The 60948-nt window shown below is 43.8% G+C and overlaps 2 protein-coding genes across 9 annotated transcripts; one reads left to right on the plus strand and one right to left on the minus strand.

The window, feature by feature from the left end:
* Positions 1-33295: 33295 nt before the first annotated feature.
* On the minus strand, positions 33296-44158 carry LOC107128701 (uncharacterized). 3 transcript variants are annotated; one of them, XM_074016800.1, is made up of 3 exons: positions 43840-44158; positions 42215-42351; positions 33296-40912 (listed from the first exon to the last, which is right to left on the minus strand). In XM_074016800.1, exon 3 carries the CDS (start codon positions 39699-39701, stop codon positions 38730-38732), a length of 972 nt encoding a protein of 323 aa, XP_073872901.1. In that variant the 5' UTR covers positions 39702-40912; positions 42215-42351; positions 43840-44158; the 3' UTR covers positions 33296-38729. The 3 variants fall into 3 exon arrangements, with proteins under 3 accessions (XP_073872901.1, XP_065386267.1, XP_065386268.1); XM_065530195.1 differs by having other exon boundaries at positions 42215-42310; positions 42345-44158; XM_065530196.1 differs by lacking the exon at positions 42215-42351 and having other exon boundaries at positions 43842-44158.
* Positions 44159-44235: 77 nt separating this feature from the next.
* Positions 44236-59371, plus strand: SLC46A2 (solute carrier family 46 member 2). Of its 6 annotated transcripts, XR_010581468.2 has the most exons (5): positions 44236-45569; positions 47692-47775; positions 48479-48635; positions 53312-53482; positions 57237-59371. XR_010581468.2 is itself a non-coding variant. In XM_045373647.3 (4 exons), exons 1-4 carry the CDS (start codon positions 44441-44443, stop codon positions 57292-57294), a joined length of 1428 nt encoding a protein of 475 aa, XP_045229582.1. In that variant the 5' UTR covers positions 44236-44440; the 3' UTR covers positions 57295-59371. The 6 variants fall into 6 exon arrangements, 4 of the variants coding, with proteins under 4 accessions (XP_045229582.1, XP_045229583.1, XP_073872900.1 ...); XR_012424463.1 differs by lacking the exon at positions 53312-53482 and having other exon boundaries at positions 44236-45397; XM_045373647.3 differs by lacking the exon at positions 53312-53482.
* Positions 59372-60948: the final 1577 nt, after the last annotated feature.

The following is a 60948-nucleotide window of genomic DNA, read 5'->3' on the forward strand; positions in this document are numbered from 1 at the left end:
TATTCAGGAAGACAACCTAGTTTTCAATGACTTAATCTAATTCTGGTAAGAAGAGTTGTCCCTGCAGTTAAGGGACACTGCCCTCCTATTCCTCGTGCTCCACCTCCCAAATCTTGCTGTGTTCTTGGACACAGACCCTCAGGTTGGGTGGCTAAAATCCAGAACTCGACTTGACCACCAGCATCTGTCATGTGGTTCCGACAGGACTGCCTTCCTGCATAGGTAATTATTTTCTGATGGCTTAACTCTGCCTTACTCAATGCTGGGAGTGGGACCAAGTTTATACAACAAATGGGGAAAAGAATTATCTGTTCTACTATCCTAGGAGGTTTTCCCCTTCTCCAGCCTCCAATGGCAAGAACCTGGGAACCTACCTTGTTCTGACAGGACTGTTCTTTTCCCATCCCTTTGCCATGAAGATTTTGCCTCAGTCTTCAAAGTCCTGGTCCTCACAGGTATTAACTTCCTCAAAAACAGTTTTGAGGCCTTTGAAGACTGGGGTATGTCAGGAAAATCTGGTTTGATGTGAGAAAAAAACAGAGCACCATAGGCCTAGGATCTGGGCTGGCAAAAGTGGATTTGGTGGTTTAGTTATATTTAAAAAAAAATGATCTGACATTTTAATCGGGGTTTAGGCTCAAGCTGGTGTTTCATCCATTTTTCTTGAAAAGCTCTCAAAAGATCAAAGTTGTGGTAGAGTTTGAAGACAATTAGGATTCGGAAGAAACATAGGCTTTTGTCACCACTACAAACTCCACCGTAACAGTTTAAATTCCAGGTATGGTTGTCACTCCAGGATGGTTTTTCCTGAAAACAAAAACCTATACATGTTGAATGACTGTAAGGTTCAATCACATTCACGAGAGAACAGACCCACCCAGTATGAAGTATCTTTAAGTCTCCTACTAAAGACTAACCTCACTCTCAAGGGATGTAAACCCCATATACCAAGATAGGTGAAGCTTATCAAGTGCCTGTTTAACAGTACGCAGTCATACTTCATCTTATTACACTAACTCTTTAGAGATGTCCTTAGTCTTTTTGTCTTTTACAGCTGCTGGTCATCTGAACTTGCTGGTTCCCTCCAGCCATTCTCCTCTGCATTTGGTGGGCAAACCTGGGTTCTGCCCAGCCAAGGCTCCAGCTTCCCTGGAATCCTCTGAAAAGAAAGGGAATGGGAAGCAGCTGGAGTTGCTAGCTATGCCTGGGAGGTTACCTCCACGTGTTTTAATTTATGCCCCAGGACCCTACACGCAGGAGAGGAGATAGCCTTAGCACAAAGACTCTTAACTGGGGTGGGGAGGTAGGTCTTGTACTGCAAGGGGACATTTGGCAATGTGTGAAGACATTTTTGGTTGTCCCAACTAGGAGGTGGGGGCTACGAGTATCTGGCAGGTGAAAGCAAGGGATGCTGCTGAACATCCTACACAGGACAGCCCCACCCCCGAACAGAATCATCCAGCTCATAAGGTCAAGAAACCTTGCAAGGAGATAGTGTAAGTCTATCCTCAGATGAGCTTGATGGGCGTTTTAAGGTATAGCATTGCCGTGAAACAAGTACTTCATGAGATCTCAATACAGGTGCACTGAGTTTAAGTGATATCACATTAGATTTGAAAGAGCATTACTGGCCGGGCGTGGTGGCTCACGCCTGTAATCCCAACACTTTGGGAGGCCGAGGCAGGTGGATCACTTGGTCAGGGGATCGAGACCATCCCGCCTAACACGGTGAAACCCCATCTCTACTAAAATTACAAAAAGAATCAGCCAGGTGTGGTGGCACTGGCCTGTAGTCCCAGCTACTCGGGAGGCTGAGACAGGAGAATCACTTGAAACCAGAAGGCAGAAGTTGCAGTGAGCCGAGATCGCACCACTGCACTCCAGACTGGGCAACAGAGCGAGACTCCATCTCAAACAAAAAAAAAAAAAAAGAGAGAGAGAAAAAAAAGCATTACTACCTTTCTGCTCTTATCTCTAAAACTCCAGTTTTTGCCTTCAGAAAGTCTAATTCAAGTCAAGTCTTGTCACTTCCTGCCTGGTACTGTTTCTCTTTGTCTCTAAGTAGCTTCAGGATTTTTTACTTCTTCCCTTTTCCCTGCTCTTCTTTACCGCCTGAGAATGATTTAAGCTCCCAGTGGGGCTTAGGTATTCTGGTTTGGGAGAAGCAGCACCTGGGCCACTATCATCACCCACTCAGGCTGACTTTGGAGGTGTGCAGCCCTGCTGGTGTTTGTTAGTCTGCACCCACTCCCATCACTGCTGAAGCATTCACAGCCTATCTCCTGGCTCTGGCTCTAAGTCTGTATTCATCTTCCAACAGTGGGCCATTCCCGCCTGCTAATTCTCTGTTTGGGAAGAGTCGCCATTCCAAAGCAATGACAAGTTTTCTCATGTTCTCCTGGGACACTCTGGAGCCCTGGGATATAGCAGCGGATGGGGAACCAACTATGTCAAGGCTTCTCTTGGCCTTCATGAGCCCTGCTACCATTTCCACTCTGCCACCATCGCACTAAGTGCGTGAGGCTCCTTCCTAGTCTAGCATCATAGCTATATGCAAGTCACCTTTGTTCTCTGCTCCCTATGAATATGAACCTGGGGTTGCTAATATAACCCTACACCTCAGCGAGGGGGTGTAGGGTTATGTACAGGGAGGAAGTAGCTCAGGGTCCCCTAGGAACACGCACCAGCACATAACTCTTACAATCCCTTCAATCCATTGCCAACTCAGGTCTTTCTTTTGTGGTCGAAGACATCCCTCTTCCACATCCTTTGTTAGTAAAGCAATGCATCCCAGACAGAGGCACTTGTGAACATAGAGTCCAAAACAAGTGGGCACACTTTGGCCTCAACTTAGGACAGCTGTAACTGAAAACCTTAAGGAGAAAAGAGTCTTCAGTTAGACGCATGCTTAGTTGTGTTTTTACGTTGAGAAGTAGATAGAGGGAAGAAAAGATAGAACACAGGAGGAAAGCCACCTTCCTTGCTACAGCTCTATCAGGGGAAACCAGCTACTGCCGCATCCTGTCACCAGCCACTGGGAAGTGTTGGGGATGGACACTGCCAGCTTCACACTTTCTCCAAAAGCAGCCAGGAACCTACAGAAGTACATAGACTGTCTTGATTTTACGTGATACTGAGCTAATGTGAACTAAACAAGACTGGTTTCTGGGCCTCATTTGTCCTGGGTGCCATAGGTTGGTGTCAATATGCCCCTCAGTTCAGCACCATGACCGACAGTTAGTAGATACAGAGAGAGAGAGCAGGGCTGTTCATCCAGGCCTGAGGACAGAGGCTACCCACCTGGAAGTCTCTTTTGAAGCCAGAAATCCGACTGCCAGCAGCCCAGAGTCCACTCTCTCAGTTCCTTAAAGTGCTAAGGCCAAGTGTTTTGAAGTCCCTGGAGGGTAGGGCTCACGTACTTAAATACTTTTCTCCTTCAGCCAGCTCTCAGCTGGAGCCAAGGCTGTTTCAGGCTAAAACTGGGTCCAGTGACTTCAGCTGTGTGGAAGGGGAAGCAGCAGCCTCTGATCTGTGGGTTTAGAGGGATAATTCGTTTCAGGAGCCTTTTAGGAGCCAATGTACAATGGAAAATGGTTCTGTTTCTCTGTGTAAGATACTGATGTACCTAAGGTTAAATCGTAATCACCTTAAACTTGAAAATCAGTTTTCTATTTCCCTTTTCCTTGTCTAATGAATATGTTAAGACTTCTGCTACACATACATGACTCCTTGAAAAACACATAGCATGTTTTGCATGAATTAATACTTTATGTCAATGGTGTCATTCTGCTTTTCCTTTTGTGACAGGTTTTCCTCACTCAAATCATTTGAATCATTCATTTTTGTCGATACATGAAATCTAATTTTTTGTTTTTTACCACCCTAGAACACAGGTCAGCAAATTGGAGCAGCACCAAATCCCACCCACTGCTTGTTTTTGTAAAGAGTTTTATTGGGATACAGTCAAAGCCATGTGTTTACACACTATGTTCGGCTGCTTTGGGGCTACAGTGGCAGTGTTGATTTGCTGTGACAAAGTCTAAAATATTTACTATCGAGCCCTTACAGAAAAACTCTATCAGTCTCTGCCCTGTAATATTCCATTGAATTAGTTTTCCACTTTTTAACTTATCAGTACTCTGGGATTGATTGATATATATATTCTTTTCAGTCTTTTAATATTAAATAATGCTCAATAAACAATCCTATATACATATATGGCATGTGGACATGCTGACAAGTGAGACTCTAGGATGTTCATACAAATCTCAAACATCTTTCATTAGATTTATTATAATTTATCTTTTTCCTCCATTTTGATTATACATAGTATCTTTTTAAAAACTAATACACTTTACAGCCAGTGAATAAGGACAGAAATAATTGTTCACATTGATTTTGTATTCATTAACCTTATTGAATTAGTAAGAATTAGGCTTGACCATGTGTAATCAAAACCTGATGAAAATAAGCTGTCCAACTATAACTTTGTCTTTTCCATACCAAGGGCCCTCAGAGATGGTACAACTGTTCAGTTTTTTGTTTTTGGTGTTGTTGGTGGACAATTAAAAAATTATGTGTTGGCCGGGCGCGGTGGCTCAAGCCTGTAATCCCAGCACTTTGGGAGGCCAAGACGGGCAGATCACGGCGTCAGGAGATCGAGACCATCCTGGCTAACACGGTAAAACCCCGTCTCTACTAAAAAAATACAAAAAACTAGCCGGGCGAGGTGGCGGGCGCCTGTAGTGCCAGCTACTCGGGAGGCTGAGGCAGGAGAATGGCGTAAACCCGGGAGGCGGAGCTTGCAGTGAGCTGAGATCTGGCCACTGCACTCCAGCCTAGGCAACAGAGCCAGACTCTGTCTCAAAAAAAAAAAAAAAAATTATGTGCAACATAATCACGATTTTCAGTTAAGAAAATGATTGCAAAGTTCACACAATTTTGGAGGTGGAAAAGTATGGTTTAAATGGGGACTGAAACACAGGTAATACATAAAATCATATTAGTACTAAATTGACAACATCAATATAAAACCATTTTAAAAACTATGTTTCTGGGTTTTATTGGGATGCCTTAGCATAAGTGCTCCTGTAGAACAATCTGAAGTCATGAGGTACATCCCCATGACCCTGATGTTGGTCTCTAACACAGCCTGCACTAGAAGGAAGCACAGATCCTTGAAAAGTAGCTGTGTCTTTGACTTGGAACAGGTGAAATTTGTGAGCCTGGAACATCTAATTATCAGAAAGTGAAGATACTTTCTTAGGTTCTAAAGTATAGTCTAAAAGAATAAAGAACCCGGCTGGGCACGGTGGCTCATGCCTGTAATCCCAGCACCTTGGGAGGCTGAGGCTGGTAGATCACCTGAGTCAGGAGTGAAACGCCCTCTCTCCTAAAAAATACAAAAATTAGCCGGGCGTGGTGGCAGGCACCTGTAATCCCAACTACTGGGGAGGCTGAGGCAGGAGAATCACTTGAACCCAGGAGGTGGAGGTTGCAGTGAGCCAAGATCACACCATTGCACTCCAGCCCGGGCAATAAGAGCGAAGCTCCATCTCAAAAAAAAAAAAAAAAGAAAGAAAGAGAGAGAGAGGACAGATAGAAGGGGCTCACATTCCAAGATGGGACAATTTGGATGTCAAAAGAAATTTTAAAACATAATTAAGTAAAATAGTCTTCACCATTTATGCAGCCAACAGACACATGAAAAAAATGCTCATCATCACTGGCCATCAGAGAAATGCAAATCAAAACCACAATGAGATACCATCTCATGCCAGTTAGAATGGTGATCATTAAAAAGTCAGGAAACAACAGGCACTGGAGAGGATGTGGGGAAATAGGAACACTTTTACACTGTTGGTGGGACTGTAAACTAGTTCAACCATTGTGGAAGACAAAGTGGCGATTCCTCAAGGATCTAGAACTAGAAATACCATTTGATCCAGCGATCCCATTACTGGCTATATACCCAAAGAGTTATAAATCATGCTGCTATAAAGACACATGCACATGTATGTTTATTGTGGCACTATTCACAATAGCAAAGACTTGGAACCAACCCAAATGTCCATCAATGATAGACTGGATTAAGAAAACGTGGCACATATACACCATGGAATACTATGCAGCCATAAGAAAGGATGAGTTCATGTCTTTTGCAGGGACATGGATGAAGCTGAAAACCATCATTCTGAGCAAACTATCACAAGGACAGAAAACCAAACACCGCATGTTCTCACTCAGGTGGGAATTGAACAACGAGAACACTTGGACCCAGGGTGGGGAACATCACACACCGGGGCCTGTCATGCGGGGGGAGGGGAGAGGAATAGCATTAGGAGAAATACCTAATGTAAATGACAAGTTAATGGGTACTGCACACCAACATGGCACATGTATACATATGTAACAAACCTGCACATTGTGCACATGTACCCTAGAACTTAAAGTATAATAAAAAAAATAGTCTTCAGAAAATGAGTCCATGATGATACTCAGAAGAAGAAAACTTAAAACTAGTAGTATATTTTAGGAAATGTATTCAGAAACACGTATATAAAAATGTTTGATTGTATATATATTTTCAAATAGGAGCCTATCATTTGCAAAGGCTAACAGACTCAATGTCGTTTTTAAAAGAATTTTAAAACTTAAATCCCATCCATCACTAGGGATCAAGATACTCACTTAGGTGCCCAATTTAAAAGAGTCCATTTGAGGCTGTTTGTCTCAGAGAAGTATTTGTGCTTGTGAATACTAGTTTTCACCAACATCCAAATATTAACATTGGAAATCATAAACATCTAGTTTTTTCTTAATCATTTAAACTCCAACTACGACTCTTATTTTCTTCCCAAATCTGATGATTTGTGTAGAATGAGAACACTCTCCCTAGTTCTTCATTTAACAGATTAAATCCCTCAAATAATTAGCTCTATTTAGAAACTTAATTAACTAATTTCCATTACAAATTTAAACCACATTAAAAATTTAACTTTTCTAATGCCACATGGGGTTGACTTACAGACTGTCTTTGGTTCCTTGGGGAAACTGACCCAAGAGAGAAATGATGCAACTTGAATTGAAGTGATCATATACTCCCTGATCAGAATCTCTCTGCCTAGTCAGTTTAATTTTATCTTACAGATCACCATTCCAGAGTCATTTATTGAACGGATTCCCTTTTTAAAAATATGATAGCCACACTTGTGTGGTGGCCCCCTCTAACGCTCACCTACCCTTGTGTATTCCCCTCTCTTGAACAACTTGCTGTGGGGGAAGCCACCTGCAATGTCAGCACACTCAAAGCAGCGGTTCCCTATGCAAGGAACTAACATTTCCTGCCAACAGCTAGCACCAACTTGCTGGTCATATGAGTGAGCCACCTTGGAAATAAGACCATCCAGCCCCATTCAAGCCCCTCAGTGACTGCAGCAGCCTTGAATGCCAGCTCATGAAAGATCTCAAACCAGAACCACCAGCTAAGCTGATCCCAAATTTCTGACCTACAGAAGCTGAGATTATGAATGTTTATTGTTTTGAGCCACTAGGTCTTAAGGTTATTTGTCTAAGTCAATAGATAACAAATCAAGAAATAACATGGGTTGGAGTTTTTCAGATTAGAAAAGGAATGTATGTTCATTATAAAGAACAAAGGAAAAAACTAAAAGCACCCAAAATCTCTCATTCCTGCCCTGAATATATCTTGTATCCACTGGGCAACTATCCTGCCAGTCTTTGTTCCAAGCATGTGTTTCACAGACATGTATTTAAAAGTTGGGGACCAGGTACAGTGGCTCATGCCTGTAATCCTAGCACTTTGGGAGGCCAAGGTGGGCAGATCACTTGAGGTCAGGAATTCGAGACCAGCCTGGCCAACATGGTGAAATGCTGTCTCTACTAAAAATAAAATAAAATAAATTAGCCAGGTGTGGCTGGGCGCGGTGGCTCATGCCTGTAATCCCAACACTTTGAGAGGCTGAGGTGGGCGGATCACAAGGTCAGGAGATCGAGACCAACCTAGCTAACAAGGTGAAACCCCGCCTCTACTAAAAATGCAAAAATTAGCCAGGCATGGCGGCGTGCGCCTGTAGTCCCAGATGCTGGGGAGACTGAGGCAGGAGAATGGTGTGAACCCAGGAGGCGGAGCTTGCAGTGAGCTGAGATCATGCCACTGCACTCCAGCCTGGGCGACAGAGTGAGACTCTGTCTCAAAGAAAAAAAAAAAAAAAAAAAAAATTAGCCAGGTGTAGTGATGCATGCCTGTAATCCCAGCTATGTGGGAGGCTGAGGCGAGAGAATCACTTGAACCCAGGAGGCAGAGGTTGCAGCGAGCTGAGATTGCACCACTGCACTCCAGCCTGGGCAATGGAGCGAGACTCCATCTCAAAAAATAAATAAATAAATAAAGCTGGGACCATTCTATACTATCTATGCATGTAAATGTAAAATACAAAATAATTGTTTTTAATTTGGATATGGAAATTTCTTTGGTGAATTGTCAGTTTATATCTATTTTTCATTTACATTGGGAACCTGGTCGTGTTAAATGGAAACACTTTTCTCTTCAATCACATACTGTTCATTTTTTCCCAATGTTTTGCATCTGAGTGTCACTTTTACTGTGGTGATCAGTGTCTTCGTGGTCCATGACGGGAAAGTCCAGCTTTGACCTGGCCCTACTAAAGTGAGGCATACCTGGAGTCTGCTGTTTGTGAGTGCATCTGGAAATCCTCAGAAAGGATATCAACAGGAATAGTGGCCGACCGTGGGGGCCAGAGGTCTTGGAGGCTGGTGGCAGGAACGTCTCAATCTTCCAAAGCAAGCAGAGTGTCTGCTATGTGGGCGGCGCATTGCAGTCCTGTGCTGGGTGGGGAGCAGCTGAGCCAGGTACACTGCTGAGCCAGGGGCTATAGTTTAGGAGCAGACACCTATAGAAAAGAGCCTGGAGACTGCAGCTCTTCCAAGGCCTCCAACACTGCCCCCATCTGAATGAGGAGCAAGGATACCAGGCTAACGCTGGCACCAGAGAAGAATTCTCCAGTTGGCGGTGGATGTCCAGGCTATTCAACCCTTTGGATGCTCCTACTAATTATTGCCAACACCACCAGGCTGGTCTCAAGATTGTTCCTCTCTATCCCAGCCCAAGACTCTTATGGTCAAATATATTCTTCCACGTCTAGAACACCCAACCAGAGAGCTCATGTGAAATCAAAGCCCACAGGCATATGAGCCCCCTCTGGACTTCCCCACCCACCCACCCTTGCCAGACAGGAGGTCTCCTGGATCTTGTGGGCCTCCTGGACCTCCCCAGCCCTAACAAGTCCATCAGCATCCACCTGGAACACTGGAGATCTGCCCCATTCTCACAGGACTGCTCTTCTTTATCCTGCTCTACAGCTGGTTTGCTGTCTACTTCTTTCTTCTGAGTCCCAGACTGCATCTAAATTATAGTTTCAGATTCTAAATGGGGTGGGCCAATGGCAACAGGGGAGTCAGATAAAGGGATGCTGGTTTTTGTTGCCTCTTTTCCACTCATATATCCAAACTTGGATGTTTGTCCAGGTCTCTGCAGGCAGAAATATGTTTGCCCAGTGTTTGCAGAGAAAGGCTTTATATAACTCTCAGAAGCTGGCACTCTTTGATGCCTAGGGCAAGATCCTGCTGGGATCTGGGTGTAATCAAATAAAATTTCCTCTGGGGAGTCAAGATCCTGAAAGAGGTTATTTGTGTGGCAGATGGGGCATTGGAAGAGAGCTGCACAGGACCTATGTAGAAGATTGAAAGCGGCTAGTAGGAAAACACCTCACCAATTCTTTGACCTAGTGCAACCCCTCAAGCAAGTCTCACTACCTGGTTTCATTCACCTCTCAAAATACATTCCCTCAACAGTATTCAATAGAAAATCCTGTTGACAATTTTTCAGTGACTTCAAATTTTAATTGAATTTGAAAATTTAATTGAATTTGCAAGATGAATGGTCCCCACAATCAAGCATCACCGTCCTCAAGTCTTCTACCCACTCCCATCCTCTCCAAACAACAGCTTTTCCCTGAAAAATCAGCCATTTAACCCATATTTTCCTGAACATTTCTTGTATATGCTCTTTTCACTTCCAAAATTATTTTCGTCTTAGTAAAATCTCTTAGAACAATAAATGAAAATGGATAAGATCATAAGCATAATGGAATTTTTAACCCAGCAAATGACATATCGGATAAACAAATAATGAGAATATAGGAAATTTAAATAGCCATTTTTAATCATCCAAATACAATAGAGAGGGGGAACTGTAAAAAGAACATAAATTCATTATAAGAAACTGGGGTTCTTTGACGAAATGACTGATCTTGGGGCAGGATATATCCAAGGTAATCCCGGGACATCTTGTTGTGCTAAAAAGCGAAAGACAAACCATAAAGACCACTAAGGCCTTGTCAATAAGCACCCAGAAAGCAACTTGAGGGGGTTCCCTCTGTCTTAAAATGGGACAATTCAAGCACCAGCGTCTTTATGGTCCGTGACAGAAAAGTCATGGACTACAGTGGATTTAAGCAACAAACATGAGCTTATAATGATAGTTAAAAGAAATTTTTAAACCCCATTGATCATCCCGGGAGGGTGCTAGGACAACTCAATACTATGAAAAACAAAAAATAAAGGGGAAAAAATCAAATACGGATCTGCCTTTCCATACAATCTGTATTTCAGAGCTGATGAGGTTAATTTCTATTTACAGAAACATTCCAGCAAATAAATGAAGAAGAAATAATAGGATTTAAAAATTGACATGTGTAATTCCTGTATCTAGGCAACAACCATCGAGGGATGCTAAAACCATTAGCAGAAAAGTGGATTGCGATTTTATAGTGGGTGGAACAGACAGTCACCTGTAAACCTCCTAATTAGCTTGACGTCACTCAAGGTGGGACCAACAGACACTACCTCCTAATGTGAGGCAGCCGAAACCACTCAGCACCAGCTATGAGGGCTTCACACCTAAAAAAGAATTGAGCCTGAATCTCATCAAACCTCTTGATGTAACTAACCATTTCAGGAAATGTGGGAGCCAGAGGAAGCACCCAGCAAATCTGGAATGTCATGTTGAACAGTCTACAGTGCAAATACCCCAGTTCTCCATGAAAGAAATGGGATAGAATGGTGGGAACTTTTTTTTAGAACTCAAAGAGACTTAAGAAACAATGAAATGCCCTGGATGGAGTTTGGATTCAGATAATTCAACTAACATCCTTCTTTTGAAACAACAGAGAAATTTGAATATTACCTAATTAAGGGAATTATGTTGACTTTTGTCAGGTGTACTAATGGTGAAGTGTTTTTACATACTGAAGTTTTTCTGAATAAAACAACATGGTGTCTGGTTCTGCTTCTACTACTCTGGTCAATATTTTTAAACATGGGGCAAGAATAGATATATTAAGATTGTCTTGGTCAGGCACAGTGGCTCACGCCTGTAATCCCAGCACTTTAGGAGGCCGAGGCGGACGGATCACTTGAGGTCAGTCTGGCCAACATGGTGAAACCCTGTCTCTACTAAAAACATTACAAAATTAGCCAGGCATGGTGGCATGTGCCTGTAATCCCCACTACTCAGGAAGCTGAGGGAGGAGAATTGCTTGAACTGGGAGGGAGAGGTTGCAGTGAGCTGAGATCAGGCCACTGCACTCTAGCCTGAGCCACAGAGCAAGACTCCATCTCAAAAAAAAAAAAAAAAGATTGTCAAATGTTAATTACTGAAGCTGGATGATGTGCCCAGAGAGGGTTGGTGAACTGGGGCGGAGGGTAGGGGCGTGGGGGACAAATCCATCTTCAAATGTAGGCTAGCCATTTGCAGCTGAAGTCCTTTTAGTGTTGCCTGGGCAACTCCAGACGACTCTTCCAACCATGTGTGGATGATCTGCTAATAAGAACTTCATTATTGCTTTGAAATACTGAATATAAAGAAGTTCCATTGGATTTAAAATGAATTTACCATAAAATTTCAACATTACATTGTCAATGAAAGAAAATAAGCAATGTTAACTATGATTTTAACTTTTAGAAAATTTCAAATGGTTGTAAAGAAAAATGGTTAAACACTTTGTCACCTACTGATGCAGAGTTTCATTGATGAGAGCTATCAAGAATTTGAAGAGGTTTTTACTTAAAACTCTTAATCATAAATTTCACGGGGTATTTCCTGCATAAAAACTGATAGAAAGCTGAAGTTTTTCATTTGAAAAAAAAAACTTAATCTTGTCTTTGGAAATTTTCTGTAAATTGAATTTTTAATATATTTTCTAATATGTGCATTTGATATTTATCATAATTATATAATGAAAAATAAGTCCCATATGATGCCCCTAAATCTCCTCTAGCACACCACAGTGCATCATGTCAATATTATCACTTTCTATGAATGCCAATAGTCCGAAAAATACTGGGAAGCTGGGAAGCACTGCTATAAATTCATTAAACAAATAATACAAAGCTTTACATTCTTTAAAATTGAAAGTTATGTTCCAGGAAGATTAAACAGCAACTTTATAGTGAATAGTCCAAGGAGAAATTTAGAAAGTGCTTTACCTCCAAGAAGTAAAACCCGCTGACATGTAAATATCTTTAAAAAGAAGAAGAAAACAGCGTTCCGCCTCAAAGCTGATCTTATTTCTATGCTCCTCAGTTTACAATGGCAGCCATTTTCCTTCCCTTTCTGGGGAGAATAACGGCCAGCCCATTATGGTGAATTCTCACAGTAACTAAGGTTATCCTTCCCCGTGGTGTGAGCACTGTGAAGTTATGTGTCTAGCATAATCCTGTGTCTTTTTATTTTGATATGTTTGAGGCACTTAAAGATAAATTATAGAGCACTGTGTATCAAGATGACAAAGAGTCTCAAAGTCATTGAAGTATTGCAGAGGGCAGCGGGTGCTTTAAAATTCTAAACAAGATTTGTCAACAAGAGTGTTTTTCAAGAGATTACACAGGTCACTCGATACGGCAGAAGGGAAAACATGCTTTACAATGGTGACATCTGATGGTCACCATCTAAATCAAATGATTAAGCATCATCAACAGTGGGGCAATCTGACATTGTGTCTCCTTATGTGATACAAAATGACTCCCACCGCATCGCCTATGACACATTCTTGCTGAAAATGTTAAACTTGAACTTAAGCCTTTAGCCCTAGTCTCCAGTTTACAGGAAATTCAACGGATACAGAAACAGGTTAAAAAGCACTATGAGAAAATGATTAAGCAAATCCAGAAGGTGGGGGGTTTTAAAAAAAATAATTTTCTCTTTAAAAAGTCAGTATCATAAAAGCAAAAGTCAGGGGTGTAGAAAAACATGGGAGCACTGTTCCCGGGGCACTGTTGATCACTGATCTATTACCTGAAGTTTCTATAAACGCCAATAGAACTGCATATTTTGGTAGATGAAGTGAAGAACTGTAAGGTGTCTTTTCTTTCATTGCTTCTCCCAGTAACTTCAGCCAGAAAGCAGCCTCTGCAAGGTTTAAAAATAGTCAACTTCTCTTTGATTTAATATCTTCATCTGTAAGATAACTACATTTGTCCCATAATTTGGAAAAGATTGAGAAGAGCTGATTGCAACAGTAACACAGTGCTCCTAAGGGTATAGTTCTCCCTTCCTTTCTTTCCCTGATCTCAGGCAATCTCCAGGTTTCCATGGGCCCAAGAAGAGGAGGGAATCAGATCTGGTTCCAGTGGCCATCATCTCACAAACAAAACAATTGTCTCCATTCCTCTCCTGAAACCTACTCCACTTTTTCCTTTAAGCCCTCAAAACAGAGCCAGACCATTTTCCCGTTCCCCAGACAATGGAGCTACTCACCCGTCCCCCTCCCCAAAAGGAGGCTACACTCAGGGACTCCAGGGGAACCCCTATCTTACCTTCTAAGGAAGGATACCCCAAGTAATTCTTCTAAGGGACCTACTCTTTCTTAGGGAGCTTCTTCAGAAGCTACCTCTAATAAATACAAGGAGTGGAAGTATTGGTTCATTGCAATGGAAGATTGGTGGGGGAAGAGGTCCTACAAATTTAATCTCTAGTAATACATCATCTCTGGTAGGATACACCACTATATCTTATTCTGAAACATGATTTTTATTTAACCTAAAAAATAATATGACTTCACACCTTCTAAGTTAGCAATCCTCAGAAGAGAAAAAATAGAAAATAACAAGTGTTGGTGAGGATGTGGAGAAATTGAAATTCTTGCACGTTGCTACTGTGAGTGTAAAATGGTGAAGTCAAGGTGAAAAACAATTTGGCTATTCCCCAAAAGGCTCAACATAGAATTTCTATATGACCGCACAATTCTACTCCAGGGTATATACCCCAAAGAGTTAAAACAGGAATTCATACAAATATTTGTCCACTCATGTTCATTACAGCATTGTTCACAGCAGCCGAAATGTGGAAACAACCAAAGTGTCCACGAACAGATGACTGGATAAACAAAATGAGGTACAAGCACACGATGAAATGGATTCAGCCCTAAAAAGGAGGAAAGTTCCCACACATACTCAACATGGACGAACCTTGAAAACATTATGTTAAATGAAATAAGTTAGATACAACAAGATAACTTAATTTTTTTGAACCCATACATATTTATTGATCATCTATCTTAACCATGACCCAAGCTAATGGACAATACAAGAGGTTTGCATGTAATCCAGAAGTTTGCAAGTTAAAAACTATAGAACAATCATTTGACATAAGACTCAAAGTCTGTCCTTCAGGTCCAGACCCCTAAACCTCATCCCAGCCCTTCTCTCCAAGACAGGGTGGTCAACTACTTGCAAGGCCTCTAGTGGTTATTTGCTTCCTATGTATGTGTTTTCTCCTGATTAAAACAGAACAATTAAATCATTATTCTTGTGATTCATGTCCACATTTCCAGAGCAGCTGATGCTGGTGCACCAACAGCTCAACCTTCACCCAGACCTCAACTCGACTCGGCCAGATTTCAATGAGGAGCTTGACTTGCCTCATTTTTTGGTGACAAAAAAATGTGAAATAGTCTACAGTTTTTTAGTCTCTTCCCTGTTTTTTCTAAAGGGGATCTTACCAAAATTCATTTTCCTAGTTTTTAAGCTTATTTTCTTCTATAACTAAGCTTTCTTCTTTCAAAACAGTATATTTCCATTTGATCAAAACTGGCAATAGGACAGCTTATATAAAATATCTAGAATAGGCAAATTCAGAGAGATGGAAAGTAGATTAAAGCTTACCAGAGACTGGGGATAGAGGGAGGAAATGGGAAGTTATTGCCTCGTGGTCACAGAGTTTCTATTACAGGTGATGAAAAAGAGTTTTGGGAACAGACATAATGGTTGCACAATATTGTAAATGTAATTAATGCCAATGAATTGTACACTTAAAATGGTTAAAATGGCAAATTTTATGTTAAATATGCTTTTACCACAATAAAAATTTTCAAAAAAAAATGTGGAAAGATAGCCAGCATATATTAGCAGTTTTATAGTATTCCATTGTAGAGCAGTACCATCATCAGTCAGCTGTTAGAAGTTTGCAATATTTGCTCTTTTATAAAAAATGAACACCCTTGTACATATACCATATATATCGCTTTATATACTTGAATGAATGGTTCTGTAGAATGTATTACTAGGAGTAGAAGTAGGTGTTAAAGAGCATGGACTTCACAAAAAAAACTTACATGTGTGTACACATACACACACATAAATGCAAAGTTTGGACCTCCAAAGGGGCCATCAGCTTAAACTCCTGCTGCTGCTGTATGAGTGATCAAGGCTTCATTGTAGCCAGTGGGTTATTGGCCATCTTTTTATTCTTTGCCAGTCTGATTTTCTCCCACCTTATGATAATTGTAACTTTTATGTCTTTAATTATTAGGGAAATTGAACATCAACATTGGCCTAGGCCAATTGGTCTTGAATGGATGTTGAGTAATAAGTACAAAATTCCTGAAGAGTCAAATTCCTGTCAAAGGAAATAGTCAGACATGGAAAGTGGCCACAAGCTCTATGGACATCAGCAGAGGAGACTCCAGATCCAGGGTTAGGAGCGGTCAACAGAGAAACTTGTGTGAAGGCCTTCATCTCACCACATCCAAGGTTGACACTGGTGGGAGGGAGGTGGAGATGGTATAGAAGTTTCCTACCTCAGAGATCCCATCCTGGAAACTCAAAGATCACTGGTGGCAGGACCCTTGGAAGTCTCTAGGGTAACACTGTAGACAAGGCAAGCTTAGGGGAGAATGGGATCACGATTGCCTCTTATATGAACAGTCAATAAAGGAAAGCACATTCTCCACTGGTTGTTGGCATTCAAAACATAAAGAAACCTATTCTTAATGCTTTCCCAACCTACACTAAGTGAAGCCATGGGACAAGATTCTCTGTATAAGACTCCCACAATGATCACATTATCTGGCCAAACTGTGGTCATTTCCCTTTGAGCTCTAGCACCTTGAGATAACATGCTGTGGCTTTAGATATCAAGGGCTGAGTGATCTAAACCCTCAGGCTGACCTGTAGGACAAGAGAAACCTAGCATTCCGAAAGCGTATGCTGGTGACTCTGAGGCTCTTACTGACATCTGCTGGCTGGGTAGCAGATCTGCAGGCTGTGACTCCCTGGAAAGTCCTTCCTCTATGTAATGAACAAGGACTTCCTTTCAATCCCTGAGCCAGTTATCAATCTCATCATGACACAGGATGAAATAAATTTGGATCATCTTGGAGATGAGTCTTAACCCCCTGTAAATGAGAACCTCCCTTGGCTTCCATAAGTATTAGATTTCCATCCTCCATTTATGCTTTGAACCTTAAGCAGAGTATGCAATCCATCTAATAGCATCTGAGGCTTTGATGTGTGTTTGGGGGAGGGGAAGAGAGATAAGGACAGATAGCTATCGTTGCAGGATGCTTTCTGTTTTGATCAGTCTTCTACCATCATTATCAACATTTTCTGGGAAAGAAGAAAGGACTGATCATTGAGTCAAGACATTTAGATGGTCCAGGTTGATTCATGGCCATTGAGTTTAATAAAGGCCCTTCTTTGCTATAGTAGGAGGTTTTTAATCTAGGTGTTTAAGGTGGAAGTCTTGGCATAGCAGCAGGCAAAAGAACAGACTCTTTCTGAACTTTGTGAAAGTTATGGTCTTCTCTTCCAGAAGACATACAATTCCAATTGTTGTTTGCTACATAATCCTAAGGCTCAATAATGCTCCTGAGCTACAGTCTCTAATACAGTCTCTAACTTTACAATCTCGTTAGACATCCTTCCTCAATGATGCATGTATAGTTAGGGACAAGTCAGCAACAAGCAAAAATTTCTTGAATGAAATCTTGGAAGGCTGACTCTTGGGGCTAGAAGCCAAGTATTTCAACTTAAGTGAGTGTAGCTTTTCCTCAATGGACTAACTCCTCATTTTATTATGGGAAAAATGGCACAGTCTCTCAGGTCTCATAGCTCAGATATTCCAAACATTCAATTGTCCTAAATCCAATGTGATTGGTTTTCTGCTTATATATCTAGTTGTGTTTCAATAGTTCCTTTGAGTTTTCCGAGGTTAGATTCCAGTTCCTCTTTATATGCTAAACAGTAAGTCAACAATTAAGGGGGTAGACACTTCCAATTGTATCTGAGTTACTGGAAGAAGGAAGAAAGATCCAGGCCTTTGTCTCTGGAAATTTCTGAACCCATGCCAGACCTTTACAATCCAGAAAGAAGTACACACACGCGCGCGCATGCATGCACGCACACACACACCCCCCAAAATAACAATAAACCCTTGGTTCAATGCAATCTTCCTTTGAAAATGACACCATAGATATATGTGAAAAGTCCCCTTATTTCAGGTTGGGGTATAAGAAATGACTTCCCACAGCGGTGACCCAGAGTCCAACATTCAAACCTTCCATCTGCAGATTATCAAGGATTATGGTCTTTCCTCCCCTGGGTGCCTCTTCTATGCAATATTTAAGAACCCTAAGGTAGCTACTTAGTCATAGATTCAGTCCAAATTAATTTTGCCTTTCAATAAAAGCTAGAATACCTGCTTTTTGAGAAGGATTGAATCATTCTCAAGGCCCTGCTTTTCTCAATTTCTTGCTGTTACCAGTAAAACATGCAGTGGCCAAGGCACAATGAAGCTATCTGAATAGAGTTTCCAGGTCTCTTCTGCCCAAGGAATTGCTGTGGAAGCAGGGGTTGGGGGGGATTTAGATTTCAGACACAAGGCATATGTATAGGCCATCCCAACCTTAGGTGAGGTTTTCAAACTGAACAAAGCATAAGAATTAAGGATCCCAGGGGAAGATGAGCTCGGGACTAAGCGAGCTCACAGCATGTTCAGGTTGGTCACGTTCTTCTGGGACCAATATTCTACCTCTTACTACCTTTGATCGACCCTGTTACTTTCCCTGAGTTTGCCCAGCAGAAGTTTGCCCAAAAGAAGTCTTTTGACTTCCTGAGAAAAGCTCTGTAAGTACAATAGAAATTTCTTAGATGAAAGGCCAGATAAAGGCATAATTAAGGAAACCAAGAATATGAAAGGCAGGAGGAGGAACAGAGAGATTTTAAATGAAACAGGTTATAGGAAATAGACATTTTCCCTAAAACAAGCCCAAGACGTTAAAGAACAGGCACCAAAGAGAGAATATTTCAATTTGTCAACATCCCACATATTAGCCTAAAGCTGATGTTTTTAGCAACACTACAGAGTAAAAATCAATGAAATATGTTGATGACCTGTGGCCGGGCCCAATAAGCATCAAGGTTGGCACAGGAGACTGACTCTTCAAACCCAGGATTCTCAGATCTGCCAACATGTTCCTGAAAAAGATGACCCTGAAGCTGTGGGTTTCCATCAGTGGAGCTGGTGAGGCTACAAAATGTTTCCCCAGCCCAGAAGTTTCCATGGCCCCACTGAGAGAAGCACAGTGGTGGTTCCAAGGATTTAGGAGAAAAGCCACCATCCCTTTGGGAAGAAATCGTTCTTTTTTGTGAAACTCTTTCTGACTTGCTCCTGGGCTCTAACAGAGACTGTCTTATCAGATAACCCCATGATCCAAACTGTCCATCACAAGCTGGCTGCCGCCCTATCCGCCCAGGCGAGACAAGTGTGCCCAGAAATACATCCTCAAATGGGACAGGGCCTGAACAGTCCCTAAAGGCATAAGATGCATGAGCAGATAGTTTATACTCCCTATCTCAACCCATACCTGCAGCCTCACAAGGAGCTTCCTATGATTAGTAACTATAGATCAGTAACTAAAATTCCTAAACATGGCTTATTGATGGCTTTGAATGAAGTGCTGGTAACACTCATAGTCTGCAGTGGTATCATAACTCACTCAGTAGCATCCATGAAAGACAATGAAGGAAGACAATCCACCTTGAGGCAGGCCTATTTTTTGTTTGTTCATTTGTTTGTTTTCAGTTAAATTTTTTCATTCAAAACCAATTGTGGATTCATATGCATTTATAAGAAATAGTGCAGAGAGATCACGTGTACCCTTTACCCAGTTTTCCCCAGTGGTAACATCTTGCCAAACTACAGGACAATATCACAGCCAGGTATTGGACATAGGGTAGGACATTGGATATAGGACGATATCACAACCAAGTATTGACACTGATGCTGTCAAAATACAGAACAGTTCCATCACCTTGGCAGCCCCACTTCACTCTTATATAGAAGCAGGGCTTCCCTCCCCCTGCCTCATCCCTGGGGCAGGATTTTTAACACATCTTATTGTCTTATCTTGCCTTCAGAGAGAGGGAAACTAAGGTCAAGATCTAACCCATCCCTGATTAGTGTCTAATCAGATCCAATGATCAAGAATTTAAAAGGCATTACACAGGATGATGGATAAAAAAGGAAGACTGAGGAAGAGCTATGCAGATGGATGTGTCCGATGGTCTTAGACTATGAGAATCTAGGTGTGCCCTCTGAGTGTTCTGCAGAAGTCTCCCAGTGCTGGAGGGGCTCCGTTGGGCAAATAGAATAATCTAGTTTGTAGATGTTAGTTGGCCTCTGTTCCAGTGAGCATAGTGCTTGCTCCAAATATCCATGATGACAGTGAGGAAGGTTACGTCTGGGTTAAACATCACATATATCACTTGTTAAGGGTGGCATGGCTGCCACCTCCAGCATATCATATCTGAAAAGGGCTAGTCATATGTTCCTGGGGAATTAAATATCTATTTGCTTCCTTTCCTGTCATACCTCTGCCATATCAACATCCACGGCTTAACTAATGTCTTCTGTGCTCTCAGGATATATTTTATATTACCATTATGTCGCTTTTAACCAAGAAATATGTGTCAAAGTAAAAGTAGTGAAGAAATTAGCTGATATTCAATAAATCAACTGGTTTTACAAGCCTTCTTATTCAGAATCAGCTGGTCTTATCTAAAGGTAGAATGACTCATTGCGGACTCACCTATGACTCCTCCTTGGACATAAACCCCTGCAAGGATAAGGTTTTCCAAAATACAGTATAAGTAGTTTCTCCCACATGCAGGATTTATAAGTCTAGAACTCAAGGGGTAGAGGTAGGAGTAACATATCTTGTGATCATATCTAAATAACTCACTCATAAATTGCTTACCTCATATATCCGGATTTTGGGATCTGGTTGCTTAATGGTGTTAGTGTTCAAGGTTAGAATGCTTCTATCAATTCTGCTGAAGTGGAGATTGTCATCTGGCCATTTGAGAGATCTCATACCATTAGGTGGACAGGCAATTTAAGGGGGTCACGTTGTTAGCTGGGTGACTTATCCTTATTATCATGCATGAAAAGAGTTTCTGCCACACGATAGGGGCCAGAAGGCCTATGTATAGAGTTCAGGAGACTCCCAGTGGTAAAGTTAATGGAAGAGAGTGCAATCTTCTACAAACAAGACCAGCAAGGGGTCAAAGTCCTCAGAAATAAGTGTTCAATCACTCCTATGATAAACTAAATCATTGGTCTCAATTCTTCACTCTCCTGAAGCAGAATTTTCTATATCTACTCATGTTGTGTGAAGGATACTTTTCAGTCTCTTGACTTTGGACTTGACCACATGACTTCCTAATGGATGTTATCGAATATGATGTGAACAAAAGTTTGAAATACACTTGTGTAGTTGAATTTGTCCTCTTGTATCCCTGCATTTTGAATTAATAAGAATATGCCTTGGGTAGTCACTTGTTGAAAGAGGATGAGATATATGGCAAATGGATTTTGATCTAACCCACAGTTTAAGGCCAGGTCCAGCTAAATAAACCCAGGGTAGATCAGATAAGACACAGCCAACCCACAGACCTGTGAGTGAGAAATAAATACTTGTTACTGTAAGTTACCTAAATCTTGAAATTGTTTTATATACAGTATTACTCTGGCAACAGCTGACTGATACAAAATCTAGCAAAGAATCCTGACTAGCTGAAATGTTAGCCAAAGGCAAGAGGAATATAAAATTCATGGCAAAGAAACCCCTCAAATATCAGTAGTACCTCAGGATCTAATACTTAAGTGAGGATTACAGCTGCTACCTTTCTTATTATGTATCACATACTTAATTTCTCTTCTTTTTTCTTCCTTTCTTAACCATTGAATGCAAGGTAATATTGATCAGGTTTATCAATCAGCCATGGATTTTTTTAAATAATAGAGGATCATCTCTAGAATTAGAAAGAAACAGGTATTAGATAGAGAGCCTAAGCAAGAATGTGGATACAATGAATTAATATGGTTTCATATTTTCCCTCTCTTGGAAAGAGAATGAGTATATTTTCACTTTTGTACTGGTTATATTGTCAGGCAGGGATATTTTAAAAATTATATGGAAAGAAGTGAATGTGGATATAGTAGACAGCCAAGAGGTAGAATGTAGCAAGTGCAGACATCACTGTCCTCTACATCTGCCCACTAATCCCCAAAACAACACTAGAAGGTCATCGGGTTCTTTTAGAAAGTTTAAGGTAGTGAATACCCCAGCAAGGAACCAGAGCTACTTATGCATGACTGATTCCAAGAAGCTGTTAAAGTCACAGAATTAGAACTTATATAATGCCAAGGATTTTAAGACAAAGCTAGACGGGTTTTTTGCCATCTGGCTTGGGGGAAACTAGTTAGATGCATTATATTTGGGATTAGTGGGAAATTTTAATGTGGAGGACCTATTGCAACCTGACGCAAGAGTCCAGAGAGAATGGATGAGGGCAGATCTCTATAGCTTATCGGTCCTCTGCCCTATATACAGTCATCGCAGCTGTAGTCAATAATAAGGTATTATGCTTTTAAAATTTTAAGAGGGTAGATCCCTTACTAAGTCTTCTTACCACAATGAAATGAAATTCAAGAAAGAAAAAAGAAAGGATGAGAACAGAATTTCTACGGCTGAAGACCCCAGCCATGAATTTACTCAAACTTCAGGCAAGATTGTGGGCAGAAGGGTTGCTGAAAACCCAGTAATCAGAATATTCCCCTTTAACATTTCTGTTTGGGCATATGTTTAGCTTTTCTTTCCCCTTTAAGCATGTCTGTAGAAACAATTTATTGTATGCATCCTACAATTTCATCAGATTATAGGTGTTTCTACATTGGAGTATACTTCATTTCACTTACAAGCAACATCATAAGGTACCATAACTCAAGCATTATACCACCAATTGCCATAAATTATCATAAAACTCACAGGATAGCTTGCAAGTCAAGTTAGATCAACAAACACTGTGTAATGTTTTATGCAATGAACCAGTGTTGCTCCTCCCTCAGTCAACCTGGGTGAACTTCCTACTTACAGAACAAAACATTATCTAGCATCGTTGATTTGGAAGGCCTGCCTGTTCTGAGATTTCCCCAAATTGCCACTATTTGTGAGAAAAAGATGAATCATTTAGTGATTGTATCAAAGGGGAACAGATAACTTCAATAGCCATCTTTTCCCACTGTATATCAAATGACTCGAAGTGGCAGAAACAGTCCAGGGTAGTGCCGGGTATATAGCAGTTGCTCTAAGAAGATGCTTTATTATATCATAGTGTTATGCATTAATTCGATTCAACAACTGGCCTTTACTTAACAAATGCCAGAGATCCTTAAAGGTTTCGATTAGGCGTGAGCAAATGAGAAAGGTAAGGAACTCTTGCATAGAAATACTGAACTTGAGCAACGATTCTGTTGATTCTCAGATCATTAGTTTTTAATCTAAAAGACTTTTATACTAATTAGCCTGTTTAAGTGTGAATTGAGAAATGATTTCCAAATATTTCATTGGGAAATGAAGCCTTATATTTAACAGAATTCATGATGTATAATAATAGATTGTGAAAAGCTAAATTATATACCATTTTAACTATGTAGACAACATCTAGACCAGTCAAAACACTGAGAGATTTTTATATGGCCTTGAATGAGGACAGTGCAAATGTTAATAAACACATACTTTCCACTTTAAGTACATACTCTGCCAAAATAAAGTGGATTCTTGCGGGACATTATCCAAGCTGGAAATAGACAATGCCTGTGGGTTGCTCCTGGCTGGTCATGCTGAGCCTGCTGGTCCAAGTGACAGAGCTGGCTTCAGGCCAAGGCAGATAAGATCAAAACATTAGGTGAGGAGGAAGAGAAGGAAAAATGAGTCTCTCCCCCTCTTTTTTGTCTGTACATAGAGTCCACATCAATAGTGGGTTATTTAATAAAGCACACATTTATATGCCAGGGGTTACTTTAAGTCACATAGTCTTGATTCTGAAATGATGCTGTCCACTATGATATATTTAATCAACATTTGGATGTTTATTGTAAAGATAAGTCTTCTCCTTTCTTCTTCTTCTTCTTCTTCTTCTTCTTCTTCTTCTTCTTCTTCTTCTTCTTCTTCTTCTTCTTCTTCTTCTTTTTTTCCGGAGTCTTACTCTGTCACCCAGGCTGGAGTGCAGTGGCACAATCTCGGTTCACTGCTGCAACCTCCGCCTCCCGGGTTCAAGCAATTTTCTTGCCTCAGCCTCCTGAGTAGCTGGAACTACAGGCGCAGGCCACCATGCCTGGCTAATTTTTATATATTTTTAGTAGAGACGGGGTTTCACTATGTTGGCCAGGCTGGTCTCGAACTCCTGACCTCGTGATCCGCCCACCTCAGCCTCCCAAAGTGCTGGGATTACAGGTATGAGCCACCGTGCCCAGCCCTTTCTTCTTAGGTGAAGCCACTGCAGGCAAACTGCAGGCTCCTGGGAAGTGTCTTTTTCTCTTTTTCCCATTGCTCCTCTCTCAGATGCCTAACAGCAGCTGTGGCCTCCCTGGGATTGGAGTCCAAGGAGGGAGAAGGAAAAGGGAGGAGGAAAAATTTCACTCTTGCCTGATGCTATGGTAAAATCGTTTTGTGCTCTTGGACTTGGCAGGTATTTAACACTGACCCTTTCTCATGTGGATTCCCCTGAAAGGTTCCTCTGATGACCACTCCCATGCTGTAGGCAGAGCCCCTCGATTGCCTTCTTTCTAGCCATAGCCTTCACCCCACCCAGCATCTTCCTGTAGGACATCCCATAATCTCCCCTGGCGGGCCATCCTCCTGGGCAGGATTCTTGTTAATCCAGACCAACATTCCCGCTATCATTTCTGAGAATTCATGGACTTTGCTCTGCCTTTGTCGGGGAGTGCACTTATTTTCCAATTGCTGGCTTTCTCAGCTACAAATCAGATGTCAGTTCCCTCGGTCCCCAACAACCGAGAACATATGTTCAGATCTGCCAGGTTGACTGGAGCCCTGAGGAATGTGTAATGACAGAGTCTAAACTGGAATGATAGAGCAACCACAGATAAAGAAGACTGCCAGTCCAGGCCAGGTAGAAGCACACAGCCTAGAGTATGCAATGAGCAGTCATTCCAAGCACAGGGTATGATGGCCAGGGTTTGACCGCTATGAAAGTGCAAAAGAAGGAATTCCGTTTCTAGGGGCCCAACAGCTCAGCTGCAGGAACCCAATCTGAAGGATCCATTTAAAAGAAAAATATCTCTCTTCTATTGTTTTATCCCAGGATCCAAGAGAATAAGTGATCCCAACATGAGTGTCACATTTGGGTTATATTTGCAAGGTCCCTGGAAATCTCTAGGTCTATTTAAGGAGCTGTTCCTGGGAAAATAGTATACTTCAGGACTTCAGGCTAGTAAGTCAGTGGGGTCTTGGAATGGGCAACTTAAGGGCACTTTCTGAATATGATAGTGGACTCCAAGAGAGCAGGAATTTATATCTATTTTGCTTGCTGCTATATCCTCAGAGCCTGGAATCTTTCTGTGTATTAAAGAATTAGCCTTACCCAAAGGAAAGTCTGACCTTTGCCTCAGTTGCTGGGAGGTGATCTCTAGGCCCAAAGAATGTCCTGCCTGATCAGAGTGTCTTTGTTTACCTAGGCTCCTTGAGAGACACCAGACAGTCTAACCATGTGATTTATAACAAGCGTTTTGGGCCACACAGTATCAGCTCAACGTCCATAGGGGCTGGAGACTAAAGGTCAGCCATACAGGCTATCCACAGCATGTCCACAGCATGAAGCCCCAATAAAAACGCTGGACACCATCTGGGCATGGTGGCTCATGCCTGTAATCCCAGCACTTCTGGAGGCCAAGGCAGGTGGATTGCTTGAGCCCAGGAGTTAGAGACCAGCCTGGGCCATATGGCAAAACCCGGTCTCTACAAAAAATACAAAAATTAGCCATGCATAATGGCACACGCCTGTAGTCCCACCTGCTTGGTAGGCTGAAGTAGGAGGATCACCTGAGCCCAGAAAGGTCAAGGCTATAGTAAGCCACAATAGTGCCACTGCACTCCAGCCTGGGCAACAGAGTGAGACCCTGTCTCAAAAGAAAAAACAAAAAACTCTGGACACCAAGGCTCACGTGAGCATCCCTGGTTGACAATACTCTGTGCATATTGTCACACAGTGTTGCCTGGAGAGTATTATCCACAAGTTCACTGAGGGAGGATGCTACAGCTTCTGCTCTAGGAAACTTCCTGAGTCTGCCCTATGCATCTTTTTCCTTGGCTGATTTTAATCTGTATCCTTGTGCTGTAAGAAACCATAACTGTGAACATAACAGCTGTCAGTGTGTTCTGTGAGTCCTCCAACTGAATTATCAAACCTGAGGGTGGTCTTGGGAATCCTCCCAAATTGCAAGTGTCAGAAGTAAGGGTGGTCTTGGGGACTGTCTCCCTAACGTCACAGGTGTCTTTCACAAGCAGATGTCCAACAAGTCCTTATTAAATGAGGGAATGAATGAAGGAATTTGTACATTCCAGCAGATGAAGCCATGCCAGTTACCTAAGGGTAGTGTTTTCTCAAATATTGGATTAAAAAGTTTTGTGTGCACTTGATTTGCATGACAAAATTAGACTTGGCAATTCTGTGACCTCTTTCCCAAATACATTTAGACTTTTCTGGTCACATTTAGGTCACATCTTAAACAGATTTCAAATACCTGACTTCTTCAAACACCAACCATATTTCTGTCTGAAGAATGGGAATAAGAGCAGTGTTATAATGTTCTTTACAGAGCAGAAGCTGGGTTTCTCCCTATTTGCTTTGTCTCTTCTTGTCACTTGGCCTTTGTACTGGATGCTGTGAGGCACTATCCAAACCTCTCTTTCCAAGCTGATGCCTTGATTCTCAAACTGTCAGTGGCTGAAAGATCTCAGCCGAGTCACTCCCTGGGAACTGGATTCAGCAGAAGAGAGCTGCCCAGCCCCAAATCACGCCCCTCTCTCTCCAGGGCAGCCTGAACCTAATGGCTGCTCAACTTTGTATGGTGGGGAGTATAAAGGCTTGGCCCCCTGGCCTCAAGGTGGGGCAACACTGAAGGATCCTGTCAGCTCCCCCATTAAATTCGCTGAGGCCTTTGTTGCAACTACATCGCAAGTCAACACTTCCCTCGGACAGATCCCACTTCTCTCATCCCCCTGGGTGTTGATCCCTAGAGCACGTTATAGCCCAACGAGTTCACCTTGCCCGCTGCCTAGACAGAGCTGATTTATCAAGACAGGGAATTGCAATGGATAGAGAGTAATTCATGCAGAGCTGGCTGTGCAGGAGACCCGTGTTTTATTATTACTCAAATCAGTCTCCCTGAGCATTCACGTTTGGGGGATTGGGGTTTTTTAAGACAATTTGGTGGGTAGGGGCTCAGGAAGTGAGGAGTTGTGATTGGTCAGGTTGGAGATGGAATCATGGGGGTCGAAATGAGGCTTTCTTGCTGTGTCTTCTGCTCCTGGGTGGGACCGCAGAACTAGCTGAGCCAGATTACCAGTCTGGGTCGTGTCAGCTGATCATTAAGCGTAGGGTCCGCAAAATCTCTCAAGCATTGACCTTAGGTTTTACAATAATGATGTTATCCCCAGAGACAACTGGGAGAGGTTCAGACTCTTGCAGGCAGAGGCCGCGTGACCCCTAAACCTTAATTTCTAATCTTGTAGCTAATTTGTTAGTCCTACAAAGGCAGACTGGTCCCCAGGCAAGAAAGGGGTCTTTTCAGGAAAGGACTATTACCAGTTTTGTTTCAGAATCAAACCATAAACTGAATTCCTTCCCAAGGTTAGTTCCTACAGCTAGGAATGAACCAGGACAGCTTAAAGGTTAGAGGCAGGGTGGAGTAGGTTAGGTCTGATCTCTCTCACTGTCATAACTTCCTCAATTATAATTCTTGCAAAGGTGGTTTCAAGCACTACATAATAAACCTTCTGAACACAAAACTTTCTCTTAAGTCTGCTTTTTGGGGAGCCCAACCTAGGCACCCATTTCTTAAAGCTGGGAATATTTGTCTTGTTCTTAATGATTTTTTAAAATTTTTATGTATTTATTTACTTGCGACAAAGTCTCACTCTGTTGCCCAGGCTGGAGTGCAGTGACACGATCTTGGCTCACTACAACTTCTGCCTTTCAAGTTCAAGTGATTCTCCTGCGTCAACCTCCCGAGTAGCTGGAATTACAGTTGCCCACCACCATGCCCGGCTAATTTTTGTATTTTTTAGTAGAGACAAGGTTTCACCATGTTGGTCAGGCTGGTCTTGAATTTCTAACCTCAAGTGATCCATCCACCTTGGCCTCCCAAAATGCTAGAATTACAGGCGTGAGCCACTGCGCTCAGCCGATTGTTTAAAACTTTAAAATTGTATTAGCCCTTAATGTTGTATGGGTTAAATTGTCACTCAATTTATTTTTATTTCTGCAGAACAAGTTAAGTAAAGCTATTTAATACCTAGGTGAGGTAGTAGAACAAAGAACATACTATTGGGCAGGAAGGGGTGGGAGCACCTATATGCACATAGGGTGACTTATGGGGCAAAAGGGGTGAATAACCAGCTTCCCGCTTCCTAATCTCAGCCTTGCTATCAGCCTTGCTCCTATGAGCTGAAATATGCATATAAAAGTCTTTAATAGACATAGTCAACCTTAGCCAGATGATTTTAAGACTATGAAACGCTGGGCGAGTGGCCTGTGGAGAAAGTACCCATGGAAAGCTCCACAGTGCACTTGCAACAAACTCTCTGCAGGATAGGAATGCAAAGGTCGTTCGCAGTTCACACAGCCTGTGCTTTCCCTGAGCCTTAGATGTGTTTCATCCTGGGCAGCACTCAGGAGGCAGTGGAACAAATGACCTCCTCACAATGTGACCGTGCAGATTCTAGTCTGTGCACCTACACCCTGGGCCTACTTTTAGCACCAGCTGCCTCCCAGTCCCCAATCTACAGGGCTCTGGAGTCTTGCTCCTTAATCTGCAGGAATCCTAAGGCCCTGAGAACCACCTGTACTCTCTTTTTCAACTCTAGATTCAAAATTTTTGTCACACACACACACACACACACACAGAGAGACCCCTATTCTTTTCCTGGCAGCCACAGTGGCATGTAGTTGCCCTATCCAACCAGCAGTCCCTACCTCTCACAGAAACTGTAGCTCTTCCTGTTCTGAGACAAGACATCATGTTTTGGGGTGTTTTTTAAGTTTTTTGTTCTTATAGAGACAGGCTCTCATTGTGTTGCCCAGGCCGATCTCAAACCCCTGGGCTCAAGTGATCCTCCCGCCGTGGCCTCCCAAAGTGCTGGGATTACAGGTGTGAGCCTCTGCGCCTGGCCAAGAGTTTGTGTTGGATGTAGAAGAGATTATTGGCTCCAGTTGGGGTCAGTGACAGACTCCTGAACTGAGGGGCTCCAGTGTCTGATCCCTTTTCTCAGCACGGAATAGGTGTGCCAGTATATCAGCACTCAGAGGCAGTGAGGGAGTGAGGGATTGAGCCCTATCCTCTACCTCTACAGCAAAACTGAGGCCACAGCTAGAAAGGGTTGAGGACTGAATTTACCAACACAGAGCATTGGGGTTTTGGAAAAGGAGGAATTGTGGACAAGCAGAGAATTAAACTATCTACATTGGAAGAGAATGAGCAATTATTTGTCATCTGGACCCAAGTCCCAAAAATAGTCTAGGCCTGGGCTTGGCTGATCTTCTACATGACAAAGGGACAGAGTCAAGAATCTCTGCTTTCAGATGTCAAATTAGAGCAGATCTCATTTTCAAAGTGAAAATTGGTAAGTTTGACAAAATTCACCCCACATAATATTTTCCCAAGATGTGTTCAGTGGAAACGTATTTATCTTTAAATAGTTTAAAAGCTCAAAACTGTCCAGTAAACAAGACAATGCTCTCTTTTAGGGTGTCCTCTTCCCATATAACATCTCATCTACATCTGGCCCATCTCACCTTCTTCCCGGCAGCCTTCTACAGCTTAAAGAGAAGCCAGCCCTCCTTCTCTTCCTCTTTATTGTAGGATGTTCACCATCTCTCTCTGTGTGTGTCCTAATTTGATTTTGCTTTTTTGGTTGTTGTTTTTGTTTTTGTTTTTTTGAGACAGGGTCTCACTCTGTCGCCCAGGCTGGAGTGCAGTGGCACAATCTCAGCTCACTGCAACAACCTCTGCCTCCCAGGTTCAAGCGATTCTCCCACCTCAGCCTCCTGAGTAGCTGAGATTACAGGCACATGCCTGCAATTTTTTTATTTTTAGTAGAGATGGGGTTTCACTATGTCGGCTAGGCAGGTCTCAAACTCATGACCTGAAGTGATCTGCCTGCCTCAGCCTCCCAAAGTGATGGGATTACAGGTGTGAGCCACCGCCCCTGGCCTTTCTGTCCTAATTATTTAATCAGTTCCTTGCTACTCGCTCTTCTCTCTGAACCTAAAATCCTTCCCAATAACCACGCTAAACAGTGTTCCTCTTGAAAATACATCTCCAGTGTACTTTGTCACATGTACCCGTGAGCTTTTGTTCAGGTATCTGTGTTCACCAAAAACTTGTGACCTCCTTGAGGGACAGAGATGCCATGTTGCCCAAGGACACCATAGTCTGTGTGAGTAGTGCTGGGTGGCGAACGTGATGGAATGAATGAACAATGATGAATGGCCAAGAGGAACATTTCCTCAGCTCGCTAGGTGGCGCTCAGGCATTTTTCAACTACACAATGTGGCAATGGTTAAGAGGTTGACCGTAGCAATCTGGAGAGCTCACTACCATTTCCTTAACTATTAAACCTTTATTGCAAGGATCCTGGAATTACAGACTCGGATTCTAAAAGAAGCCTTGAGTTTTCGTAGCCTCGGGATCAAATATCTCTGGTGGAAGGAGTACAATTCTCACTTAAACAACTTTATCTGCTCATTTGTTCATGCATTCATTCAAGAAGTATCCATTGAGCACTTATGCGCCAGGTACGATGCTCCTTACTGAAGATGCAGGTGGGGATAAAAAGGAAAAGATGTGATCTCTGTACCCAAGGAACTTTCAGGCATTAATCAAAAATTCATACAAATGTCATTAAATTATAACAGTGGAAAGAGCTCCACATGAGAGGTACATGCTGCTATGAGAACATCTAATAGACCAAGACAGGAAGTTCAAGGAAGGCTTCTTTGAGAATGGGATGGTTGAGCTAACATCTAAAGGGAGAGTGGGTGCTCACTAGAGAAAATGGAACTGGAATGTCATAAACCGAGATAAAAGCATGTTCTAAGGCCCCAAGGGGAGTTGGAGGAAGTAATTGATGGAGACCAGGTGGGTGGACCATTGTGAGCAAGGGGCCATGGCGTGTGAGATGAGGCTGAAGAGTTAGGGAGGGTCAGACCCGGTAAGCCCATCTTAATTCAGATTTTGGTCCTTATTCCAAGAGTAACTGGAAGCCATTGAAAGGTTATAAGCAGAGAAATGACAGAATCATATCTGTGGTTTGAAAAGATCACTGTGGCTGTCATATCACTAAAGTATTGGAGGGGGCCTTAGGGATGTGCAAACAAGTTAGGAGATTATTGTAGTGAAGCAGGAGAGAGAAGCTGGTGGCTTGTACTAAGGTAGGTTTGGAAAGCTCTGACTATTAAAAATTCCTTCCTTAAACCAAACCAAAACTTACATCTAGTGGTCCCAGCTGTTTGCTCTGGGACCACAATGAACCAGTCAACTCCACATCAATGTGGCAGTATTTAAGTAGCTTAAGGAATGCATTGTGCTCCCACCTCTTCCACTCTATCCCACCTTGCTCCCATTACTTAGTCCTCCTTTCTTGGGTTTAAAAAGCACAAGTCTTTAAATAGGATCTCAAATAGCCTGTATATGAATTCCCTTCACTGCCCCTTCTCAAGACAATCTCAGTTGGCCAATAAAGACTAAATCCTTCAATAAACCAAAGCTTCTGGAGATTAAAATGAACACAGAAAATAAGATTTTATATTTTAAAGCCATAATTACAACTTGAAAACCAACTAAAAATAGTTAAACCTACAACCTGACAGTTAGAAAATTATAATTTTACATTTGACATCTTCATCTGGCTAATAATAACAGAAACTAAAATTCATTGAAACTATTTTAAACATATTACATGCATTAACTCTTACATGCATTAACTCATTTAGTTTTTGCAATTCTCAAGGTAAGTCCTAATATGATTCCCATTTTACAGACGAGAAAATATGATACAAGAGATCTTAAGGTCACACAGCTAGTAAGCATCAGGGCAGGACTCAAGTTCTAGTACGATTTCAGAGCCTACACTCTTAGCCACTACACTACACTGTGTTCAAGGGAAAGGAGAATTATCTTTAAACTTAGAAAGAAAAAATAAACACTATGAAAAGGAATAAAGGCCCCAAATAGAGAAGATAACCAGAGAACTGCTAATTGCTTGATTTAATTCTAGTCTAAAGCCCAGATGAAAAATATTTTAAGACACTGAAGGAGCAGCCAGATATAGCCCCAAACATTAGTTGGTCATCCCCAAAGCCCCTAGCAACCATAAATCTACTTCCTATCTCTATGAATTTGCCTATTCTGCACATTTTGTAGAAATGGAATAATAGACTATGAAGCCTTTTGTGCCTGACTTCTCTCAGCTAGGATGGTGTTTTCAAAGTTCATCCATGTTGTAGCACGTTTCAGTACGTCATTCCTTTTTATGGAATAATATGTGAAATAATATTCCATTTTGGCCGGGCGCGGTGGCTCAAGCCTGTAATCCCAGCACTTTGGGAGGCCGAGACGGGCGGATCACAAGGTCAGGAGATCGAGACCATCCTGGCTAACATGGCGAAACCCCGTCTCTACTAAAAACACAAAAAATTAGCCGGGCGAGGTGGCGGCGCCTGTGGTCCCAGCTACTCGGGAGGCTGAGGCAGGAGAATGGCGGGAACCCGGGAGGCGGAGCTTGCAGTGAGCTGAGATCTGGCCACTGCATTCCAGCCTGGGCGACAGAGCGAGACTCCGTCTCAAAAAAAAAAAAAAATAATAATAATAATAATATTCCATTTTATGAATATACAACATTTTGTTTATCTATTCATCAACTGATGGATATTTGGGTAGTTTCCACTTTGGGGCTATTGTGAAGAAGGCTTACCAGCCTGCTAAGAACAGTCATGCTCAGGTTTTTGTATGGACACACAGTTCCCATTTTCTTGGGTGCATACCCAGGAATGGAATTGCTGGGTCACGTGGTAACTATGTTTAACCTTTTGAGGAATTGTCAGAATGTTTCCCAAAGTGACTGCACCATTTTACATTCTGCCAGCAATGTACAAGGCAACATTTGTTATTGTCTTTCTTTTTTATTGTAGCCATCCTAGTGAATGTGAAGTGGTTTTGTGTTTTGATTTGTGTTTCTCCAATGCCCAGTCATGCCAATCAAACTTTTCATGTGCTGAGTGATCATTTATATATGCTCTCTGAAGAAATGTCGATTTATATCCTTTGCCCATTTTTAAATGTGTTTTTCCTTTTATTATTGAGTTGTAAGGGTTCTTTATATAGTCTAGACACAAGTTCCTTATCATATTTATGATTTGCAAATATTTTCTTTTCATTCTGTGAGTTATTTTTGTCACTTCCTTGATGGTGTCCATTGCCCCACAGAAGTTTCTAATTTTGAGGAAGTCCACTTGGCCAGTCAGTTTGAGCAGAAGTAGTGGACGTCACTTCCTGGGCTAAGCATCTAATTGCCAGTGTGAGACCTCTAGAGCTCTCTCTGTGACTGGTGACCAGAAATGTTCCAGATGGCAGTAGTTTTGTCAATTTGGGTCCCTGAATGATTACTGTGAGCAGACTCCAGCCCCCACCCCGCAACCTGTAACAGACATGTAGCCTGAAAGAGAACTAATACTTGGTTGTTTTAAGCCATTGAAATTTGGGTTTTTTGTTGTTGCTGTTGTTGTTGTTGTTGTTGCTGTTACCACAGCACAACCAAGTCTGTCATGACTGGAAAGCACATCTTTTATAACTTTATTTGTTGTCAGGATATTATCAAATAAAAACTAAAACACTTTGAAAAGTAACCCAGTTTAAATTAGAGTTTAAAATTTCAGTGCTATGTATTGTGGAGCACTTTATACCTTTTCCATATTCAGTCAAGAATTTCCAAGAGTCATTTCATGATATGGGAAAATGCCCATGATATATTAAGGGTTGGGGGTTAAATTCAAAGACAAAGTGCTAAATGTTTACAGTGGTTATGCCTCCTTGTTGCAGAGCTTGTCGCTGTCTTTACATTTATTTTATAAAACTATAGTCACTTATTTAAAAATGTATTTCCACCTCAGAAATGGTGTTTATAAGCCCGGCAAGGTAGGGCTCAAAGCCAGTAGTCCCAGCTACTCAAGAGGCTGAGGCGGGAAGATCGCTTTAGCCCGGGAGTTTGAGGCTGAGTGAGCCATGATTGTGCTCACTCCAGACTGGGTGACAGAGCGAGATCCTGTCTCTGAAGTAAGTAAATAAATAAGAATAAAGACAGAAAAAAGAAATGGCATTTACGTGTGTTTATTATTAGAAAACTTCCAGCATGAACGATTTCTTCCATTTTATATACTTTTATCTTCTATTCTAACAATGCCTGTAAATAATCATGAAAAGAATTCATAATCAACAGACTATATTTCGTACCATAATTTTCTAAGTGGCTAGCCAGACACAACTTTACATGCATTAAATATGAGCACAATAGACTACATTAATTTTTTGTTTGTTTGTTTGTTTTTTTGTTTTTTGAGACGGAGTCTCGCTCTGTCGCCCAGGCTGGAGTGCAGTGGCGCGATCTCGGCTCACTGCAAGCTCCGCCTCCTGGGTTTACGCCATTCTCCTGCCTCAGCCTCCTGAGTAGCTGGGACTACAGGCGCCCACCACCTCGCCCGGCTAGTTTTTTGTATTTTTAGTAGAGACGTGGTTTCACCGTGGTCTCGATCTCCTGACCTTGTGATCCGCCCGCCTCGGCCTCCCAAAGTGCTGGGATTACAGGCGTGAGCCACCGCGCCCGGCCAGACTACATTAATTTTATGTTTTTTATTTAATTTAGGATTTAGGCATTATAATCATAAATGCGGATTTATGCCTGGTGAACGACAGGCTATCTTTATTATCTAAGAGCCCGAACACACTCAGATAAAATGTGGCTTTATCTCAAGATGGTGGGTGAATATATGAAGTACCTTTTCTTCTTCTCAAAATATTATTGAATGTGGAGGGAATGTAAATAAGTATAAACAAGAATAACTGTATTGAAAAAAAGGCAAACAGGATAGACTCCATCAGTGAACCATCAAATGATTCCATCTGAACCATCAATGAACTTCTGGAAGATGCTATGCAGATAGAATCAGACTGAAGGCGAAATACACGGAATAAAGAAGTCCCAAAACACAACCCAGTAGAAAGAGGAAATGACACCGTTCTCCCCCCTTATTAGAGGAGGTGATGTGAAGTAAACACCAGCCCCAACATGTGATGAAACAATCTAAATCTTCAAAACATTAACTTGATTTCCAGAAGGGGAAGCAGATGTATTTGGTTTTCTCCTCAGTCTTTCTGTGATTCTGCAAGTTGAGCAATATCTACGTATGAAAATGACTTTGACTGTTTATTTCATTCCTCTACACTAGATGTTTTTTGTTGTTTTGTTTGTTGAGCTAAGATCTCCCTCTGTCACTGGAGCGCAGTGACGTGATCACAGCTCACTGCAACCTTGACTTCCTGAGCTCAAGCGATCCTCCACTTCAGCTTCCTGAGTAGCTATAACCACAGGTGCACGCCACCATGCCCGGCAAAAAAAAAAAAAAAAAAATAGGTAGATACAGTGTCTTACTATGTTGCCTAGGCTGGTCTTGAACTCCTGGCCTCCTAGTTTTAGCCTTTTTCACAGAGTTTGTGTTTCCCTGACACTTTTCGCTCCCTGAGATCAGGACGTGATTATGTGCCTGACTTTATTTTGCTTATTACAGATTTGTTTTCAGGCCTATGCCAGCCACATCTCTCCAAGCTCTATTTTTTTTCAGTTCCACAAAGCAAAATGTGACTGACAAAATGATGTGCAGACAAGCAAACACAGAGTCGGGGTGACTCATATAAATATATTTCCGTTTTTAAATAGTAGGAATGCTGCCCTTTTTTTCTTGCCCCCTTTGCTCCCTGATTTACACAGTGCAGTTTGGTTTTTAAGACATGTTTTTTAGTGTAGTTTTAGGTTCACAGCAAAATTGAGCAGAAAGTGTTAATATTTCCCACGTCCCTACGCCCTGCATAGTCTCCACTATCAATATCCCCTACCAGAGTGGTGCATTCTTCACAATCAATGAACCTTCATTGACATATTATCACCCAGAGTCCATAGTGTACACCAGAGTTCATTCACTCTAGGTGTTGCACATTATACGGGTTTCAGCAACTTCATAATGACATACATCTGCCATCGTAGCATCAGAAAGACGAGTTCCACTGCCCTAAAAATCCCCTTTGCTCTGCTTGTTACACAGGGCAGTTGCTGAGACAAAGCTTCAGGTACTCAGAAATTTTTTTTCTCATGTCTTCATTTTTTTAACATAGTGGAGATTTTCGCTTTGATATAGCTGATCATGTGTTAGGTAAGGAGGATAGCTCAGAGCCTCAATGCCTAAATGAAGGGACCTCAAGTGTATCAGCTCCTAAAAGGGGGACCTTTAGTGCATACAGAATCCCGATGGTGATAAATCAGTCCTTCATCTCTTCTGCACTTTTCCAGCCCTTTGGTTCTCAGGAAACTGCTATCTCTACTGTTGAGGGCACGTTTCCAATCCATGTGGGCATGTTCCAAGTTTTTTTGTTTGCTTTTAGGCATTGTATTCTTTTTCAGTTTTTTAAAAATAGTGTTTTTTGACACGAGGTCTTGGACTAGTTTCTCAGATTGGAGTACAGTAGCATGATAATAGCTCACTGAAGCCTCGAGCTCCTGGGGTCAAATGATCCTCCCTCAGACTCCAAAGTAGTTTGGACTACAGGTGTGCACCACCATGCCTGGCCTGGCCTTTTTTAAATTTTTTTTTTCTGTAAAGATGAGGGTCTCACTATGTTGCCCAGGCTAGTCTCAAGCAACTCCTGGCCTCAAGCAATCCTCCCACCTCAGCCTACCAAAGTGCTGAGATTACAGATGTGAGCCACTGTGCCCAGCTGTTCCAAAGCTTTAAAGCAGTTTTAAATTAATGGTTAAAATTTAGAAGATGCTGTGAATATTGTTTTGCACTTGTGTAAACACATGAAAGAGAAGATAAAAGATTTCAGTGAAATGAAAAGCGACAGTAGCGAGAACCTAATACCAGCATGTGAATTTACAGTGAGCAAAATGCAGTAAGAGAAATTGAAAAGTTTCTACTCTCAAATGGTGTGATAAATTGATGTATGGATGGCATACATAATGCTGAAGAGGTTTTGTGTAATTAACTGTTAAATACCAGCTTCTCTACCTGGGCTGATGAGTCAACAGATTTCACTAATAATTTTTATGCTATAGCATTTGTAAGATTAATAAATGATGATAAATTCAAGAAAACTTCTGCTTCAAGGGGTTATCCTAAAGAAGGAAAGACAAGATGTATTTAGTAACTTGTTCTGCATATTTGGAAACAAAGGCCTGTGTTGGGTCTTCTGTTGGCATTTAGACTGATGGGACCACATCAGTGGTTGACTCCATGAAAGATTTCACTTCAAAAAAAGTGTAGTCAGTGCAGTGGCTTATGCCTGTAATCCCAACAGTTTGGGAGGCCCAGGTGGGAGAATTGCTTGAGACAGAAGTTTGAGACTAGCCTGGGCAGCATGGCGAGACTCTATACTTACAAAAAAAAAAAAAATTAAAATTCGCTGGGCATGGTGGAATGCTCTGTGGTCCTAGTTACTCGAGAGGCTGAGGTGGGAGGATTGCTTGAGCCTGGGAGATCAAGGTTGCAGCAGTGAGCCATGATCATGCCACTGCACTCCAGCCTGGGCGACAAAGCAAGACTTTATCTCAAAAAAAAAAAAAAAAGAAGAAGAAGAAGAAAAGAAAAGGAAAATCCCAATGTTCTCACAACATAATGCTTTCTTTAAAGAAAAGGGCTGGTATCAAAACTTATGCCACAAAAATAGTTAAGTTTAATTCATTTCAGAACGCTTTAAAAACAGTATGAAATGTGGACAAAGACCCCACAGACAAAACAGAAAAAAAACTGCTCTTGCACATACCATATACCACACACTATACCTCATTAACACCTTGTAGAGCAGGATTTTGGTAAGACTTTTGAGCCCACTTGGATAAGGTTTAAAAGGAGAGTAAGAAATTGAAAAAAAAGAAAAGAAAACCAAAGTTTCTTCTATCTGCATCCTGATTTGCATTAGAGTCATTTCCTTTGTAGGGAAGGGAAACCACACAAAAAACATAGGCTAGTAAGGTCATTCAGGTTGACAGCAGAGCCTGGGGTGGAGAGAAATTCCTTAACAAAAGAGGAGACATGGCCTGGCGTCAGTGACTTCATGTGTAAAACAGAGCATATAGTGTTAACACGAGTGACTTTTGATAACTCTTCAGACTAAAAGATCCTTAAGGGCAAAGGAATTTGCATCCCTGGTACCTACTGGTGGGCCTGATACTCAATAAATGCTTAATGATTGACAAAGGGATGGATGGATGGATGATGGATTGGATGGATGATGGGTGGGTGGGTGGATGGATGGATGGATGGATGGATGGATGGATGGGTGGATGGATGGATGGATGGATGTGTGATAGGCTGGTGGATGGCTGACTGGATGGATGGATGATGTGTGGGTGGTGGACAGATGGATGGATGATGGGTGAGTTGGTGGGTAGATGGATGGATGATGGGTGGGTGGATGGATGGATGGGTGGATGATGGGTGGGTTAATGGATAGATCTGGATGATTGGTGGGTGGATGGGTGGATGGATGGCTGATGGGTGGGTGGATGGGTAGATGGATACTGGGTGGGTGGATGGATGGATGAATAATGGGTTGGTGGATGACTAGACAGATGGATGATGGGTGGGTGGGTGGGTGGATGGATGGATGGATGGATGGGGTAGAAGGGTGAATGGGTAGATGGATGGATGATGTGTGGGTGGATGGATGGATGGGTGGATGATGGATGGGTAGATGGATGGATGATGGGTGGGGGGGAGGATGGATGGATAATGGGTGGGTGGGTGGGAGGATGGATGGATGGGTAGATGGGTGAATGGGTAGATGGATGGATGGATGGATGAATGATGGGTGGGTGGATGGATGGATGGGTAGAAGGGCGAATGGGTAGATGGATAGATGGATGAATGATGGGTGGGTGGATGGATGATGGGTAGATAGATGGATGGATAAATAATGAGTTGGTGGATGGATAGACAGATGGATGACGGGTGGGTGGGTGGATGGATGGATGGGTAGAAAGGTGAATGGGTAGATGGATGGATGGATGAATGACGGGTGGGTGGATGGATGGATGGGTGGATGATGGGTGGGTTAATGGATAGATGGACGATGGGTAGATGATGAGTGGGTGGATAGATGGATGGATGATGGGTGGGTGGATGGATAGACAGATGGATGAGGGGTGGGTGGGTGGATGGATGGATGGGTAGAAGGGTGAATTGGTAGATGGATGGATGAATGACGGGTAGGTGGATGGATGGATGGATGGGTAGATAGATGGATGGATGGTGGGCGGGTGGATGGATGGATAGATGTGTGGGTAGATGGATGAATGACGGGCAGGTGAATGGGTGGATGGACAGATGATGAATGAATAAATGAACAAACGAACCACTGAGTTTGAAAATATCTTAGATAGAAATATAGGCTCACAATATTTGCTGGGAAACATTCAACAACAAAACACCTTCTTAAAATGCACCTCTTCTACTCAATTACCTCGGAAATGAAGCACTTTGAAAACAGATAGACTCTGAAGTCACACAACCCTAAGTACCTGGCTCTATGTGACCTTGTGCAAGTGATTTAGCTACGCTAAGTCAAAGTTTCTATAAAACTGGGCAATGTTAGGGTGCCGCCTCTGAGGGAAAAGGCCAATGAAACAATATTCCAAGAACATCCATGGATGGCAGTCATTATTTTGGTGAATTTACTATGGACAGGGCCTGACTCTCCGTCTAACCGTAATATACTTCATTTCATCAGTACACGGGGAGGGAAGCCATTTCCCAGATACAGACCCAGAAAGGCAGATAGATAAACTAGAATGCTAATTTATTAGTTTATCAGGGGAAATTATTTGGAGAATCAAAGTAACTAGCACATTTTCTCTCTGTTTGCAGCTATAATTGGGAAGTAAAACCACAATTAGAAAGTTGCTCAAGGTCAGGCAAAGAGACTTGGGCAACATCTTGCATGTAGTGATGGGACAGTCATTGGGAAACACTTGAAAGAAAGTCTTTGGTGGTCACTGACAAGATTTGTCTCTGTCTTCTTGAGTGAGTTTGTACTTCTTTACTTTTTTTTTACTATATATTTGTGCTTTAGGGGGTATCTTATTTTCCTTGCTCCCAATTTTTTAAGGAAAGGCTTACCACAGCCCCTGAAATATTAACAATAAAGAGAGACAGGGTTTCTCTCTGTTGCCCAGACTGGAGTGAAGTGGTGCGATCACAGCTCATTGGAGTCTCAAACTCCCAGGCTCAAGTTTTCCTTCCACTCCAGCCTCCCAAATACCTGGGACTACAGGTATGTATCACTATGCCCAGCTAATTTTTTAGTTTTTTCTGTAGAGGCAGGGTCTCACTGCGTTGCCCAGGCTGCCTAAGCTGGTCTCAAAACTGCTGGCTTCAGGCGATCCTCCTGCCTTGGCCTTCCCCATCAGTGTAGTCTGCACATCAGCTGAAGGGTCTCTCTGCCCCTCAAGATCTGAGTCAGATGGCTTAACTCCCCAATCTCGTAGCCTGTGAAAGTCCAAAGCCTATTCCAGATTTCAGTGAATCCTTGGGAGATTTGCGTTCTCATGGCTTCCTTTTCCTCCCTTGTGGTCTCTGCTCAGCATTATGTCAATCCGGAGATGAATCATAGCTTCTTTAGCAGTTTCTACCAAAATAAAAAGCCAAAAAAAAGTCACTTGCACAAAACATTTATGAATAAACTTTTCTAAAGAACTCAGGAAGGCCAGATGCAGTGATTTACACCTGTAATGCCAGCACTTTGGGAGGTTGAGGTGGGAGGATTGCTTGAAGCCAAGGGTTTGAGACCAATCTGAGAAACCTGGGCAACATAGTGAGATGCTGTTTTTACCAGAAAAAAATTAAAATTAAAATTAACTGGGTGCAGTGGTGCATGCCTGTAGCCCCAGTTACTTGGGAGGCTGGAGCAGGAGGATTGGCTGAGCCCGGGAATATGAGTTTCTAGTGAGCTTTGATCACAACACTGCACTCCAGCCTGAGCAACAGAAGCAAGACCCTGTCTCAAAAAAGAAAAAGAAAAAGAAATTAAGAACTGAGAAGTAAAAGGAGGTCACAGGAAGGATTCACATGGACATGATACAGCAAGATGTTTAAAATCCACACTAGACATTCCTATTCTTCAAAAATTCCTTCAGACCACCCTGACACCAAGAGTTCTTGTCCTGACTCTTCCCACCAGTACCCACTGATCTTACTTCCTCCCTGAACTTCTTTCCCCTCTCCTCTCCCTCCTCGGTTCTCTCTCTCACCCTTCCCTCTCCTTGACTCATGCCGAAACGTTCCGCCCCCTCTCTGGAACCTCCTCCACAGCTGGAATCCTCAGACCTGAGGATTTCACTCTCTAACACTGACCAAAGGTGTTTTTCAAAGACTGTTCCTTTCTAAGATGAATTTGGGGGCCATGAATTTTGTTAAGTAGCCAAGAGTATTCCTTGCCTGAGTGTAGTGCCTGGGATATAGGTTCAACAGGTAATCTATCCACTCTTGTTCCTCTCTCTTTATGCAATACATTGTTGATCAACAATAATCACAACATGATTGTGTTGTTTCTACTCCTCTCCACATTCCTATGTGGGTTAAGAGGACATCCTCAAAGAAAATTATCTGGCAACTGTATTTTCCCCATAGCTGTAGGCTTGCAAAGACTGTCTGATGCCAAATACTAGTTTCCTGATTTACTGGCCTTGTGATCTTGTGCAAATTGCTTAACCTCTCTGTTTTCAGTTTCTCGGTCTGTAAAAATGGGGTGGTAGATCAGCTCACAGACTTCTTGGGAGGATTAAATTCACTTATGTAAAATGCTTAGTACATAATAAGGGCTCAATAAATATCAGCTGCTACTTTTTTTTTAGTTTCTTTCTCCTGGAATAGTGTGATTTTATCAATCTAAACATCAGAGATTTAGTCTTTGCACTTTAATGAAGCCAACCTTGTGCTGGAGACTAGATTCTATCTTGGAGTGGCAAGGTCAGGGCTCCACTTGCTGGTAGCCTGGGGTGCAGAGGATAATCAGCTGTTAGCTCGCCTGGGCTGCAGAGGATAATCAGGTGTTAGCTCACCTGGGGCCTGCATTCAGAGATGGAGCGAGAAGTGGGGACATGATGAGAATATAATCCAACCCACAGTAGCCTAAACTGGGAGAGACACTAACTACCCTGTGTCTAGTTCATTTCCAGGCCAGAGAACTCAGAAGCCTGGGGAGTCCTAGGGCTGGCTGGCAGAGGATAATCTCACCCAGCTCCCACTAGATCTGTCCTAGATCTGATGTGAATCTCTCAAGAGACCCTTCCAATGTCCCTGGTTTCCCAAGACGATGGGAAGAACTGAAATACCACAGATCCTCCCAGAGATGACAAGGGCTGGTCCCTACAGTCTAGAGCCCTAGAATGGACAGACTCCTTGATCAAGTGGCCAGAGTGGTCCATCTGGCTCAGGTTGTTCTCATGGTCATATTTGATTGCTGCATACCACCTGGCCCCATAACCCACTCATCCTCTGGAGTCTCCACCTCTCATAAGATCAAGGTGTTAGGACTGTTTGCTGTAGCCTCTGGAAAAATTAAGAATGGAGTGGGAGAGCCAGGCTTGGGTTGGGTGAACTCAGTATCTCCTAAGGTGGCCCTAGGTGAGGGGGAGGAAGAAGGAAATGGGCTGCTGGGCCGGATCCACGGGGCACATATTGAAGGGCAAGACTAGGTGTGTCTTTCTATTTGCAGAAGTCAGAGTTGTTCTGGCCTAGACACGAGGAGGCTGGGCCATGCTGGAGGTTGAGGGTAGCAGGGAAGGAGATTATAGCCCACCTAAACACTACCAAAAGAGCATATAGCTACGCTAAATCATTTGGAATCCAGTCCCTCCTCCCTACATGAGTATATTATCCATGTGGCGTTTTAAGCTCTCCCTGCAGACCTGCGTCTCCCTTTCATGTCTTTGGGTTCCTGATTATCCACGCTGCTGTAGCTATGCTGGGTTGTGGGTAGAGGAGCAGGAAGCCTGTGTGCTTTGAGTCTCCATCCCTAGGGTTGACCATGGAACAGGTCATGCTCCGTGGTACATTTTGGCCCCTGCACCATCCATCACCCTGGTTCTCTTTGCAGAAGTATGTACCGAAACAGGAAGCGAGGCCACCTGGGAAGTGGAAGTCTCAGCCCAGCCCAGGGGAGTGAGCCCACAGACAGAAGAGTGACTACTAAGAAGCAGAAAGGGACCTGGGCACTCTTCGGATAAAGAGGACCCTGGTGACTCTGCCCCTTCCAGGGGGCTCAAGCCCCTGCCCAAGAGTCCAGTTTTATCATCTAGGGGGACATCTAGGGCTGGCAGGATCTTGCCATCTCTCCCTTGGCCCTGCGGTTTGAGGCAGGAGCCTTTCGGACATGGCCCATGCACCAGGCCCACCAATGCAGGTGTACCAAGCAGGGCTCTTCCCTAAGAGGCCTTTGGCTTGGAGAAGAGCCTGGGCCTAGCGGCTCCCAAGTTTTTACTTCTCTCAAAGTGCTACCCAGCTGCCTATAGCACATGGGTCCCTGTTGCATTAAATCTATAAATAAAACTTCACACCCCGGTACTTATCCTAGGCAGAGTCCTAGGCGTCGCACTCCTCACGGAAACCCGCCTTCCTGGGATGGGAGAATTTGGAAACGCTCCCTGAGCCAGTCCGGGGGAGCTTCCTTCCAGCTGGGTCTCCGCCCCTGCCCTGGTGGTGCGGGGTCCCCAGCGATCCGCGGGAGGTCCGGGCACGCCTGGTTGTGGGGAAATTCGGCCCCGTCAGGCGGCCGCGCTCACAGGAGTAGCGTGACCCGGCGGCCCTGGGGGTGCTGGCACCAGGAGCCGACACTCGCCGTGCGCTCCCCCGCGCCTGGCTTCCCTGGACTGTCGCCAGCCCTACTCCTCCTGAGGTGGCGAGGGCGGGGCGGAACGCGGCCTCTTTTGGCCTGAGGAGGCGTCACTTGGGAGGTCACTCGGCTGCTGGGCTGGCTGCTGTCACAAGCGGGGCGTGCCCTGGCTCCGCTCGCCACTCTCCGGCGCGCACCCCGGCTCACGGCACACACTCGCGCTCCGGGACTGAACCCTGAGCCGCCGCCGTAGCAGCCGAATTTGGGAGTATCTCCTTGTCACTGCAACCAGAAAGCCCCTCGATCCCCCATCAGAGAGGTCACATGAGCCCCGAGGTCACCTGCCCGTTGAGGGGCCACCTGCCTCGCTTCCACCCGAGGACCTGGGTTGAGCCCGTGGTGGCCTCGTCCCAGATGGCTGCCTCCCTGTACGACGCGGGGCTACTCCTCGTGGTGAAGGCGTCCTACGGAACCGGAGGCTCCTCCAACCACAGCGCCAGCCCGTCGCCCCGGGGGGCTCTAGAGGACCAACAGCAGAGAGCCATCTCCAATTTCTACATCATCTACAACCTCGTGGCGGGCCTGTCGCCCCTGCTGTTCGCCTACGGGCTGGGATGGCTCAGCGACCGCTACCACCGCAAGATCTCCATCTGCATGTCGCTGCTGGGCTTCCTGCTCTCCCGCCTCGGGCTGCTGCTCAAGGTGTTGCTGGACTGGCCAGTGGAAGTGCTGTACGGGGCGGCGGCTCTGAACGGGCTGTTCGGCGGCTTCTCTGCCTTCTGGTCCGGGGTCATGGCGCTGGGATCGCTGGGCTCCTCCGAGGGCCGCCGCTCCTTGCGCCTCATCCTTATTGACCTGATCCTGGGCTTGGCGGGGTTCTGCGGCAGCATGGCTTCCGGGCATCTCTTCAAGCAGATGGCTGGGCACTCTGGGCAGGGCCTGATACTGACGGCCTGCAGCGTGAGCTGTGCCTCGTTTGCTCTGCTCTACAGCCTTTTGGTGCTAAAGGTCCCTGAGTCGGTGGCCAAACCCAGCCAGGAGCTCCCCCCCGCGGATACCGTGTCTGGCACAGTAGGCACATACCGCACCCTGGATCCTGATCAGTTGGACAAACAGTGTGCAGTGGGTCACCCTCCATCTCCTGGAAAAGCAAAACCCCATAAAACCACCATTGCCCTGCTCTTTGTGGGTGCTATCATATATGACCTGGCGGTGGTGGGCACAGTGGACGTGATCCCTCTTTTTGTGCTGAGGGAGCCTCTCAGTTGGAACCAAGTGCAGGTGGGCTATGGTATGGCTTCAGGGTACACCATCTTCATCACCAGCTTCCTGGGTGTCCTGGTCTTCTCCCGCTGCTTCCGGGACACCACCATGATCATGATTGGGATGGTGTCCTTTGGGTCAGGAGCCCTCCTTTTGGCTTTTGTGAAAGAGACATACATGTTCTATATTGGTGAGTCTATCATTCTTGGGGAGGCAGGACATTGCTGACCCTCTGCATAATGCGGCTGACACCAGGGATGCCATGGTCTGGGTGGCCTAGCTCAGCACCAGGGATTGAACCTGCTACCCAGGAGGCACAAGGGACACAAGATTATATGCCCCTGAGTTTATCTGTAATATATTGTTAATTATCTATATTGAGAATGAAATGTTACCAGAGTGGTGTTCATGGTTCTGGGCAGTCAAGGAGGTGTGGTCAGTGGTACCTGGAGTCAGTAGGGGAGGATTCAGGATGGCAGTCAACAGAGGAGATGGAGTTGGGTTTCTTCCTCCACCCCCCCTTTCCATTTTAAAGGGATGGAATTTCAAAGGTGGAGCACAGAGGTCTGTAATCCCAGCAATTTGGGCTGGAGGTGGGAGGATCACTTGAGGCCAGGAGTTCAAGACCAGCCTAGCCATTATGGCAAAACCCTATCTCTACCAAAAATATAAAAATTAGCCAGGTGTGGTGGTGTACACCTGTAATCCTAGCTACTCAGGAGGCTGAGGCACAAGAATCACTTGAACCCAAGATGCAGAGGTTGTAGTGAGCCGAGATTGTGCCACTGCACGCTAGCCTGGGTGATAGAGCGAGACTCTGTCTCAAAAACAAAACAAACAAAAAAAGGTGGATGGGTGGAATTTCAAGTAATTCTACTGAAAAGATGCCTTAATTAAAATCATTTGGAGTCAAGCAAGGGGTTTTTAAAAATGGGTAAAATTACTCGATAAATGCCTTCCACAACCAGTGTAATAAATTTCCCAAGGAAGCAGCATTAAGTTTCCATCTGAGGACACAGGTAGACAACTATAAGCAGAAAGCTCAAGATGAATGCTCCAATAGAACTTTCTAGAATGATGGAAATAGTTGCTATCCATTCTGTCCAATAAAGAAGCCACTGGCTCCATGTAGCTATTGAGCAGTTGAAATGTAGCTAGTGCAACTAAAGAACAGATTTTTAAATTTTGTGTTATTTTATTTAATTTAAATAGTTATATGGGGCTAGTGGCTATCATATCAGAAAAACAACTTCAGACAGTTATCTGAGGCTGGCTCTTGACCCAGGCAGGTCACACATCTTAGAAACACCTAACAAAATGGTAAGCTAACCTCTGGTCAGTTCTCAATTAAACAGCATAGGACAGAGTATCCCCTTCCCCTTTTGCCCACCACCTCTCTCTCTCTGTTTCTCTTTGTGTTTTTGTTTCGTTTTGTTTTGTTTTGTTTTTGAGATGGAGTTTCACTCTTGTTGCCCAGGTTGGAGTACGATGGTGCAATCTCGGCTCAATGCAACTTCCACCTCCTGGGTTCAAGCGATTCCCCTGCCTCAGCCTCCTGAGTAGCTGGGATTACAGGCATGCACCACCATGCCTGGCTAATTTTGTATTTTTGGTAGAGACAGGGTTTCACCATATTGTTCGGGCTGGTCTCAAACTCCTGACCTCAGATGGTCCACCCGCCTCGGCCTCCCAGAGTGCTAGGATTACAGGCGTGAGCCACTGCACCTGGCCGTCTGTCTGTATCTGTCTCTTTCTCACATTCTCTCTCTCTCTCACACGCGCGCGCACACACACACACACACACACACACACACACACACACACATTGCATCTGGATAATCAATAGAGCTTGAGAGCTATGCAGTGGGTGCGTTCATGGGACACATTGCTGAAGGCAATTTGCCAAAGCTCCTGGGACCATCTCTCAGAGATGTTCACTAATGTCAAGGACAGACACTTCTCTCCTGGAGAAACAAGGAAAGGGGCCTTGTGTCCCTTTGGTGGCACCAGTTCCACTTCCCTAGTGATCACTTAATTCCACCAGTAAAGATACATTTCACCATCTGTCACCATGTCGACTGTGCCCGGCCACCTTGTAGACTGATATGCGGCACACACAGCAGCATCAGAGCTCAGAGGGTCACAGACTGGTCAAGGGAGGGTGCTAGTGTGCCAGCAGAGAAATGACTTCTTCCAGGTCAAGCCACATTCGGATTGTGGGGAGATGGGGGTTCTAAGAGAGGCTTTTGCTAATTTCCTCCTTGGCCCAGGCTGGGCTACAGCAAGGAGTGTTCGTGTGTGATCTCTTTCAGCTCGAGCCGTCATGCTGTTTGCTCTCATCCCCGTCACAACCATCCGATCAGCTATGTCCAAACTCATAAAGGGCTCCTCTTATGGTGAGTAGTGAAAGGAATCTCTCTGGAATCTTCTGCCCGGGCTGTTTCAGAGCTGCGAAGCATGAGGCACAGACCTGTAGAAGGCACTTGAGGCAGTTCCAGAAGCATCTTTGAAGACACTGGAAACACTGGTTTCCATCCAGGGCACAGAGAGTGGAGACGGGGGTATGGGAGTGACTTAGAAAGTCAGTCACTGAAAAGCCACAAAGAAGGATTCTATCATCCACAGGCCTTGGGAAGATTCAACTAGATAGAGGCAGGATTCCTAGCGAATTGAGCCACACACAGACTGAGAAGGGGCCAGGTGCAGTGGCTCAATGCCTGTAATCCCAGTGCTTTGGGAGGTCGAGGTGAGAGGATCGCTAGAGGCTGGGAGGTCAAGACCAGCCTGGGCAACATAGTGAGACCCCATCTCTACAAAAAAGATTTTAAAATTAGCCGGGCATGGTGGCAAATGCCTGTAGTCCCAGCTACTCGGGAGGTTGAGGCAGGAGGATTGCCTGAGCCCAGGAGTTCAAGGCTGAAGTGAGCCAGGATTGTGGCACTGCACGCCAGCCTGGGCAACAGAGTGAGACTGTCTCTAAAAAGAGAGAGAGAGAGAGTAAGAAGGAAGGGTCCCCTAAGAGCTCTCCAGAGACTCAGCTAATGGAGAGTGAGGCAGGCACAGCAAGGCATTCCTGAGTAACCTCTGTCCCTTCCACAGGAAAGGTGTTTGTCATACTGCAGCTGTCCTTGGCTCTGACTGGCGTGGTGACATCGACCTTGTACAACAAGATCTATCAGCTCACCATGGACATGTTTGTGGGCTCCTGCTTTGCTCTCTCCTCCTTTCTCTCCTTCCTGGCCATCATCCCAATTAGGTAGGATGGGAGCAGCGTCTGCTGCTTGGGCTGGGACCCTGATGCTGAGGTCAAGGAATCTTGGACCTTCTCCAGCCCACCATCACCGCATTATTTATTTTCAGCATTTATGCAGTGGGTCCTGAGTAGGCTCTCGCACAAAGAAAAAGTCCTCGTGTTTCCCACACTAAAAATCTGGCCATTTGGGAATTCCTCAAAATCACAAGTAAGAAACAGGGTCATTAGGCACTGGCTCACTCTTTGGCAGTTTTGTAATGACTACTTATACGAGTCCCATATACTTCCTTATAATTAGAGGCTGTGATTGGAAACCTTCATGAACCATCAGACCTCTTTTGTTCAGCTGCCTTTAGGTGAAAGTCATCAGACCTCATTTCAGAGCACAGTTTCTTCCCCATGCCCTCACAGGGCTCTGTGCTCAGTGCCACTGAAATCTCCTGGCCACTGGACTGGACTGTGTGAGCTCCAGACAGGGCCTTCCCTTGACTTCCCTGGGGGAATTGTCTCATTTGTAATATCAGAGCACTCAAGTGTTGGAGATAAGAGGCAGGAGGACGTCTGGTCCTATGGAGACCACTAGCCTAGGTCATCAACAAAATGGAAAGACAGCTTGGAATAGTTCTGTCTTCAACCAGCCCTGTCCCACAGAAATACAGAAGCAGCCACAAATGCAAGCCATATGTGTGATTTTCAGTTTCCTAGTAGCCACATTTTAAAAAGAGAAAAGTGACAGGTGAAATTAATGTTAATATTAATAACATATTTGACATGCAAAATATCATCTCCACATCTAATCCATTTACAAAATGTGTCAGTGAGATATTTCACTTCTTTTTTACACGAACTCTTTGAAATCTAGTATGTATTTTATGCTTATGGTACATCTCGATTTGGACAAGTCACATTTCAGTATTCAGTAACCACATGTGGGTTGAGGTTCCCATATGGGACAGCACTGTTCTCTTTAGACTGTTAGGCCCTTTTACCACTTCCTTTGAAGTGAGGTTCTCTCATGCTCCTACCACTGCTGCTACATGAGAAAGGAATACTGTGGGGAGATTTATATATATGTATATATATTCCTGTGGAGATATATATATATATCCACAGAATAAATGTATCCACAGTAAGGCACAAGGATTTGATATAGATGTGCATTTTCAAGGGACCTGCCTAGTAGCACATGAGGACTCTACACATCAGTAATGGTGGTATAATAGGCAGCAGAGTAGAAAATAAAGGAAGGCAGGTTCAAGGGGACAGTGATAAAGCCCTTTTGGAATTCTCACATCACATCATATTGCAAATCTCAGCCTGAATGGAAAGTTGAGCTTCCTAGGACAGGAGCCATCAATCATTAGGGCTCTTTGCATTATTTCATAATTAAGAAAAATAAGATAGGAAGACCAAATAGCTGAGAGAATTTATGGATCAGCGGGCATGACCAGGTCTCATTCCTAAGGTGCAAACTGAGCCAGCTCTGTCTTCGAACTGTCCAACCCTAAGGACTTTTCATGTGTTCCTGTTTTCGTATGAGTCCTGGCTGAAGGGGTTGGATTTTAGCTAGAGCTACTATGCAGTGCAAACTTCTCAGGAGTCCCAGCCTGCGGCCAAACGAGTAAACGATGAGTAGTTTTTGCCCGCTTGAAAATGATCCAGTCCAATTTTATGGGCAGTTGGTTAATGTAGTCTCTTTAACCTAAACAAAACCCAAAAATCAACAAAAGGAAATGAGTGTTACTAGTTCATGTGTGTCATAAAGACATCAAGAGACAAATGGAAGTAATGGGAAAATACAAGTAAGATTGAGTGCTTATGCACATAAGGCACTTATGCACACTGCTTCCCTCTGTTGTAGACATTTAGCAATAGAGAGACATGTGCAAACAAAGCCAGATTTTAATTGACTGCTATCAGGATCCCACTCACCAGAGATTCTGACTCAATTAATCTGCGGTGCAGCCTGGGCATAGGAAATTTTAAAAGCTCTCCGGGTGATTCAAATGTACAACCAAGACTGAGAATCTCTGGTGTAAAGGGAGTGGTTCCATTACTTTCCCTTCCGCAAAGTCACTAAAGAAATGAGATCCTGAAAAAGTTTCATAGCTAGGAGAGGCCAAGCCTGTACCATCAATCTTCAAGGACAGCAACAGGAAAGACCAGTAAAGCTTTTGAACCACAGGAAGAAAAGCTGCATTCCAATGACATAAAAACCCAGGCAGGCATGCCAGAGCAGAGGAGGACTCAGAGAGCAGAGGCTGGACTGGATCACAATCAGCATCCTCTTCCTCGATGCCAGGAGAGATCCCAGCCTGTCTGCAATCCCAGGGGGCTGTGGCTGCACCCCTTCCTGGTGCCAAAGTGAGCCGATTTCATGCCACCGTAAGAAGTTGCCCTCTCCTGTTTGCTCTTTAGATGTAATAGGGAGATGCTGAGGCAACAACTGTGAGGTTCTGCTTATTTACAAACCTCTCCCCTCATGCCCTCCAATATACATGAACTTAACTAATGCCTCATTCTTCATAGAGATAACAGAAGCCAGCCTGGGCACAATGGCTCACGCCTGTAATCCCAGCACTTTGGGAGGCCGAGGCGGGTGGATCACAAGGTTGGGAGTTCGATACAAGCCTGGCCAACATAGTGAAACCCCATCTCTACTGAAAATACAAAAATTAACTGGGCATGACAGCGTGCGCCTATAGTCCCAGCTACTGGGGAGGCTGAGGTGGGAGAATCGCATCGCTTGAACGCAGGAGGCAGAGGTTGCAGTGAGCTGAGATCACACCACTGCACTCCAGCCTGGGTAACGGTGCTAGACTCTGTCTCACAAAAAAAAAAAAAAAAAAAAAAAAAAAAGCCAAATGATCACAACAGAATATCCTGATCTTCTCCAATCCACAGTCATATGTTCATTTGCATCCATCTTCTTTTTTTTTTTTTTTTTTTTTTTGAGACGGAGTCTCGCTCTGTCGCCCAGGCTGGAGTGCAGTGGCCGGATCTCAGCTCACCCATCTTCTTTTTTTAAGTTTGCTTTTTTAACAGCAAACTGTTAAATAGCCCTAAGTGCCAGGCACTACTTTATTTCATAGTTTTAAACTAATCTTCCCAAGCAATCCTTTGTGGTAATTACTATTATTATCCCTATTTTGCAGGTGAGCAAACAGGCTCCAAGGTATTAAATAACTTGCCAAAGGGTACAGAGCTAGGAAGTGGCAGAGACAGGATTTGAAGGAAGCCAGACCGTCTCTCCCATCCACTGCATGCATTGCACCTGGTAATTGGGTGCGGCCTCTCCGACCTCCTGAGAAAGCTCACTCCACTGCTTCACTCTCTCCTGAATTCTTCTACCAGAGCTGACATATGCTCTTCCCCCCTCTCTCCTTCTCTTCATAGTCAAGTTCTCCCAAGGCGGGTCTGCACATATGCTGTCTCACTCCCCAACTCCCATTCACTTCCTACTCACTCCAATCTGACTCAGTTGATTCCCCGTGCTCAACTCTACCAGAGCTACTCTCACTAAAGCTACTAATGACTTTTTAGTTGCATCCATCGACCTGCTGCCACCTTCATCTTACATGATTTCTCGGCGGCCCCTAATGCTGTTGATCACTCTTTCCTCGGGAGATATTTGTCACATGGCTTTCAAAACACCTCATTCTTTTTTTTTTTATTTTTTTTATTTTTTAATTTATTTATTATTATTATACTTTAAGTTGTAGGGTACATGTGCATAACGTGCAGGTTTGTTACATATGTATACTTGTGCCATGTTGCTGTGCTGCACCCATCAACTCGTCATTTACATCAGGTATAACTCCCAATGCAATCCCTCCCCCCTCCCCCCTCCCCATGATAGGCCCCTGTGTGTGATGTTCCCCTTCCTGAGTCCGAGTGATCTCATTGTTCAGTTCCCACCTATGAGTGAGAACATGCGGTGTTTGGTTTTCTGTTCTTGTGATAGTTTGCTAAGAATGATGGATTCCAGCTGCATCCAAGTCCCTACAAAGGACTCAAACTCATCCTTTTTTATGGCTGCATAGTATTCCATGGTGTATAGGTGCCACATTTTCTTAATCCAATCTGTCACTGATGGACATTTGGGTTGATTCCAAGTCTTTGCTATTGTGAATAGTGCTGCAATAAACATACATGTGCATGTGTCTTTATAGCAGCATAATTTATAATCCTTTGGGTATATACCCAGTAATGGGATGGCTGGGTCATATGGTACATCTAGTTCTAGATCCTTGAGGAATCGCCATACTGTTTTCCATAATGGTTGAACTAGTTTACAATCCCACCAACAGTGTAAAAGTGTTCCTATTTCTCCACATCCTCTCCAGCACCTGTTGTTTCCTGACTTTTTAATGATTGCCATTCTAACTGGTGTGAGATGGTATCTCATTGTGGTTTTGATTTGCATTTCTCTGATGGCCAGTGATGATGAGCATTTTTTCATGTGTCTGTTGGCTGTATGAATGTCTTCTTTTGAGAAATGTCTGTTCATATCCTTTGCCCACTTTTTGATGGGGTTGTTTGTTTTTTTCTTGTAAATTTGTTTGAGTTCTTTGTAGGTTCTGGATATTAGCCCTTTGTCAGATGAGTAGATTGCAAAAATTTTCTCCCATTCTGTAGGTTGCCTGTTCACTCTGATGGTAGTTTCTTTTGCTGTGCAGAAGCTCATAAAATACCTAGGAATCCAACTTACAAGGGATGTAAAGGACCTCTTCAAGGAGAACTACAAACCACTGCTCAGTGAAATCAAAGAGGACACAAACAAATGGAAGAACATACCATGCTCATGGATAGGAAGAATCAATATTGTGAAAATGGCCATACTGCCCAAGGTAATTTATAGATTCAATGCCATCCCCATCAAGCTACCAATGAGTTTCTTCACAGAATTGGAAAAAACTGCTTTAAAGTTCATATGGAACCAAAAAAGAGCCCGCATCTCCAAGACAATCCTAAGTCAAAAGAACAAAGCTGGAGGCATCACGCTACCTGACTTCAAACTATACTACAAGGCTACAGTAACCAAAACAGCATGGTACTGGTACCAAAACAGAGATATAGACCAATGGAACAGAACAGAGTCCTCAGAAATAATACCACACATCTACAGCCATCTGATCTTTGACAGACCTGAGAGAAACAAGAAATGGGGAAAGGATTCCCTATTTAATAAATGGTGCTGGGAAAATTGGCTAGCCATAAGTAGAAAGCTGAAACTGGATCCTTTCCTTACTCCTTATATGAAAATTAATTCAAGATGGATTAGAGACTTAAATGTTAGACCTAATACCATAAAAATCCTAGAGGAAAACCTAGGTAGTACCATTCAGGACATAGGCATGGGCAAAGACTTCATGTCTAAAACACCAAAAGCAACGGCAGCAAAAGCCAAAATTGACAAATGGGATCTCAAAACACCTCATTCTTGTTTTTCTCCCATTTATCTGATAGCTTCTTCTGTACAAACCTCCCATGTAGGAATTGTTTGGGGTTCTGTTCTGGGCTGTCTTCTCACTTTACATTTTCTAAGCAACCTAAAGTACTTCCAAAAGTTCACATTACCATTTAAACTTCCAAAATAGGGTTCTTGATACCCTCCTAAACCTGCTCACGTTCCCGTCTTTCCAATCTCATGATCTCATTCATTGGCTGCACCACCCACCAAGGGTAGAAACCTGAGGGTCACCAGCATCCACCCTGGCCTTCATCTCCCCCCACCTCCAATCAATCAGGCCTAATGCATTGATTCTACCTCCAAAATATGTCTCAAACTTACGCTTTTCTTTTTATCTCTACTGCTACCCCCTAATCCAGAGCACCTGGATGACTGAGTTAGCCTCTGAACCATCTCCATACATCCACTCTTGTTCTCCACTCCCATCCTCTCTCCAGCAGGTGGCCAGAGCAAGGTCCTTAAAGTGTGAATCAGGTCATGTCATCACGTGCTCAAAGCCCTGTACTTGGCTTTCATTGCTCTTAGGATAAAACCCAAATGTTTGGCTGGGTGCAGTGGCTCAAACCTATAATCCCAGCACTTTGGGAGGCTGAGGTGGGGGGATTGCTTGAGCTCAGAAGCTTGAGACCAGCCTGGGCAACATAGTGAGACCCTGACTCTACAAAAAATTAGTAAATTAGCTGGGCATGGTGGTGCATGCCTGTAGTCCCAACTAGTTGGGAGGCTGATACGGGAGGATTGCTTGAGCCCAGGAGGTTGAGGCTGCAACAAGCAAAGATCATGCCACTGTGCTCCAGCCTGGGTGACAGAGCAAGACTCTGTCTCAAAAAAGAAACAAAAACAAAAACAAAACATGAACATCTTACTATGGGCAATAAAGCCCCGCATAAGCTGGCCTGGCCACCCTTTCTCGCCTCCTATTCCTGCAATTGACCACCCTCCCCAACCCTCAGCCACAGTCGCCTCTTCTCCCACTCTTCTCCCTTCTCCATCCACACCTCTTTCCCACCCAACTAGTTGTGGTCTTAACTGAAACACCATTTTCTCAAAGAGAATTTTCCTAACCCCTCTCAATCTAAATTAGATCCTTCTGTGACATGCTCCCAGAGCTTCCTATATTCTCTTTTGTAGAATGCAATGATGATGAGTTCATGGTTAGCTGTTTAATATGCTTGCCCACTAGACTGAAGTCTCCCTGAGGGCAGAGACCATGGCTATTTGGCTCTCCCTGTATCTTCTGTGTCCAGCACAGATCCTAGCATATAAGAAGCAGTCAAAAAGCATTTGTTTAATGAATGCATGCCCTGTCAGAGGGTGTGGCATCTCTCACAGCGCTGACTTACACTGACTAATAAGTCAGCACTGCTGACTGCCCACGCCCCAGAGCTGCCTGGGGCTACCCATGAAGTCAGTGCTGGCCATCGCCTTGTGGCTGTGCTGTAGTGGTCCACAGCAGGGGTCAAGGGTCATGTGGCCCTGTGCTGGCTGCTTCCAAGTCTTCACTCTCTACTTGCCAGTCCTGTAATACAATGTGTCTTAAGTATGGTCAGTGCCCCTCCCAGTAGTGCACTGGCACTCATAGAAGGCGGGAAATCTAAGTGTTGGGAAGTGTCTACAAAGTTTCCCTTAAAAGGCTTGGATCTAAGCGTGCAACCCATTTTAGCAACTCCAGGTGTTGTTCATCCATCGAGAAGCGCTGTGCTGTAGCTTAGAACCTGAAGATCCTGGAGCTCAAGCAGATGAGAAAGCCCAGGGTGCCAGGGGTTGAAGGACATGCCTAAGTCACACCGATCCAGGACTTCAGTTCAGACCTCCTAACTGCTGCGTGTCCATTTATTAAGATGATTTTAAACAATGTAATGGATAAACGAGCTATGGAAAGACAGCCGATGAGGCAGCTCATTCTGCTTGCAATTAGCAAAGGCTTAGTCTTGATCTTGAGATATAGAAGGGAGTTCATCCTCAGGCAGAAGTGAGATGGAAAGGGATTCCAGGAAAAAAAAAATGTGGATGCAAAGGGCTCGCAATGTTATGGGAAATGGAGAAGTTCAGTGCTTGCAAGACTGAAATGAACCTGGAGTAAGAGAAGTTCCTTCAGACAATCTCTCTCCACTCAGTGCACCATTCTGATGCCATAAATGGATAAAAAATTTCAGTCTACCGGTGACAAAGACATGGTCTAATGGATGGGGGGAAAAAAAGGCACACCTTTGTTACAGGACCACCAAGTTCAATTGCCCATTGCACAGTAACAGACTCTGAAACAGCAGGAGTTGCAGCAGAAAAAAAATGTTTAACGATATACAGCACCCAAACAAGGAGATGGGAGGAAACCCTAAACCCACCTCCCAGGGAGGTTTGGGGATGGGCTTCCAAGGGGTCTGGATGGGTGATGGGCTAGTGTAGGGATCGCTGATTGGTCAAGAAGTGAGGGGTGAAATCATGGGACAGGGAGATGAAGAAACGGCATTCCTGTGCTGAATTGGTTCCTTGGTGAGGGTCTTCAGGACCAGCCATTCTGCTGGAATTCAGGATCTGAAAAACCTTAAGCAATTCTTAAGTAAAGTAAAAAGGTCCAGTATCAGAGATTCTTTCTTTTTTTTTTTTTTTTTTTTTTTGAGACAGAGTCTCAGTCTGTCACCCAGGCTGGAGTGCAAATGGCGTGATCTTGGCTCACTGCAAACTCCACCTCCCAGGTTCAAGTGATTCTCCTGCCTCAGCATCCTGAGTAGCTGGGATTACAGGCACCTGCCACCATGCCCAGCTAATTTTTGCATTTTTAGTAGAGTCGGGGTTTCACGAGGTTGGCCAGGCTGGTCTCAAACTCCTGACTTCAGGTGAGCTACCTGCCTCAACCTCCCAAACTGCCTGGGATTACAGGTGTGAGCCACCATGCCTGGCCCCCAGAGATTCTATCTAAAGGAACAATGGGGAAGCAAGTGGTAAACATGCTCCTTTTAGCTAACAGCTGCAGGGAAGTGGGTCACAGTGTACCAGCACACCTTGGTCAATGCCTACCTATGATTTTGCCTAAAGCCTGGCTTGTAATTCTCATTAACCCTGTGAGGGCAGTTTCACGTTTACGCCATTCCAGCTGTTCTCTTGTAACTCTCTATGGTCAATTCTTACAGCATCGTGGCCTATAAACAAGTCCCATGGTCACCATATGGAGACATCACAGAGAAATGAAGATGCTTACCTGCAGGAGCTGAAAACACCAGCCATGGCCAGACCCCCAGAAGACAAAAGAAGGGACCGGGGAACTGGTGACCAAAGCAACCCACTGCTTAAGAAACCCACGTTCCAGGCAGAGTTGGCCTCAGTATGACCTGCTTTGGCTCAGGGATCCCTGGTGGATGGGGAAAAGCATTTTCCTGGTGATGGAAAAACGTTCTTAGCTTTAAGATACTCCTGTTAGGCAGAGATTGGGTTCTATGACAGCAGAACATGAACTTAAGGGTTATAGGCAGGCTGCATACAGCAGTCCCAGGCCCTGTGAGGGCTTTCAGACTCCAGCTACAGCGAGCCTGCCCCTTTTCTTCAAGGGATTGTCTTGAGGGCTCCAAGGTATAGCTAACTAGTCACTAGGATGCTGTGCTGAAAGTCCCATGGGAGAACTCAAAGCGTGCATTATCACAGCCTGAGAGGAATGCGGAAGGAATGTTTTGTAAGAACTATCAACAGTTTTGCATGAACAATGTCTTTTAAATTAAAATAAAACCTTGAAAAAAGCCAGCTTTCTTTCCTGAGTCTTCCTTGGCTACAAACACTCAGGAGGGGGATGGAGCTCAGACCCTTGTCTTCTGGGTAGTTTTGTTATTACTGTTGCTTTTAAGAAGCAAATGTCACAAGGCTTTCTTCAATGGGATATTCAATTGAGTACTTCCAGTCAACAGTGCTTCCCAAAGTGGGTGGTGTGAAGAAAGAGGAGATACATTAAGAGCTGTTTTATTTGAGGTACTCATTTTTATAACCTCATTTACTTGGATTTATAAAAGCAGACTCACCTAATAAAATCAACATTCATTGTATGAGTGTGTGAATCATTCTTTCCCAGGTCAGATTCTGTCTATGACTACAGACTTGACGTTCTTATACAGGGTAAGACACAAGGCTAGAGAATACATTCAAATCTCAGGGTATTTGGGCTCACAGAGTTTGTACCTCTAATCCTCTTGCAGGGAATGAACAAAACTCTGTGACACATCTAATAAGGTCCAGGCCCCATGCTAGGTGCTGAGATACAGAAAGAATAGCATGTGACTGTCTGCTCTAGCAGAGTACTGTCTAACAGGCGAAGCAGACAGAACATCAGACAGGGATGTCTCCTTCCACTGGGAAGGAGCTAGTGCCCTTGCACTGAGTCAGGCAACATGAGCAGAGCAGATGGGAGGGGAAAGATGAGTTCAAGAAATTCAAGATCACGTTCAACCTCTCCAACCTCACTAATATAAGGGAGCATAGAATCCAGATTCGGGACAGCAGGGAGGGCATCCCAGAAGTGACTTCTATGATAAGGCTGGAAGGGTAAGTAGGAGTTACTAAGGCCAGATGTTGGGGGACATTCCAGGCGGAAGGAATACCATGCTGGAAGGCCTGAAGGTGAAAATATATCAAAAGTTTAGGAATTCAGTGTGAAGGGAGCAAAGATGGAGGGACAAGTATTACGGAGGACAGTAAGATGAGACTGGGGTGGTAAGGAGGAATAACATAAAATATCCTTTCAAAAGAAAAAGATGTTTCTCTTCAGAGTAAATGGGGATAGCTGTTGGAAGGTGTTAAGCAGGAACACGGAGTGCTTAAATTTGCATCTTAGAAACAGCTCCCTGGCAACATTGAGGACAATGAATTGGTGGAAGGAGTGAGCAAGCTTGAAGAAAGGAGAAGAGCTACGAGGCCCTTGCAGTAAACCAGGTGAAGGATAATGGCAGACTGACTGCCCAGCCTTAGTGGCTCAGGCCTATAATCCCAGCACTCTGGGAGACCAAGCTGGGAAGATCACTTGAGGCCAGGAATTTAGCACCAGCTTGAGCAACATAGTGAGACCCCATCTCTACAAAAAAATTTAAAATGACCTGGGTGTGGTGGTGTGCACCTATAATCCCACCTACTCAGGAGGCTAAAACGACAGGATTGCTTGAGCCCAAGAGTTCAAGGCTGCAGTGAGCTAAGATTAGGACACTATACCCCTCCCTGGGTGAGACAGCAAGACTGTCTCTAAAAAAAAAAATAAAATAAATAAATAAATAAATAAATAAATTAAAAATGATAGCATATGTAGGGTAAGAAGCTATAAACATGGAGAAAAGTAGACAGATATGGAAAAATATTTGGGAGCTAGAGGCTACAGGAGTTGGTTAATGGATGGATGCCACAGGGTGAGGTAGATGGAGGCCAGAATGACTCAGATTTGGGGCTCAGGCCACTAGGAAAAAGGTAGCACCCCCTCTCCCAGAGTCTGGCAATATGAGCAGAGCAGATAGGATGGGAAAGCTGAAGTCAAGATCGTGTTCAACCTCTCCAACCTTATTCATCAATATGCTCATTCCCCAACTCCTTACCTTCTACTCCAGCCTCTGACCAGCTGCTCAGCCTGAATGAATCCAATTCTCCCTACTCCTGAGAAGCCTCTTACTGCTTAGAGAAATGTCCTTCCTTGTCCACATTGACCCTGCTATAAACTTGTGTTTTTTAACCTGAGCTGAGCTCTCAAAACCCAAGTATTGGCTCCTTTTCAACCCCACCTGTCACCAGGGTAGGAGTTTCAAACCTTGTCAGCTTTCCCAGGGTCACCATTTCTTCTAACAGATGTTCTCACCCAGTGGTTCTTGGACCAGCAGCATCACCTGGGAACTGGTTAGAAATGAAAATTCTGGGGTCTCACCCAAGTCAAATTCTAGGACTGGGGCTCAACAATCGGTGTCTCACAAGTCCTCATTGAAGAATCACCATTCTCACCTATGGGGCCTGATTTTTTCTCAAGAATTTTCCCTGAGTCCTCCTCCTCTCCCTGCATCCTTAATTTTTTTTTTTTTTTTTTTTTTAAGACAGTCTTACTCTGTTGCCCAGGATGGAATGCAGTGGCACGATCTCAGGTCACTGCAACCTCCGCCTCCCGAGTTCAAGCGATTCTCCTGCCTCAGCCACCTGAGTAGCTGGGATTACAAACACGCACCACCATGTCTGGCTAATTTTTGTATTTTTGGTAGAGACAGGGTTTTGCCATATTGGCCAGGCTGGTCTCAAACTCCTGGCTTCAAGTGATCCACCTGCCTCGGCCTCCCAAAGTGCTGGGATTACAGGCATGAGCCATTGCGCCCCGCCTGTATCCTTAATTCTTGAGACCCCCAAGGTCCTGTCCTTGGTTCTCTTCCCATGCAATCTAGTCCACTCCCATGGACTCAAGAACTTCATTTCCAACAGCCAAGTCAACATCTCTACCTGGATTTCCTCAAATCTAAAGCCAAACCAAGTTTTCCTTCTCACACCCCACCACCTAAACTCATTCCATCTTTTTTGATTTTTAATTTTTGTAGAGACAGGGTCTATGTTGCTCAGGCTGGTCTTGAACTCTTGGGCTCAAGTGATCTCCTGCTGTGGACTCCCAAAGTGCTGGGATTACAGGAATGAGCCACCACGCCCAGTCTCCATCTTTTGTCTTTCTCTTCTGATTTTAGCTAATGGCATCACCTCCAAATCCCAGGCTGGCAATCTCCCAGTCATCTCCGGTCCATTCCCCTCCCCTCTAAGAGTCTCTTAAATCAGCTATTTTCACCTCCCTTTATCACTTCTTGCCATGGCTTTTGGCATCTATTCCTCTCCATTCTCCAGGCCTTCAGTCTG

The sequence above is a fragment of the Macaca fascicularis genome, chromosome 15 (genome assembly GCF_037993035.2).
Source record: "Macaca fascicularis isolate 582-1 chromosome 15, T2T-MFA8v1.1".
Lineage (NCBI taxonomy): Eukaryota > Metazoa > Chordata > Mammalia > Primates > Cercopithecidae > Macaca > Macaca fascicularis.

Coding starts and splice junctions, on each gene's coding strand:
- SLC46A2 (XM_045373647.3), top strand. CDS start 44,441: ATGAGCCCCGAGGTCACCTGCCCGTTGAGGGGCCACCTGCCTCGCTTC. Junction 45,570..47,691: donor GACATACATGTTCTATATTG/GTGAGTCTATCA, acceptor GATCTCTTTCAG/CTCGAGCCGTCATGCTGTTT. Junction 48,636..57,236: donor CTGGCCATCATCCCAATTAG/GTAGGATGGGAG, acceptor CAATTCTTACAG/CATCGTGGCCTATAAACAAG.
- LOC107128701 (XM_065530196.1), bottom strand. CDS start 39,701: ATGTTTCCCAGCAAATATTGTGAGCCTATATTTCTATCTAAGATATTT.